Source organism: Puccinia triticina, chromosome 2A (assembly GCF_026914185.1).
Source record: "Puccinia triticina chromosome 2A, complete sequence".
Lineage (NCBI taxonomy): Eukaryota > Fungi > Basidiomycota > Pucciniomycetes > Pucciniales > Pucciniaceae > Puccinia > Puccinia triticina.
In genome coordinates, this window is record NC_070559.1 from 1,147,266 (window position 1) to 1,217,463 (window position 70,198).

The 70,198-nt window shown below is 48.3% G+C and overlaps 8 protein-coding genes across 8 annotated transcripts; 4 read left to right on the forward strand and 4 right to left on the reverse strand.

The window, feature by feature from the left end:
* Window positions 1-16,379: 16,379 nt before the first annotated feature.
* PtA15_2A126 (uncharacterized protein) lies at window positions 16,380-18,691 on the forward strand (the record flags this gene model as incomplete). The annotated part of the gene is made up of 7 exons (XM_053166115.1): window positions 16,380-16,565; window positions 16,675-16,754; window positions 16,833-16,866; window positions 16,933-17,085; window positions 17,203-17,811; window positions 17,902-18,400; window positions 18,480-18,691. 7 exons carry the CDS (start codon window positions 16,380-16,382, stop codon window positions 18,689-18,691), a joined length of 1,773 nt encoding a protein of 590 aa, XP_053017369.1.
* A 446-nt stretch (window positions 18,692-19,137) lies between these two features.
* Window positions 19,138-20,474, forward strand: PtA15_2A127 (uncharacterized protein; the record flags this gene model as incomplete). Its single annotated transcript, XM_053166116.1, has 7 exons — window positions 19,138-19,317; window positions 19,384-19,457; window positions 19,551-19,640; window positions 19,751-19,945; window positions 20,030-20,151; window positions 20,245-20,281; window positions 20,384-20,474. The coding sequence occupies 7 exons, from the start codon at window positions 19,138-19,140 to the stop codon at window positions 20,472-20,474; spliced, it is 789 nt and encodes a 262-aa protein (XP_053017370.1).
* A 10,366-nt stretch (window positions 20,475-30,840) lies between these two features.
* PtA15_2A128 (uncharacterized protein) lies at window positions 30,841-31,794 on the reverse strand (the record flags this gene model as incomplete). The annotated part of the gene is made up of 4 exons (XM_053166117.1): window positions 30,841-30,943; window positions 31,020-31,194; window positions 31,266-31,330; window positions 31,655-31,794. 4 exons carry the CDS (start codon window positions 31,792-31,794, stop codon window positions 30,841-30,843), a joined length of 483 nt encoding a protein of 160 aa, XP_053017371.1.
* Window positions 31,795-32,324: 530 nt separating this feature from the next.
* On the forward strand, window positions 32,325-36,440 carry PtA15_2A129 (uncharacterized protein; the record flags this gene model as incomplete). The annotated part of the gene is made up of 15 exons (XM_053166118.1): window positions 32,325-32,386; window positions 32,457-32,488; window positions 32,569-33,110; window positions 33,236-33,325; window positions 33,391-33,786; window positions 33,861-34,049; window positions 34,134-34,337; window positions 34,408-34,792; window positions 34,861-34,966; window positions 35,041-35,294; window positions 35,382-35,488; window positions 35,562-35,699; window positions 35,778-35,972; window positions 36,075-36,293; window positions 36,420-36,440. 15 exons carry the CDS (start codon window positions 32,325-32,327, stop codon window positions 36,438-36,440), a joined length of 2,940 nt encoding a protein of 979 aa, XP_053017372.1.
* A 2,220-nt stretch (window positions 36,441-38,660) lies between these two features.
* Window positions 38,661-40,993, forward strand: PtA15_2A130 (uncharacterized protein; the record flags this gene model as incomplete). Its single annotated transcript, XM_053166120.1, has 4 exons — window positions 38,661-38,960; window positions 39,104-39,229; window positions 39,308-39,679; window positions 39,872-40,993. The coding sequence occupies 4 exons, from the start codon at window positions 38,661-38,663 to the stop codon at window positions 40,991-40,993; spliced, it is 1,920 nt and encodes a 639-aa protein (XP_053017373.1).
* Window positions 40,994-41,979: 986 nt separating this feature from the next.
* On the reverse strand, window positions 41,980-47,317 carry PtA15_2A131 (uncharacterized protein; the record flags this gene model as incomplete). Its single annotated transcript, XM_053166121.1, has 7 exons — window positions 41,980-42,309; window positions 42,445-43,587; window positions 43,717-43,848; window positions 43,905-44,028; window positions 46,739-46,838; window positions 46,912-46,999; window positions 47,084-47,317. The coding sequence occupies 7 exons, from the start codon at window positions 47,315-47,317 to the stop codon at window positions 41,980-41,982; spliced, it is 2,151 nt and encodes a 716-aa protein (XP_053017374.1).
* Window positions 47,318-56,667: 9,350 nt separating this feature from the next.
* Window positions 56,668-57,294, reverse strand: PtA15_2A132 (uncharacterized protein; the record flags this gene model as incomplete). Its single annotated transcript, XM_053166122.1, has 3 exons — window positions 56,668-56,889; window positions 56,990-57,078; window positions 57,282-57,294. 3 exons carry the CDS (start codon window positions 57,292-57,294, stop codon window positions 56,668-56,670), a joined length of 324 nt encoding a protein of 107 aa, XP_053017375.1.
* A 2,389-nt stretch (window positions 57,295-59,683) lies between these two features.
* PtA15_2A133 (uncharacterized protein) lies at window positions 59,684-60,913 on the reverse strand (the record flags this gene model as incomplete). Its single annotated transcript, XM_053166123.1, has 5 exons — window positions 59,684-59,805; window positions 59,937-60,350; window positions 60,429-60,570; window positions 60,636-60,793; window positions 60,877-60,913. 5 exons carry the CDS (start codon window positions 60,911-60,913, stop codon window positions 59,684-59,686), a joined length of 873 nt encoding a protein of 290 aa, XP_053017376.1.
* Window positions 60,914-70,198: the final 9,285 nt, after the last annotated feature.

The window sequence follows — 70,198 nt, forward strand, 5'->3', positions numbered from 1 at the left end:
GGAACATACAGGAATGTGGAATGAATGAGTTGAGCGCTTCTGAGAGGATGATTAGAGGAGAAATGATGAAATGGGTTGTACGGCCCTCCAATTTTGTATATGTAAGTATTTTTTGTACGCGACTGTACGACCCTTTATTTTTGTGTAAGTCTTTATGTGAGGGTCTTATAAATGAAAGGGTGAGTGGGTGAGTTGCGAACTTGAGGAGCAGAAGCGGGGATATGTCGGCCATCTCTTGCATGTTTGGCATGCTGTAGAAATACCCGCATTTCACCCTTCAAGGAGGCTTCTCGCTCGCGCGCAATGTATGCTTCGGGGAAGGTTTATAGGGACCGGTCAGGTGAACTTAACTAAGTCCCTCTATTGGAGGGGGGACGCCGTCCCGCAGGGACCCTCCGAAGGAGGGACTTATGCGCTATGTCGACCCCGCGGCAGTAGAGAATTACAAAAATCTGACTTTTTTTTTTGATCCGCCATAGCACACCGGTCTGTTATCATACAATTACAAAGTCACCCAACAATCAAAGGGGCTTATCCAGCAGATTAACACTATCTCATTCTTGAGTCTCTGAGGTCCTTCCCTGCTTTGCTATACAAGGATCTTTGATTTCTTTGCTCCAAAGTGATTCCTTGGCTGAATCTGTAATAGTCCCTCATGTTATGTACAAACAGTTCTGCATGAAATACAGTAATTAACACTGTTCACGTAAGCTAAACATCAGCAAGATTGAAATAAAGCTTATCCCATTGTGCCAGCCAATTTGGCTGGGAAAGTATGCTGATGTATATCTCTCACATGGTCATAGATTTCTTACGTGAACAGTGCTATTCTATAGAAACATAATGACACTGCAAACATGATCGTGATAAACCAACATACATAACAACATCTTTAGGCATCTGCGATGGCCATGTAAGTAAAAATAAACTCTGACCGCCTTGTTTTACATACCCAGAAGACTGCTCAAGACCTTCGCCCTATCTGCAAGAGCCATGGAAGTCCTGCAGAACATACCAGTCAAGCTCAAGGCCAACAAGCTTCCGGAGGCCCTGTCCCTAATGTCAAACAGCTCACTTTCCGAACATATCACCACACGATCAATCCAGTTGTATCAAGATGAGCCCAAAGATCTTCAAGTTGAGGTGGTTTCTTCGCTTGTTTGAGGCAAACATACTTTTGTCCGCGTTGGCACTGGCTTTGGGAAAACTAGGATATCTGAGATGTTTTTTGGGCTATTCCAAAAGAAGGTCGTTGTCCTGGTATTAAACCCACTTGATTCTTTAGGGGATGACCAGGTAGAAATTTTCAGATGCTCTGTGTACATTTCCCATGCTGAAACAAAGTTGTATTATCAAATTAGGTCCGAGAGAAGAAGCTTTTAAAGATAACTGCTATAAATCTCAATAAGATGACTTTGAGCTACGACACTGTCCAAAAGATCAAGAAAGGGGATTTCAGCTTTGTTTATTTGGTAAGTCCCAATTGTGCATTTCCAAGATGCGGTGATTTGCTAACTCTTCATCATGGCTACAGAGCCCAGAGGTTTTTCTGAATAACTCGCTTTTCACTGAGCTATTTTTTAGCAACGAGTTTCAAGACATATTATCGTTGATCGTTGTGGACGAGGCCCACATGATTTACTTGTGGGGCCTTGTGGCATCCAAAAAAAGCAAGTCACTAATCATATTTGCACGTCTTGAAGATCGCGCAGTTTTCCGGCCGACTTATGGTCTCATTGGCACCCGGCTCATGGCAACAAACAAGGTCCCGGTTTTACTACTCTCGGCAACCTGCCGCCCTATTGCCGTATCTGCAATAACAACGAGTTTGATGCTTCAGCCCAGCGATATCAACATGATTGATCGCGAACTTACAGCCCTTCCAGAAAAGGATGGCACTTGCGAGGAATTACCGCACCTCGCTTGTGCAAATCCTTGCACTTCGTGATACAAGTAAGTTTGCAGTGGAGCTTAAGCTTAACCATGTAGCCACATGCTATGTCCGACCGAACCAATTCGCCCCCCCAGCAGCGGCTGGATCCCGCTCCCCCCCCCCCCCCCCCCCCCCCCATCAATTCCACCGCCCAGAAACCGAATTGCTGAATCCCTTCCCCACGCCCTGGAAATCGGCGAAAGGCCACCAATAACTGCAAGACAGCGAATCGGACCGCGAATCCATTCTGAATGCCTGTGGCACAACGAACCACCTAGTCCGACTGCTTTTCAACATTGGCGTTAGCGCCGCAGTTATGTACACGTAATGCTGCTTTAAAGCTTGAGGTGAAGATTTCCTTGCGACCCGATCGGCCTTTTTTTGCATAGAACTGACATTCAAAAAAATTCACGATTGACTCAGCCCCAGCAATTTCCATTGGTTACAATCTACTGCCGTCCAGCGGGCTTGAAGGTATACCTAATCTCTTATCCTTGCGACCGCATTAAGAGCCTTACGTTTTGCAATTTTTTTGGCTGCTTACCTTTTACATTGATGGGAAAAAATTGAATCAATTTATGTTATGATTCATGCCACTGTCTTGTTTTTTAATCTCAATTCTTTTGCGTTCTTGTTCTTTGCATTTAGTGGAATGGAGATCTAGATCTAGTGCTAGTTTTACATTCAAGCATCTTCCTGAGCCAACCAAGATTCCATGGATCTAATGACCAAAAAGTGGTATTAATTTATGTTCAACCAAAGTGGAGTTCTCAAGAAAGAGTACATTGAGAACTTCACATCAATCCATGCAGAAAACATGTGGAATTCATCATACAGGGGACAGCTCTCTCTGCCTTTGTCACAGTTGACACATTTTGTGAAGTCTCTCTCGTGGTTTGACAGAAGATCGGAGTATATAAATTACTTTGTGTTTTGAATGAGTACCCAATTATATTTTTGGGACTTTCATAAGCAGTTTGATTCTTCTACCAAGTGTTTCTTTTTGGGTAGCTTTTTTGGAGGTGGATTGGCGTGGTTCAACAATCTAAAAAAATTGTGCGCATTCTCAACCGCACAAATACATAACAATTAACCAACTCTCTGGCTCAACGCTTTGAATTGCCAGAAATTTACCCAACTACATACAAATGCATACAGTGGCTAAGCTTATTCAATTTTTCATTTTGAATCCACCCAAAAAAGTATTAAAACATCAAGAAATAGTCTCGTTGGTTATACCAGATGAACAACCATAATAGCTACTTAAATATTTCATAATCTGGATGTATCCGTACCAATTTATAAATATCTTTAATTCAATTTGATGTTTTGATGGGGTTATGTTCAAAAGTGGGTGGCTGACCGAAGGAAACGCGCCTGCAATGTCTAAGCTACACTTTTCTGGATCACTGCGACGATTCAATGGGGAGCCTGAAATTTTCTGAATGTCAGTTCCATGCAAAAAGAGACTGATCGGTTTGCAAAGAAATGCTCAACTAGCTTCAAAGCAGCATTACACGCACATGACGGCGGCGCCAACACCAATTGTGAAAAGCAGTTGGACTCCGGAGGTGGTTCGTGGTGCTGCAGGCATTCGGAATGGATTCACGGTCCGATTCGTCGTCTTGCAGTCATTGGTGGCCTTTCGCCGAGTTCCAGGGCGCGGAGAAGGTATTCAGCCATTCTGGATGGCGGTGGAATTGATGGGGGGAGTGGGGGAGCGGGATCCAGCCGCTGTTGGGTGGGCGAATTGGTCCGGTCGGACGTAACATGTGGCTACATGGTTAAGCTTAAGCTCCACTGCAAACTTACCTGGATCACGAAGTGCAAGGATTTGCACAAGCGAAGGGCGGTAATTCCTCTCGAGCGCCATCCTTTTTTGGAAGGGCTGTACACGCCCCGAAATTCGCTTCATTCGAATCAAGATGAATTCGACTCTGAGTTCCTGCGATGACCTGCTGAGGATATTTGCGCCTCATACTAGTACTTCACACGCCGAATCAGTCCCTATGATAATCTACTCAGGGACCCGGAATTGCACATTCCAGGTGATGAAGGTTGTTAACGAGGCTCGTAATACAAAGAAGCACGAGTATGACCCTGAGGATCCATTCATCCGGCGATATCACTCGGTTACCAGCGATGACGACAAGTTGCGTACTATGGAAGACTTTGGGGATGCGAAGGTCCCAGTAATTTCCGCGACAATGGCGTTGGGACTAGGGCAGAATCTCAAGCGCGTGCGGTGTGTTGTGCACATGGGGCGGGGAGACCCATCAGCCATTGTGTAAATGGTGGGGAGATGTGGTCGAGATGGGAGACGCGGCCTGGGGTTGTTATTCATGGAGCCGTCACGCAAGAATGGCAAGAATGACGTGGGCGATTTCGAAGATGGCTTGGTGCAGAATGATGACGACAGGATGGATGCACTAGCTGTCACAACAGCTTGTTTGAGGATAGTCCTCAATGTAGATAACAAGTGTGTATGTTCAGCTGCCTGTGACTTAGATGTACGTTGGTCTGATTACAATTATCATCAGACTTGGGTACATCCCTCTATCAGGCAATGATCCGACCGTCCTGGCTGAGAGGATGCGAGAAGAAAGCGCAGGTTTTTGCAAATGTGATTGTTCAAACTGTTCACCTGAGGATGCCGAGGCTCTTATAAATATCATCCAGCAGATGACTGTCTCTAACTTCGATCAAATTCTCGACGACCCTACGTCTATCCAAAAGGATTCCTCAATAGTCACAATGTCTCGGCAGCGAAAGAAGGGGCCACCGAAGGGAACATGTAGATATCCACAGCACGTGGCCGAAGATCTTGAAGAACATTTGCTGCACAATTTTCAGAGTTTCTACATTGATTTCTTGGGGACTCCGAAGCCTGAATTCCCGCCGTCCACCTTCTTTGGGATTCAACATGCAAAATCAATTGTCGGTTCTATTGATCAGATTTGTGATGGTGATAATCCAAACAAAATTCTGCTCGAGAAAATCATAGGTGGTCGTTGTTTTGACGGGCAGATTGAGTCTCTGGCGTTGGCCATAACCAATTGGATGGAGGGTGAATTCTATCAACTTCACTTAGCTACGGTCGCCAAGCTGGATAGCTTCATAGAAGAAGAGGGAATTCGTGTCCACGCTGAAATGGCTGCTAAGCTTGCTCAACTTCAAATCAACGAATCAGCACGTCGGACGGCAGAGAAAGAGGCTAGGTTAGCAGCAAGGGACGCGGAAAAGGCACGCGTTGGGGCTGAAAGGGCTGCTGAGAGATTGCGCAAGGCAGAAGACCGGGCAGAAGAGATAGAAAGGCTCAAGGGGGAGAAAGCCGCGGATAAATTGCGCAGGGACGAAGAAAAACAGGCAAAAAGATCACGCGAGTTACAAGAACGGGCATACATCAAGGCAGCAAAAAAGGCTCAGGCGGATGAAGACAAGGCAGCAAAAAAGGCTCGCGCAGACGAAGAAAAGAAAACAAAGGCACCAGTCAAGCAGATTGAGGAAAGGCAGGCCGCGGGGGCATATCTTGTCCAAACTGAATCGGCTGTTCATGCGCTTGAAATTGCAGTTCAGAAAGAGTTATCTCAGGCGCGGGTAGCACAAGATCGAGTCCTTGTGCGCAAGAGAACGACCGAAGAGAATAGGTTGGATGACGAGGTAAAGGCGGCCGATCGAGGATTACGCCGAGCAGCTGCGGAGGCTTCCAGGGTGGCGACAGAGGCGAAGAAGCATGCAGAAAAAGAAGCGCGTCGAGTGGACATAGAGACCAAGAAAGTGGGCGCTCAAGCTAAACGAGTCCAACAGAATCGACAACATATGGTCAAGGTGCTATGTGACAGTCAGATTCAAACACCTTGTGATGAGATGCGCGCTCAACTTGCCAGGGGCGGCTAAGAGAAGAGTGTTATAATTGGTGTTAACTCACATGTTTACATTTCAATTGATTCTGAGCTTTCATCATTGAGGTATTCGTGCTCGAGCCCTGTTGTGATTTCCTTTTCCTCCGCTTCATGCTGAACATCATCTTCATCGTACATAGACATTATCCCCTGTGAGTATGGCTTGAATCGATTGAGTCCGCTCTGGAAGAATTCTTTTTGCATTTTGGCAATTCCGTTTAAGTAAAAGTCATCAATAGCCTCGTCAGTGGCTCCATCTGGGGGAGTTTGACCCAATCGCTATTGTTGATTGAGTCCGAAGTCAACATGTTCTTGTGTGACTGGGGGATTACTTCGGAGCCAGATTCAAGTTTAAGGAGCTGTAAGAGATACTGGAGCTGTGCGGCAATGAAAATTTTAGTTAATTGATAAGCAAATGCGTACATCAGGCTGATTGAGCTTACTAAAGATATGTTACTAGAGAATACTTCTTTCAATCTTTCAATATCGGTCCCAATACCCGAATGGTTGAAGAAGTACTTCAGCCAATAATTTTGCACCTCAAGGTAGAAATCAGTGGCCATGAAGTGTCCCGGCTTCCCTTTTGGTGACAAAAGCAGGGTGTTCAACACTAATTGAGATAGAGATTCTGGAAGAATGTGATTTAACAGGACAATAAGTTTTGGAAGATGTTTAGAATAATGGGGCATTCCTCCAATGCCTTGGCTCATCACAGCCCATCTCTGCCACATGAACATCAGGCGGCCATAATCACCATCTTTCATAGCCGAATTGGCCTCCACAATGGTGGCAAAGTCTTATATCCGTAGCAAGAAGTTCTTGTGAGCCGGGCAGCTTTTGGCTAGATGAGATTGATGGGCTTCACCAGAGCAGAATCGCTCTGATGTGACCTCAACCCAATCTTGAATAGTCTCGCTAGATAGCTTGAGTTGGTCAGCTTGTAATGGCACATGAGCTCGGTTGGCCATGTTGCAATGAACTGGACAGCAGAACACAGGATGTGAGATGGTTTGTGGAAGAATGTTCATTGCATAAGGAGAAGAAAGAGAGAAGAAAAGGAAAGGAAGAGAAAAGAGAAAAAGGACTAACCTGGACAGCAGAACACAGGATGTGAGATGGTTCGTGGAAGGATGAGGAAAGGGCTTCCACGAATCTGCTGCCACAGGTTATCTACATATAAGATGTCACGGATGTGACAGGCTGAGAAAGGTTTGAAGCAGAGAAAAAGAAAAGGAAAAACAACACAACTCAACACCCCCCCTTGCTGAAAACCTAGAGACAGAAAAAAGAGAGAAGAAGAAGAAAGAGAAAAATAAGGAAGAAGGGAGGGAGAGGAACAGGGAGAACGGGAGGAAGAAGGGAATGGCGCGGAGAGGAGGGCCAGGGAGACAGTCACACTATGCCGAACCGGGCTTGATGATCCTTGAGCAGAACACGATTCAGGGGCTTCGTGAGCATATCAGCGAGCATGTCCTTTGTGGAGACATGAAGGACAGAAATCTTCCCAGATTTGACACATTCTCTGGAGAAATGGAACCTGGCATCAATGTGCTTGGTGCGAGAGTGATGTTCGGGATTCTTTGCAAGAGCCTCCGCCCCCGCGTTGTCAACATGAAGCGGGATCGCAGCCTTTGGTTGCAGTTTGAGCTCTGACAACACATACCGCAGCCAAAAGCCTTCCTTGCATGCGTCCAACATGGCCTTGTACTCAGCTTCTGTGCTGGACAACGAGACCGTTGCCTGTTTCCTGGATTTCCAGGAAATTGCCCCGTCACCGAGCCGAAATGTGTAAGCTGAGGTTGATCTTCTGTTGTGGCGGTCTTCTGCCCAGTCCGAATCGGAGTAGCCGGCACAAGTTAGAGAACCCCCTAGACGGAGCCTCAGGTCCTTAGTTGAGATCAAATAGTGAAGGATCCGACAAGCAGCCTGCCAGTGGGACTCGGAAGGATCACGCAGGAACTGGGAGAGTCGATTCACCGCAAAGGAGATGTCTGGGAGTGTGCACTGTGCCGCCCACAGCAAGGCCCCTATCAGTTGCGGATACGGGCCAGAGGAGGGCTGTTCGTTGGGTTTCCGCGGGACAAGATCTTTGAAGGCCAAGTCGGTGGGTGTTCTGACAGAGACAGGAAGCGAGGACAGAAATCGTTTCTCTAGTTCTGAGATGTAGTGCGATTGAGAAATGAAGACGGCTTGATTTTCCACATCGCGATCTATCTTCATTGAAAGGAAATGGTGGAGGTCCTTGTCCGCTCCTATCTTGAAGCGTTTACCCAGGTCAGATATCAGCTGATCCACATAATCCGGTTCCCCTACAATTGCCAGGTCGTTGACGTGAACAGTTACCGCGCCAACCAGAGATCCGTTCTTGAGAGAAAAATAGAGAGTTGGGTTGTATCTTGACTGCGTGAGACCAGATTTCAGGAGAACATCATGAGCTCGAGGTTCCATTCGCGCGGGGACTGCTTTAGGCCGTAGATTGACCTGTGAACTTTGCAGACCCAGTCTGGGTGCTCTGGATCCTTGAAACCTGGGGGCTGCTCCATGTAGACCGGGGTGTCGAGACGGCCGTTCAGGAAAGCCGTCTTGAAGTCCACCTGGCGGCCTTTCCAGCGCCTGATCGCCAGAAGACTAAGAATAAGACAAAGAGTCTCAAGCCTTAGCGTTGGGGCAAAGACCTCCTGGTAGTCAACGCCGTGCACCTGTGTGTAGCCCATTGCCACCAACCTGGCCTTCAGCTTCTCGATTGACTTGTCCGGATGGCGCTTAATCTTGAAAACCCATTTTGACTTTATGATCTTCCTCTTAAGTGGTCTTGGTACCAATTTCCAGGTTTCCATGCCCAGCAGGGACAGATACTCCTCGTCCGCTGCCTTTAGCCACTTCTGCTTGTGTGGTGACCTGAGGAGCTGTTTCCAGGTCTTAGGCGTGTCGACTTCATCATCCGCCAAGGCGGACTTTGACCAGGTGCCGTAACGATTGGGGGCTCTACGTTGTCGGCCGGATCTGCAAGTTGGGGGGGAAGACGGTCTGGGATCCACCTGGGAAGGTGCCGGGGCCACTGGGATTGGGACGGACTGAGCCGGCACAGGGGGGGAGTGAGGAAGGGGGATTAGAGGAGGGGGGAGGAGATGGGAAAGGAACAGGAGGGAAGGCTAGAGGAGAAACTGGGGACGGGGGAGGGACTGACAGTGGTGTCGGTGAGGAAGGAGAACTGTCCGAGTGGTCTGACTGAGTTTGAGGAGGTTTAGGAGTGTGAATTGATGATGTCAACCTTCTGTCAAACCGCGGCTGAAGCGGAATGTTGAGGGGAGGAGTGTCCGACAGGGGAGGATCCGGGCCCAGAATAGACGGTGTCTCCTTTGGTTTTGCCGGCGGAGAGGAGACATGCCTACAGGGCCAAGGGAGTTCGACTCGGACAGGATCCTCTTCTTGTTTCAGTTCGGAACCGTAGGGAAAGGAGAAGTCATCGAATAGGACGTCCCTCAACTTTATCACCGACCTCTTCTCCAGATCCCAAAGTCTGTAGCCGTTCCCGTCGCTGAGGTAGGACAGCAGCAGCAAGGAGCAACCTTTATTGTCAAGTTTCTTCCTGCCCGCCTCCGGCACCTTATACCAGACTAGGCAGCCGAAAGGGTGTAGACAGGAGATGTCAACTAGTGGCTTACCAAGGATTTCATTTGGGGCTTTGAAGCCGGCGGGGGTGTAGCAGGGGATGGAGTTCAGGGAGAAAGATATATGGCGGATCACATCCGCCCCGAAAGATTTGGGGAGACCGGATCTCAGAAGGCAAAAACGGACCATGTTGCCCAGGGTCCAATTCGCCCTTTCTGCTACCCCGTTCAGTTCAGGGGAGTGGGGAGGTCCTGGTTTGTGCGTGATACCGGCAAGACCAAGGTACGACGAGAATTCATTCGACATGTACTCGCCGCCGTTGTCGGAGCAAAGAGACAGTATTTTATGGGATCCATCTTTCTCAAAGAGCGCGCGGAAGAGTTTGAAACAGTTGAACACGCTTGATTTAGATTTCATTGGATAGATGGAAACAAGTTTGGTATGATCATCGATGAATGTGACAAAATACTTATAGCCCTCTCTCGAGGGCACTTCGAATGATCCAACGTCGGAGTGTATGAGTTTTCCCGGAGCGTCTGATCTGTATGACGAGCGGGATTTGAAAGAGGAACGGTGCATTTTTGATTGCACACAGACGGTACAGCGCTGGACGTCAACTTCGTTCATGATCGTCGGCTTGATTTCAAGAATCTTGAGTAGTCTCTTCAGCGGCCTGAGCCCTATATGTGAGAGCCGTCGGTGAAAGCCCATTAGGGAACTGTCATAGGAGGACAGTGAGGAAGATGATAGGGACTTTACCTTGTTGGAAGGTAAGAAATACAGGTTCCCTTTCCTGTATCCCTCTCCAACGGAGTCACCATGGACGGTGGTCGAGGCCAACTCGTAGATCTCGCAGCGATCTTTGTTGAAGACGCAGGTGAGGCCCGCGTCGCACATGGCGGCGATGGAGAGCAGGGGCTCATGGAGATTGGGGACGACCAGAGTAGGGACCGAGATTTTGGAGTTGAGCGGTAGAATTGACGTGCCACGGTGGGATGCTTCGACGGTAGAGTGGTCGGCCAGGCGTATCGGTGTGTTGTCAGGCTTGAGATTCAAGACATCATTCACATAGGGTGTCATGCAGTTGGTACAGCCGGAGTTGAGGTTGGCGTCGCGGTGAAGTTCAGAGATGGCTTTGGCGGCTTGTTGAGGAGTGGCGACTGCGTTGTTTGCTTTTGCCACCGGCTGAGAGGAATGGGCGTTGTCTGAGCCCAAGTAGTCAGAATCATCCTCATCATCGCCGCCTCAAAGCTCAGCAACGGTGGTCTTGCCTGCTTTAGCCCGTGGTTTGGGACCGGACCGACCTCCACGATAGCCCAAACGTCTTTTTCTATCGCCGCCGCGCGAGGAGTCTGAGTGCCGATTTTGTTTGTGCTCGGGCAGAATTCTGGCGGCGTTCTCGCAGATGGAGAGATCGTGACCGTTCGCGTTGCAGAAAGTGCAGAAGAGGGTGCCGTTCCAGGGAGGCCGAGTCTTGCGATCATTCGACACATTGGCGCGGGCAACCGATTTGGCCAGTTGGGCCTCCTCGAGACAAGCCTTACGACGAAGAGATTCTTGACGCAGAGCCGACACGATCTTGATTGACGAGATACGGCTCTTGTTCATGAGAGCGGACACGCAAGGGTGCCAGTCGGAAGGAAGAGAGTTCAAGAGCGAGGTCGCATGTATGTCATCCGGAGTGAGAGGGGTGGCAGAGGTGACAACCGTGTTGAGGCGCTCAGCATAGCCTTGGAGTTGATCGATGTGGGCATCGACGTCATCGCCGGTCATACGGGCGGTGGTTAGTTTTCGAAGCCAGTACATTCTTCCTCCGGAGGAAGAGTCTTGATGGGCCTCTTTCAAGGCCTCCCACATCCCTTTTGCATCGTCTTTGAAAAGTCGAATGTAGCGGAGGTTGACTGGCTTGACTGTGCGGGAGATGACCGAGCATATGGCCAGATTATCCTGCGCTTGGGTAGGTCGCCGAGTAGGTGCAGCGCCTTCGGGAAGAGTCTCAATGATGTAGCCAACCCCGGTCACATTGAAGTGAATTTCAAGTACCACAGACCAGTCGAGATAGTTTGATTTCTCGCCTGGGGCCTTGAGTGGTTCGACCCCAGAGATCTTTAGTGCCGGGTGTGATGTGAGCTCCATGTGAGGCGGAGCAAATTTTACAGTGGAATCGCTGGTCGACATCAGTGTTGATGGAGCGAAAGAGTGGTTGATCCTTCGGATGTATCACGAACTGAGTAATCTGGTATTTAACGTGCACGAGCTAGATGCAACTGGGTCTCATAACCTGTTGCAATGAACTGGACAGCAGAACACAGGATGTGAGATGGTTTGTGGAAGGATGTTCATTGCATAAGGAGAAGAAAGAGAGAAGAAAAGGAAAGGAAGAGAAAAGAGAAAAAGGACTAACCTGGACAGCAGAACACAGGATGTGAGATGGTTCGTGGAAGGATGAGGAAAGGGCTTCCACGAATCTGCTGCCACAGGTTATCTACATACAAGATGTCACGGATGTGACAGGCTGAGAAAGGTTTGAAGCAGAGAAAAAGAAAAGGAAAAACAACACAACTCAACAGGCCACAAGTCTATGGACCCCACAAACAAACATTAATCAGCTCAAGTTTATCCCTACCTGGCATGGATAATTGGTCGGACACTCACAGTACGCAATACAAGAGTGTGGCCTTGTGTATTTTCTCTACATGTGAAAGCATCAGATTGAAGTCTTTCTTTGTGACCGGCTTCTCAGTCGGAATTCCAAGTGCATGAAGCGTCCTCCAGGCCCCGGTATCACGGGCATACTTTTTATTTCCCCAGTGCCCAAGAAATATTGCTTGAGAGAGGTTCCACAGGGTGTGCGCGGCGCCAGAAATAGGTAAAATGTTATCCAGGCTATTGTGATTTCCCACTGCAGGTGTCCTCTGCTTCCTGAGACTGTCAAAGATGTTACACAATCCTAGGTCGCCTTCAATAATCTGGATCCAAGAGTGGAATTCCTCTGGAGTTAATCCACTCTGCTGAATCACACCAGTAAATACTTCACCCACCCCAAGGGCAGAATTATCTGAAGCAAGCATGAGTTTTAGCATTGAGATATTTGGGTCCACGGGTGCAATGGGATTAACTTTGGGAGGATTTTTCTGTAGCTTGACTCTTGTGTCAATTGGTGTGGCAATGTACCTAAGAATAACACGGGTAATCTGAGATTTGAGTGTCTTTTCAAAGTGGGTGGTGGACTCGGCGGTGGGTGTAAACATGTCTGGTCGTATCACAAGTTTGGTGCCAGCATGTAATGCTTCATTCAGTGCTTTGATGGTGAGCTCTGCCGGGTCTAGGGTGGACAATAAGCTTGGAGGAATATCGTGTATATAGCCCCAAGTACCGTGAAACATCTTGCTAGTATGACCGATGGACTTCATATGGACTTTTTCTTGAAAGTCCAAGTTGTCGTAGCATAGGAATGGGGCTATTATTTGAGACTCATCCAGCGTGAATCTAGCTTTCAATTTCACTTTGGCCTCCTTACCCAAGCTCTTGAGGGCAGCATGGGCAGTCCTTCGTGACGAGCTTAATCCTATATAATTCAGGTAAGCGCTCACCCTCTCAGTAACTCCTGCGGCCAGAAAAACCAACGCGTTACTCAATTGAAACCCATTGTGTCGACGGTTTCCTCCAAAGGCAACCATTGCGCAGATGGTGCGAGAAATCTAGTTGTCAAAGGAAGCTCATGTTAACATTCAATATGCTTCAACTCATTGAAAATCACTAACGGTCTCAACACGGGTTTTTCTCCTGGCTCCTGGGTCACAGTTTTTTTTTCAGGAATGTCCCATCAAAATCAGGTATATCATCTGATGGATCCGTTAAGTCTTCTTCATCAGAGGCCTCCTCGACTGGATCGGCCTTTGGATCCACCGGCGACTTTTGAACCGGGTAGGGTTTATTGCCCTGGATCTTAGCACATAGGAGCTGGTATAGAAAGGGCATCCGTTCTGTGATTTCCTTGTTGCAAGCTGAATTTTCCTTCTTGGAGAAAAATTCTTCAGACAAGGTTGAAGAGTTGTGATAGGATCCATTTGGTGCGATACCACTGCGAAGAGTTTGGGACCTCACAGTCTCAATAGCCTGCATAAATGTAAAGGTTTTTTAACAAACAAGTATGATCAGTGGACAATGTATTAGGGAATATTGCGCACTTGAGACAATATAAACTGATCACAGAATGCACGGCCCTCCATGTGAGCAGAAACGTGTCGCTTGAGTTTTAAGAGCAAATCTTCCGTGGTGTCCCAGCCAACGTCGGCTCCCCACAAGCGTCGTCTGAATATTACATAGCCGCTGTCGTGCGTGAGGAATGCAGCTAGAAATTGCTTTGGTGTTAAGTTAAGGCTTTCCATCAGAGCACAGATTTGTTCGAGTTTATCGTCCATATAAACCCAAGGAGCCCGATGGGGCACTTCATGAGCACCGGTGGGTTGTTCATCCATGATTTGGCAAACTAAAACGGTTGGTTGGAACTTGGAAGGCAGTCAGTTGAGGGATTGTCTCGGCAAACAGCGGAATAGCTCTAATCGGCAAGCTGCACAATTGCATGGGCACTCCTGAATGGCCTTGCTTCAAGCCTGTACACGGCCGGCGCTGTTTGACGCCCAAAGTACGGCAGTTTTGCTGTCCTCGCGCTTCAGTTTGACCCCGCGGGGAATGATGATGTGAGTACGGGGCGCACGTTTTCCGCAAACAACCCAGCATGCGGACAGCTTACCACCCAGTGTCATTACGGTCCGACTGCTGGCCATCCAGCGGAACGTTGACTGGTTTGGTCATCACATTGGGTGCTCTGACGCTATCTAGACAGCCAACAGTAACCCATAACTCTGTCAGATGACCAACACTGTGCGGTCATTGGAGTGGTACACAGGCACACGGTAGGCAATCCAGTGGTTTGATCAAGCCTCGCCCATTGTGCAAACCTCTCAAGATACAGAGCCGGGGTGTAGTGCATTACTCCAAGGCTTTTGAACGGCTGCTGAGACACACTCTTGATTGCTCACAATTGCTTACTTGGCTGAGACTTCATTATATTCTAATTTTTAGCTGGGGACTTATTTATTTAAATACAAGCTATTTGAGGATCAGATCAATGGTACATAGTCATTAGAGAAACAAATAGAGATTGTCTGGTGGGACAGAACAGATGAGCTGGACTCAATATACAAGTGGTTCAACCTTGAAACGAGGATTGAAAGCCCTGATCGGGCTTGGGAGGAGAGCAAGCACAATCAAGAAGGGATTGATAATGAAGAATGTATGAGGTGGAGGGGGGAGGGGATTAGAGCAAGGCACGATTGAGGGGAGAGGATGAGAGCGAGATGAGATGGAGGGCAAGGCGAGGGTATGAGAGGGGGATCGGATGGAGGCAAGAGGATGGAGGCGAGAGGATAGAGGCGAGAGGATAGAGGCGAGAGGATGGAGGCGAGAAGATGGAGGCGAGAAGATGGAGGCGAGAAGATGGAGGCGAGAGGATGGAGGCGAGATCATTGATGGGAGACCGAGAGGGACAGGGAGGGGAGGAGAGGCGAAGGACTTTATATGTTGTATTCTAAAACAGATGACGTCACATCTGCTACACTCACGGGCATGGTTGCTTGCCCTTCATTGATGGGGTGAGTTTTTGCTTGCGGTTCTCTAACTTATTGCCCCAAGGGGTTATTCAATGGGACCATGGGGTTGTGAAAGTTTGACCAAATCAGTCTGCCAATGTCACCGAGCTGGACATGAGGTCTGCAATGAGGCACAGTGAGGCACTCACTGATGACTGCAACAGAGATGACTGAAGTATATCGGTTCCAAGGACCACTTCAACTGTTTGGTGGCCTTGGCGGTAAGCACACCGTACTATCATCTCTTACGAAGCTGGGCCACCGACCAAGGCCGGCAAATAGGCAGCATGCCGCCGACCCCTCAACCTCGCCGGTTGGCGTGCTGTGGTTTCAAGTCAGAGAGCTGTTTTTCTGGCCTGGCCGACTCTTTGACCCAATGCGAGTTCGCAGATCGCGCCGGCCGTGTACTTTGCGAGTGATACCAAACTGTTATCAAGCATAACTGGTTATAAGATACCATGGGATACAGTACATGAGACTCCATACTATGGAGTACTTGTGTATACATAGACGGATGCGTCGAAAGATTTGGAATATGGTTTTACACAAGACAACAGACTTGGAAATTACACTTCCTATTGCAGGTCAATGATTTGGATGGAGGATGAGAAAAAATAGTACAAAGATAGGGACAGCTTCGGCAATCTCAGAAATGAAAACTAGATAAAAAAAGGCTCAGAAACAGAGACGGCAGATTGATTTTAAAAAAGTCTCTGCCAAAAGTGCTAATTCTCTACTGCCGCGGGGTCGACATAGCGCGTAAGTCCCTCCTTCGGAGGTCGCTTCGCTCCCCCGAGGAGGAGGGAATTAGCTAAGTTAGGTCGGTCGGTGATTTCAGAAACTTTGTTCGACTTGGAAAAATTGCGACTGCGATACAACTGCGACGGACTGCGACCCACAGTCCACTGGCGCCGGCATTAATGGAATGGCGTATCGCCTCACGCATGGCGCGTGAGAGGCTGTGACCTGCTCTGACTGCAGCAGTGCACTGTCGATTGAGAGCCGAGACTCGAGGAAACCAGAGGGTCTCAGGAAAGTGTGGCTGTCAGCTCCGTCCATATACCGTCGGTATCAGAGGATCGTTATCCGCTGATCTTTTCTCCCTCCTGGTTTGTTGTCCCCGGCGATCTTGAGAGAGCAGTCCCTTAAAGACCCTTCATCTTCACGTGAACCTGGAGACATTCACCTCCCTCAGATTTCTCTAACCTGACGTACATATTCACCTCCTACAATACAGACATTTCACAATCTCTCTTCCACTTCATCACTGCACGTAAGATGCTCGCAACTTTGCAGGGAGGTTCCCTGTTTGTCCTGTTGACAGTCGTTATCCACCAAGCTCATGGCTCTCCCAAAGTGCCAGCAACGGCATCAGCGCAACCCGCGACAAAATCTACTCTCAGCCCGGTTTCAGGTACTTATTTCGGGTGGTCTTCTTGGAGCTTGCAAGCTTATAAGGGAAAGGTACGCTTTTTTATTTTATTTTGTAGAAACCAATTACGCGTTTTAATTTGCGTGTTTACAAAGCTGATCACTACGATGCGCCTCTGTGTCGATACTTCCATCAAAACAGGGTTATGGATACGACTGGCTAACCGAAAAAAATATCAAAGCTCAGGCGGATATATTGTCCAAGGAGTTTTCCCAGTTAGGGTAAATTGCACATTTGCTTTCTTCTTATTGGTTGCTATGGGAATGATGAATGCTCATTCTTGTTCAAAATTTGTTTAGCTACAATCGGATCAACTTGGACTCCGGCTGGCAAGTTGAGTTACATTCTCCCCCCTGAATAATCTGCAGTCGAGCTCAAATGAATTCATCTTCCTCTTAGGATGCTGAACTCGATAAATACGGTAGAACGATACTTAACCGTAAAACGTTCCCAAAAGGAATCAATGATTTATCAAGCTATCTAGCCCAGAGGAAGCTCAAGTTGGGTCTATACTACCTACCAGGGATAGACGCCAGAGCGGTTAACAACAAAGTGAACCTTCCTTCATGTCTGGTCATCAAATAAATAACTCAAAAGCGGTAAAAAAGATGCGAAAACAGATGATCAATTTGCTGAAGGATATCATTCTTTCTAATCCTTCTCAATTAGGCCGTCGTGATGAACTCGAAATACACCGCGGATCAAATCATTCAATGCCCGGACAAAGACGCTTTGGGATGCAACCGAAACACTCCAAATGCGTTTAATGCTGGTATGGCGTTGAATTACAGCCATCCAGGTGCCCAGATGTACATCAACAGCGTGGTCGATGGCCTCTACAGCTGGGGCGTGAGTTATGTGAAGATAGCTGGCGTCGTACCTGGCTCCTTAATCGACCCACCCGAATGGTGGAAATATAATACCACAGCCGACCTGATGGCCTGGAGGAAAGCCATCGACGATTTGTATCATCAGAAATGGCAGAAACAGGGTCGAGAGCCGATTTGGTTGGGGGCCAGTTGGAAGATCCCAACCAGTGCCGGTTCGACCATGGAGAAATACGCGGACAGCTTCCGAGTCGAACAGGATATCGAGGCGTACAGCGAGACACAGATGACGACTTTTGACCGTGTAATCCGAAATGCGAAGACAGCCGCACTCTGGTCCTCTGTTGATTCGAATCGTAAATGGAAAGGAGTCAGGGACCTCGATTCGATCCTAGTCAGCGACATGACAGTGGCCGAGTGCAAGACTATGGTCACCATCTGGGCGATGTTTGTACGTCCGGAGTTCTATTCAGTTTTTTTGTTTGTCTTGGTTATTGACTGGATGACTTCTAACTCTCGATTGTGTATTTTGTTCAACCAGGGCTCGGTAATCTACTTGGGCGATGATTTGACGAAATTACCGGAGGCCAGAAAGGCCTTGGTGAAGAACCCTGAAGTTCTCAAGCTAGCGATTTTAGCATCCACCAACCAAGCCAGATTAGATGGATTCAATCCCAGCGTCTCTGGTACTCGAACAACCACCGCGAAACCATTGCGCCAGAGCTTGAAATCGGTGGAGCGACTTGAAGTCAACCCAGTCCAAGAAGATTATCAGATAACTTCCAGGGATTGTGACGAAATGGCCGAAAAACGACAATTGGTCGTCCAGTACGGCTTGAAACAGAAAGTCGTCGACTCCGACACTCTCCACCAGTCGTGCCTGAAAGCTAGCACGAGCGGAAAATCGGGTCGTCTTCAAGCCCGCGCGGTCGATGGTGCAAACCCAGATCAATGGAGTCTCCAGACCTGGGTACTCGAGCAGGGTCAAGGCGATATCTACGTCGCAGTTGTTAATGCCGGTCAACAGACCGCTGGTGATAGTGAGTCAGGACTGGGAGCATTTGGCACCGACCAAATTCTGATTGCTGATCCCTCTTCCATAAATTTTCACTCATTTAGAACCAGCCAAGGTACAGATTAGTCTGAGCAAGCTGAAAACCCTCCAAAAGAGCCCGAGAATAAAACAAATGACCGGAGGGCACTACGCAGTGCGAGACTTGTGGGCCAGCAAAGATTTGAGCCCTGTGGCCTTCCAAGGCACCATTGATGTCACTCTAGAAACTCACGGCTCGACATTGTTAAAATTCACTCCAATCTCTCCCCCTAAGTAGCATCAATTAAATCTTGAGTCCAGTCGATTTACACTATCAGACTGTTGGTTCTTTCTGACATGCGTCTCTTTAGCACGTAAGAACCGCAGTATCAAACGCTTGTGCTTTCTCTCTTGATATATGCTATGTCTCCTGTGTTGTAGTTCCTCGCTCGTATTCAGTATATAATTCACTGTACATTGCACCAATCACTTTTGTTACCTGCGTAGCTTTGATTTAGCTGCAAGTACCCTCAACGAAGAGTGCACAGGACAAGATGCTATTTATGTGGAAAGTTTTTCTTACTCGAGCGTAGGCGTGAGGGAGGGACTTGTGCTAAGTTCGCTGCTTCTCTTGCTCGGCAATGTTTCAAGCTTTGAAACGCGATGTGCTTGTGTAGAAACCGCTGGTCGTACTATAAAATAAAGCAGTTGTTGAGCTGACATCGTGGTCGGAGGTGAGATGAGATGGGTGAAATGTCGGAGTGGACAGCCCAAACCTGCCAAGACGGTCACGAACCAAGAGCGAGTGCGAAATCTTCAAGCCGATCCCCCACGACGCAGGTCATCAACCTGACGCAAAACAAACTATCGGGTGATATCATCGAGCTCGATATCATGTTGGACCCGGTAGCATTAGCTATTCGAGTTGAGTTTCCAGAATGACTCCTCTTTATTCGATGCTCTCCATCTCACCCGATCCTTTGTAGGTAGGCCTCAGCTGAATTGATCGCTCAAGGGATCGATGAATCGCATCCAGACTTTCTGGTCTCGGTAGGTGACACTAGGTGAGTACTTCTGAAGCTCAACGCTAAGGGCATTCCACTTCTGACTCCAGATATATAAGCTAATCTCTGCGGGTACTTACGTCTGATGACCAGATGGCGAATTCAGATTAGAAGATCCGCAGATTTGACACCCGAACTGAAGAAAGAATGCTTTGAGATTTTTGAATCTAACATGAAACAGATGTGGGCTTTACTTTCATCCTCACCGAATAAGTTGATATCGAATGATGGCCGAGAATTCGTGAACGCCCTGAAGTTTTCTTCTCCTTTTCTCGCTTCCACGAACTCTCTAGATATCTGAAGAGCTCCCATGGCTATAAACCGAAAGCAAAGAAAAGAGAATTATTTCATCCTGACTCCCGGTTTTTGTTAGCCTCAACACCCGACGAAGGCAAATCACTATTACCAGTGCATGGCTTTCTGATGTGGAGATTCGATTTCGAAGAGTGCTTCAGTCCAGAAGAAGGTATGGTTGAAGTTGCTTACTGGTTCGTCAGGTTACTTCCTACTCAAATTTTAGGCACTTGGGTACCTGTCCTAACTAAACGCTATCATCTACGAAATCGGTCTAGTTACGAAATCCAGCTCAAGCCCGAAACCAGGGGAAAAGGTCTAGGGAAACTCTTAATGGAAATACTAGAGCGAATCGGCTCAAGTTGGGCTATGAAAAAACTAATGCTCACCGTCCAAACTGGTACCTGGATATTTCTCTCCCCCTCTCCGGACGACTCGATGAGATATCCGCAGACTGACTTCTAATTTTCCTCGCACCTCGTCATACATCAAGAAAATGAAAACGCCGTCCAGTTCTATCGCTCCTTAAAGTTTGTGTTTGAAATATCTCTCCCCGCTTCGCATCCTCCATGTTCAAACAAAGACTGACTCTCATTCCCTGGCGATTTTTGGCCGGTCTGCCTTGTTGATAGTTTCTTGCCTGATGAAATTTCTCCCTCTCAAGTTGAACAGCCAGAAGGAGAACCGAAGGCAGATTACGAAATACTCTCAAAAACGTTGTAACCTCTCATGCAAGCGCAGATTCCCTATAGAGCCTGTTATGGTGCAAAAGTATCTCAAAGGTAAAAGTACATTGGCTTTCCAATTCAAGAGGCAACTTTAGTCCGAACGATTACCTAACCCAAGTCTCTCCACTCTTCGAGAGGTGGAAGGCCGTCCAGAGATCTATGCCTCAGGTCACAATTAGTGCCTCAGGAAGAATCACGTTTTTGTCGTTTTGCCTTGCTTGTGTTAAAGCCCTGCTACTTGGTGGCGAAAAGACCTAGCATCTTCTGCGTTTTGTGCCATTCTCCAATTTGCAATAGCGCTACGAACGGGTCGATGGGTACAAACCATCGACCGGAAGGAATCGCATCCAGTCGTGCAACAGAATTGATCGGAAGTGGTTCCTCCCGGTCAATGAGTACAACCTTGTCGATGGGAAGGAGTCGCTGCCGGTGGATGGTAGCACTCGCCGGGCTACAGATTGTAGTGGAGACTGTTGTCACGCAGCGGGGTCAGACTCAAGCGACAATATTAATGATGAACTCGCCAGCTCCACAGCCAAAGTCCTTCTTAAGCCGCACCCACAAGGTCTGGCGAGTACACAGCGGGGCAGATCGAGAAAAAGTTCAGCGTCCAGACGGCGCCCCGGCATGGGGGCATGGCGCCATAGGGCCGTCATGGTGGGGTCTCACTGCGACGGACCGGCAGGGGTGACGGCAATCCGGTGCGTCAGCCGTCCGGCGTCCTGGGGTCGCAAGCGTCCCCATGGCACCAACATGGATGGGCGTACTGGGGGCCGTCCCGCCCTCGACCCCTCGACCCGATCGTGCTCCGTCATGATGGCACCTCTGAGGCCTCCGTGATGCCAGATGCCTCAGGCGCTGTACCTTATACCGCCCATCGGTCTCCATTTTTTCAAACTAACACTAAGCCAAAGGCATTTTCTTGAAGAAAAGAAATAGTGATAATTGAACTCAGTGGACCACAGTAGACCTCAGACAGCATCAATTTTCACTCCTGACATACTATATGAGAGTAAACAACCCTTATTCAGCACACCAAACATGATTTATAATACTCATTTATCACTTTATATCTTGCTTGATTGCTTCAACTCATCACTCAACCACTCTTGATTCTCTTCTTTTTAATGGTTTGTCTGCTTATATGTTTATTTCCTGTCTCATTATGATGTCTATGATAATGAAATGAGAGATCTTGGGAGGACATCTGCCTGGGGACTTGAAATAATTTATAATTTCCATCATAATAAGAAAAGGTAAAAAACATCTATTTTCTTCATCCCAAAGCTTGTGACAGTGTCTGGTTTGAGTGCAAAAATTCAAGGTAAGCAATTTAGTTTAGCTTAATGAAGTTTGTATTTAGTGTATTTAGTGTAGTGTAGTGTAGTGTAGTGTAGCGTATGTTGTCACTAGCTACGCTAAATGGATGCAAGAATGTTGTTATCTTAGAATGAGTTACACTAATATATGGTTTAGCACTGATTATTCAAATCTAACAATTTTTTTTTTGAAATGAAATAATTATAACTATGCTGACTGTTAGTGTAGCAGATTTTAACTCTATCTAACACTAAATGAATCCTGGAGGAAAAAATGGCTGCTATGCTAAGAGATTTTGGTCAAATAGCATAGTTTGGTGTAGCAACCCACTCACCATGAAAGAATTCATGTGAATAGGGCTCAGGTGACATTCAGTAAAATATGTTGAAATTGCAGTGGTAACTCCAAAATTACTCCCCTTGGATAACAATGGCCCCTTTGTGATGAATTTTCAGCAGAGGCTGGGGAAACACAAGGGAAAAACAGGCCTGAGGAGGAAAGCTCAAGGCCAAGAACAAAAAACAAGGAAGCCCACGAAGGGGCTAAGCTGCTTAGCTGTGAAGAGGAAAAAGGCCCTTCACTACAAGAGACTCTCAGGTCTCAGGGAACAGGCGCAGGAACTGATGAGTTTCATTGTCAGGATGTGCACACTATATGAATATTACAACTAGGGGCCAGGTTGTGGGCAGAAGGTGGAACTGCATATTCATATGAAGGGAGAGAAGGGAGTGACATATGGGTGAAAGGGAGAGAAAACGGGAGAGAGAGATGTGGAGTTTCAACACTTTGTCATCATCAGGAGGTTCCACCACTTTTCACTAAGTGTATGATTGGAGTAAAGGCCGGAGTTAGCTTCATTCCAACTGCCACCTTATAGTCCCCTCAGCTTTTTCATGGTGGTGGTTGTCTGCCAGAGGCCACCACCCAGGCCAAACAGATCCACCAATTTGATTATCATGGAAATGGCAGAGTAAGTTACTCATCCTATCCACCCCTCCCCAAATCACTAACCCACACTGATTGGGCCACCCTCATCCCCTGACCCCCACTCAGGAGTTCATGCAGAGTGCTGCCTGGGAAGCCATGTTGCTACCTGACATTGAGGCCTACACAAGGGATGGCTGCAAACATTCTGTCTTCTGCCTGGTCATGGTAAGCAAGCCCCTTATCTCCCCACCACACATGCCCTGTGTACTTTGCCTAACCTCCCCCAATCCGCCAGGCAACCATCAAAACCCAACCCCCGGCCGTCCTCCATGCACACTACCGCGCCTGGGTTTGCTGCTTGCCTGCGCCTAGTGGTAAACCACACCAAAGCTGAGGTGCACCGCCAGATCAAGAACATCAGTCACCAAGTGAGGAACATCCTCTTGACAGGAATCATCACGCAGACAAACAGTGACCTACCTGCCATCCATACTATCAACAGGTGCACCTGAGAGTGGCAGTTCCTCATGGGCAGCCCAACATTGGCCAATGCTGAGATTGATACAAGGTTGTCACAAATGGAAAACATAATGCTCAAGACCCAGTTTTCCTTCCTTTGACTGGCAACCATTGAAAATCATTTTGACCCAGCCTCCCGGGCTGTATTGCCATGGGAGTAAATTGACCACCACCCAAATACTGTTTGCCTGTGTGGTGGTGATTCCCCTGCTGCATAAGCATCTGTGCCCCCTCTCCCTTCTTTTTACATAATTGGTGTGCTGACCTCCCTTGTAGGGGTGAGCGTGGGTTGGGTTGACCCATGAACCCACCCAGGTCTGGGGCGGGGCGGGTCAGCCGGATGCCCATTTTTGACCTGGATGGGCCGACCCACTGGGTGGCCCGTTGTGGGTTGGGTCATGGGTTTTTGGGGATGGGTCAGCCCATGGGTACCCACTGAGACTCGGTTCACCATGGTGATATGAGTGATCCAGGAATCTGAAACTCAGGAGTTGCTCCAGAAGCATAATGAAGATGAAGACAACTTGGCCTTCCAACAGCATCTTGCTAAGACCAAAGGTGTTGAATTGACTGGGACCCCAACCAGAGAGCTTGATCTTTACCTTCAAGAGGCAAACATCTCAATCTCAAAGGGAACCCAATTTGACATACTCGAATGGTGGGACTTAAATTCAATGTGGTTTACAACCCTTGCTCAACTTGCTTGAGCAATTTTGAGTATCCCAGCAACCTCTGTTGCATCCAAAGCAGCGTTCTCCACCTCCGGCCGAGTCCTACACAAATACTAAAGCCGCCTCAATCCTGATACACTTGAGGTGCTTGTCTGCACTCAAGATTGGCTCAAAGATAACAACAAGGATCATGACACATCTGAAGAATAGAAGTGCTTCACAATGTACAAATGCTTTTATTTTATTTTTTCTCACGAGTTCAACACACCCAGATCTCATTAATTTTTTTTTTCTTTCAATCACCTCTCTGGACCAACCCATGGGTTGGCCCATGACCCAACCCGCCCCGACCCCCTCCACTTGGGATGGGTCGGGTCATGGGGCAGGTCTTCATATTTTAAATCTCTGACCCAACCCGCCCCGACCCATTTTAAATCTCTGACCCAACCCACCCCAACCCATTTTAAATCTCTGACCCAACCCGCCCCAACCCATTTAAAAACGGGGCAGGGCGGGTTGGCATTTTTCCGACCCAACCCTGCCCATCCTCATCCCTACTCCCTTGCCATTTGCAGTTGGGCCCACCTCATGTGCCAGATGGATTTTTGCCTGTTTGGGTCAAGCCCCATGTTGGCGGACCTCAACCCAGCAGAATGTGTCTGCCCCACAATTGATAAAGTGGACACCCTTGCTGCTGAAATTGCAGACAAAAATGCTTGAGACTTTTCCCCTCTTATCCCCACACCCCACACCACTCGGCCTCTTACACCAGGAAACGTAAACTGTCACTAGACTACAGGTGATATCAGCCTAAGTTCAATGAGCTACCCACCAGCTGCACAGCTGTCCACATGGACAGCCACCTGTAGGAAACAGAGGTGCCATTGTAGCATAGTTGCAGTAGCACCAGAAGAGGAAAAAAGCAGCAGCCATTGTTGCTTGATATCACCTGATGTCTGGTGATTTCAGCTGTGGGTTACTCCAGGGTGGATGAGAATCTACTTGATAGATTCTTACTGGTATCAACCAGTGGCTCTAGATTGTAGGAAGGGTTGAATCTGGTCCAATGTGTTCACTCCCAGAAGCTGAGAAGTTTTGAGAAGTTCAGGCTTGAGGTTCCAGACAGTGATATGTAGATATGTATGTGCTGGTCAAGCAAGCTGGAAGTAGTGATATGTAGATATATCTTCAAGCTCAAGAGGAATGATTAAATAAAATGAGGTTATTATTTTTGTCTCTTCTGAAAGTCTGGGGAACAATAGAATCCAGAGAGTACAACTTATAAGTTCTATCATACAAGTTTCACTAGATAGAAGCATAAAGTTAATAACAAGAGAGGTGAAAGTGAAACAGATGTGAAACTTGTTAATCAAGTGAAACAGATGTGAAGATTAGTATGAGCAAAATTGAAAAAGATGTGAAACTTGGGATGAATGCAGATGGTGTAGTAAAAACTGATACAGCTATCTAAGGGGTAGAAAGGTTTTACTTGCCAGCTGACAGGTGACAATTTATTTTTCCTGGTGTTACATCCCGCAGGTGTTGATTGGCTTATGTGAGCCTGTGTATAGGCCCTGTCTCCCTTCAATTGGCTTGCTTGCCAATTGAAGGGAGGTAGAGGGAGGTGGGGACTCAGGAGTCCTCCTCCCCCCCTCCCCCCCAGGCCCCCCCTCCCCCCCAGGCCCCCCCTCCCCCCCAGGCCCCCCCTCCCCCCCAGGCCCCCCCTCCCCCCCAGGCCCCCCCTCCCCCCCAGGCCCCCCCTCCCCCCCAGGCCCCCCCTCCCCCCCAGGCCCCCCCTCCCCCCCAGGCCCCCCCTCCCCCCCAGGCCCCCACTCCCCGCTGGTCAAAGGGGAAGAGAGCTTGCACCTCTCTGCCCTCTTTGGCCGGGATGGGCTGTACTATGTGCATAATGTACAGTCACTGGACAGAAACATTGGTACCCCCCAAAAGCTCATTCTAGAAGGCCAACCCACAAACTTGAAGTCATGAGGATTCAAGAATGAGTGTGAAAAACGACTTCAGAAGAATGAATATAACAAAATAAAAAGTATTTGAAACATCACAAAATTTACAAAATTGCTTGCATTAAATGACAATTTTGGAAAATCTTCAATAACATTCCAAAAAAATGATGAATAATCAGAATCCACAGATTGAAATGTGAAATGGATGATAATAAATGAAAAAAATCAAGTCCAAAATCCACTCTGAAATTTTGTGGGCAGTGAAAACACATCAAAAAGTACCAAACTGCACTCCAGCCAACAAAATTTTTTTGTGATGTTCCAAATACTTTTTATTTTGTTATATTCATTCTTCTGAAGTCATTTTGCACACTCATTCTTGAATCCTCATGACTTCAAGTTTGTGGGTTGGCCTTCTAGAATGAGCTTTTGGGGGTACCAATGTATCTGTCCAGTGACTGTACATATAACAATAATTTACTATGTACATTAGGGGGTTTCAAAGTAGACTCGCGCGTGCATGCAGGTCACTTTGCATAACCCAGTTTTGCGGGGAGACTGCAAGTCAACGTTCAACATTTGAGTTGAATGCCGGCTTGCCTTGCCTTGCAAGTGGCATGCGCGGGTCCACTTTGAATCCCACTATTATGTACATAGGACATGGGCGTGCACCCGCACACCCTTGAACACCTATGCAGGGGCCTGCGCGCATTTTGGGTCCCACACTGTGGGCTAAAATAGGGTGTGTGCCCCCACATGCCCTTTTGAAAGGGCATGGGCGTGGGCGTGCCCCAGGAGGGAGGTGTCCATTTATCAATGCCCACATCCCCCGTCTTGCACCAGATTGCCCCCCATACCCTGTCTACATTCCTCCTTGTGTGTATCTCAGTAGACCCCCTATACCCCCTGGATTGCAATGGCACCAAATCAACCCCCATTTATGAAACACCTGCAACGTGAAGGCCGTGGCCAGGCATCCTGGCCACCCATGTCCACCCCAAGCTGCCCCCGTGTGCGCCCAAATTTCTGCCCATGAGACCATTCCAAATCCATGAATAATTGACCTGTGGGCTCTGTTGCATCCTTTGTGGTATGCCATATCATAAAAATCAAAATTTTCTGCTTTTCTTTTCTATTTCTATTAGTTTAACTATCAATCTCCCTTTTCCTATTATAAATCACTTAATACTCCTCAAGATTCGGATTATATGGCTACGCTTGCCCTACAGAAAACTCATAAGGGCACTCAAAGTTACATACTCTTACACACTTTCAACACCCCTTACAACCTCAATCAGTTACACAAACCACATTTACAAAACTTAGTTTACACACATGGTCACATACATAGCTACATACATATTTAAATACACAAGCGCACTACATACAGCTGCATCATCAGTTACATAAATACAGTGTGCACATGCAGTCACTTCTGCATATGCTAGCTGCATGCGCATGTGCTAGTAGATTTTTGTTGCATAAAAACAGCAGGTGACCTGGTTACAGCATGACTACACTTACATCCTGTCCTGACCAATCACACCTCCTGATTCAGCCTGCAGATCACATCCCATAATCACATGTACAGTTCTGAACCAATCACATTCACACATTCAGCATATGTACTAGCCAAAACCCCTCATGTACCTAGCTAAAATACCTCATGTGGTGCTCTTCTGGAGCTAAAATCCCTGACTGTTGTCTATAAAAGGAGGCTCTCCTCCCCTGTTGTGACTTTCCCCCAGCAGACTACCTGCACTCAGTTTCCCCTATAACAAGTACACAACTGCTCACTCCACAATATATCAGTCACTCTATATTTTGGTTTTACACACATTACAACACTTACACACAAAATAAAAACTCTACACAACACTTACATTTACATCACACAACTCTCTGAGGGGTCCTCTTTGGCCAAATATCCCCTGGTTGAGGTCCAGAATCCTCACTCATAACACATTTTAGTAACTTCAACACACCCACTTCATAACATCAGTTATCTTTTGATAACACTCCACCATCACTATATTAAATCTGCCAATCTGCGATTGGTGGTATTTTTTTGGTGTCTAGTGAATTTCCTCATACATCCCTTTCTGCATGCAGCAGAAGGTTCTCCATGCTGCCCAACTGCTGCAGGCCCCATGGCTCTCAGATGAGATGGGGTTGCCTATCTGCCGCCCACAATGTCCAGGAACTGGCATCCCATCAAACGTCCCCAGGGCGCCTCCAACTTGCCCTTGACCATGTCTCCTACCACACAAATAGGGGATCCTACTTGTGCTTGCAGGAAGCCCCTTCAGACACCCTCTTACAGTCAGCCCTGTGAAGAAAGTGGCTTGGGGAATCGGTGAGATGTGTGTAATGGTGATGGTAATGATGATAATGTGCCTCCAGAAGAGGAGACTATGTCTACTCCACAGGAGAGTGCCACAGCTGAGAAGACTGTGACCCAGGTCACAATGGCGCCTGGCCAGCGAGCTGCACGGAGCCCCAATTGATGCCACTGCAACATCCAGACAAACGGCAAGGAAAGAAACTCGGGCCACCCAAAGCAGGCATTCCCACCGCGACATGAGGCTGCCACAATTGTGTTTTCGAGGGGGCCACCACAACACCCAAACTACCACCTTCAAAACCCCCTACATGCACCAGGAAAAAAGAATGATCACTTGCCAACAATTGACATAGCAAAGTAAAAAGGGGCCTTTGTACTTTTTGATGTCACTTGCAGACAAGTGATCATTGTTTTTTCCTGGTGATGAAAGTTGTGGTATACAGAAATGTGAAAAATCAAAAATTCTTTCTAATACATATAGAGGGTTGGAAAAACGACTCCTGTTTTTTGGGAAAAATACTCCTCTACGTCACTGTAAGGGTGTTCTTAATCAAACAGGAAATATTACCTTTCCTTGCAGAAATTAGTGCATGTTTTTCCCAGTGGTCCCTTTTACTCTTTCATGGTCCAACCAAATACCAAATCCATACAATTTAATCCAATTCAGAATCCTATACTCACCCTGGCCACCACTCTTACTGAGGTTTTTTCTGCCTCTTGTTCCCCATTAATATAAGAGTCAAGAGTCCCATAATCTCTGAGTGTCAGGTGACATGAGCTGATGTTGAACTAATTAAACATATCCCTGATTAAATTTGAACCCAAAAGGGGAGGTGCATGTACATCCTTGTTTGTTCTACATATTTCAACCTAAACATCTAAAGACCACAAGACCAATCAATCTCTCTAAGCACAGCCTTAACCCTGATTCATGAAACAGTTGTGTCCACTGTTCATAATAGCCTCCCCTGTAGATTTTCTTGGTCACTTTCATCAGCAGTGGTCCACTAAAGTGCCAGAGTGATTGTGATTAGTCTAGTGGGTGTTATTTATTTTTCACATATGTGGGATGTTGTTAACATCAAGCCTTTTTTGTGTTCCATGTGCTGATTTTACACTAAAGTAAACCAATTATAATAGGGGGGTTCACAATAGGATAAAAATAAAACTTTGGAGCCAATTTTAAGCCCTTTATGGACAACATTTTTAAAAATGAAGAAGTGTCTCTGATTGTCAAGGGACACTCAATCCTGTACATCTTGCCAAATTTTTAAAAAGTTGTTGATAAAGGCCTTAAAATTGGCTCTAAAGTTTTATCTTTATCCTATTGTGAACCCCTCTAATGGAGGACTTCCCATTGGTTCTGCAGCAGCCCCTGCAGAACCAGATTTAGTCCAAGTAGAACCAGATTTCCGAGTGGTGACAGGCTACAGGTTAGCTGTAAATCTGGTTTTAATCCAACTGAATCTGGTTCTGGAGATGGTCTTCCAATCATCTTTATTGGCCAGACATATGTTAAAATCAAGGGTATTGGTGTTATAGCTAGGATGACGCATCCATCTGGACAGCCTTCAAGCTTGTAAAGCCTTGCATCCAGCAATACTATTGGACAAGAAATTACACCTGGTCTATTTATACCACTTACACAGTCTGCCTTAATCGCTGCTGCTAACAATAAAAAAAAGCTTCTGATTTTTGACCCCAAGCTTTCCTGTCCTGGCTGTAGGTGAAATCAACTGAAGTTCTATGTACAGTTTCCCGGATAATAATACTTATTCAGCTCGGTACCACCATAGTTGTTCACTGGTAGAAGTGAAAATGACTTGGATGAAACAAGAACTTTTCCGGCCAAGCATGGTATTTGCTTGGTCAGTGTCTGTGCATATGAAAGTTCAACCAGACAATGACAAACATGATCTTCCCTTTTCCCATAAATAAGGGTGGTGTGACCGCAAATCATCCTGTGTGGACTTCCAGTTGAGCTTCCCTGTGGCACTTCTTATGTGAAGATCTAGTTTCCTTTTATTGGGCTGATGACCAGAGGCATCCGAATAGGCCTGGTTGTGCTACCGATGTGATTAGAGGCAGGTTTCCGCGTTGGGAGGGTTGGAGGGTCTATGCTGAGAATGCTTTGTTTTGGAATGTTTGTGGATGTTTGATGTCAACCATCGAGGATGCGATACTTGAATGAATTCACAGAATACATCCAAGGTCCGACTCATTAGTATTTTCGAGAAAGCCATCTTGCAAGAAGTGGGCGATGGACAACCAACAGTGGGGGCTTTTCTAAAATGATCGCATGTGTATGCAGGACCGACAATTCCAATCAAGTTGAGCTCAGTGGATAGGGCCAACCAAGAGTTTCGAAGGATCCAAAGAAGGGTGGGGTGTGGACGTGGAAGAGATACCAACAGGCGATTCATGATCGAGGTGTTTATTTTTTCGGCAAATGGAGAGAGAAGAGAAGTGCAAGGATCGAGGGGGATTGTGAGCTGGATGGTAGGTATCAACATGATTCATTGAGACGATCGAGGTCAGACCCCCATGCGAAACTGCGGATGGTGAGATAGGATGAGGCGAGGAAGGCGATCAAGCAAAAAAGTGACGATCTCTCGCTCAGATCCCACGTGTCCGACCGCGACCACGTCCTCTGCTCCTTCCTCCGCGCTCCACACCACCACGTCCCCTGCCCCGGCCACGCGCATCGCCGTCCTTCTTCCTGCTCGAACCAAATAATTAGATCAGGACTCCTTGCACAGAGGGAGTACTAGGGAGTGATGATCTGCGAGGCGTACTTTTTGGGTTTAGGTGCATCATCGATCAGCAACGTGTCCAGGGGAAGAGAGTCAGGAAGAATGATGTATCGGACGTTCGAGCCTCGGATGGAGAGCGAGTCAAGCTGCTGAGGTTCCCGATTCCGGACCGTCATCTTGACCGCCTTGAGATGAGTGTTCATCGCCACATCGACACCTACAGAGAGCAGCCAGCGCAGGATCAGGGACAGGGCTCGGTCGGTGGTCATTCAGGGATAGCGTACGGACCAGAAATCGTCCCATGGACTACGGTGCCGTTCTTCAGCTCGATCGTCACCGTCTCTTGGTTGAGCCTTTAAAAAATCCATTCAATCTTGTCAGCCTCATTCATCGTTCCTTCTTGGTTATCGAACGACAACAACAAATAATCAAAAAAGGGACCGCAAATCGATCGATCTTGCTCCTCGTTCGATTTCCACGGTGTAGACGAGTAATTTTTGGAAGAAAAGAAAATGGGAAAGGGATAGTTTGAACTGACTTCATCAAAAACCTAAAACCAATGCGAAGGGGAGCAAGAGAGGGAGAGATAGATAACAGGAAAGATCAATCAGGAAGCCGAGCTGGTGGGCAGCAGTGAGGGAGTGAGGGACGGACCTGATCAACTTCATCCTGGGAACGCGTCGACAGGGTTAAACTGAGGTGTGGATGACTTGATGAGGCTGTGGGGCGGAGTGGGCGATGGTCGATCGGCCTTGGTGAAATGTGTGCTCGCCGGGCGCCTGCTCGACCCGCGGCGGCGCCCGCAGCCCCGCTGCATCGCCGCCTCCGCAGCTGGCCACGTCCATCCATGTGGCCCCATAAGGACACCCCCCACCGTTCTTCCAGCAGCATTCAAAAATTCTGTCTTGACAAGAGAGGATCCTAAAGAATATTTACGGATACACCCTTGTAAATATATCCAAGCATCTCATGCTCTGGAGAAACCTACAATTCATGCCAGACGCTACCCGGAGTGGGATTTTCCAAGAATGAATTGGTGTGGAGTGAGCATGGTTCAGACTACGGGGAGTTTTTCAAAAAGCCATTGGATGAAGCTTCTTCTTTATGTATATCCTACTTGCTTCATGACGGCCCTGCAGGAGTGTGTAAGATGGTTGAAGTAGGTGGTTGCAGCTGTCACATCCCTGTCCTCCCTCTCTCCCCCCTGTGACATCTGCGAAACCTTACTCGGACTGCCCGAGCACTCCTCGTCATCACACTCCACCACCCAGCTCCAGATAAATATTTACCACCCACCACCTACCAAGCACACCAGCACTCCCTCCGAGCTCAGGCCTCCACGTCGACATGCAGCAAGCCCAACAGCCGAACCCAAACCAACCGCTGCCTCCAGGCTGGGCTGCTCACTGGTCAGTCTCTCCCAGCAATCAGGAAAAGGCTATCTATCAGCAGCTAATCTCCCTTTCGGCGACCATCTAGGGATGCAGCATCCGCACGCACCGTCTTCGTTGGTGAGTCGCTCAGCCATCAGATCCGTATATTGTGTATGGTTCCTGTGATCAAGACCTCCAGCTGATAGATGTGCTCGCAGAAACCGCTACCGGCCGTTCCCAGCTCAATCCACCCATCATGAACGCGGCCCCCCCTCAAGCTTATCAACAGCAGCAGACACCGGGCTACCAGTATCCTCAGCAGCAAGCCTCCAACGGTCTCGGGGGTAACAACCTCCCTCAAACACCACCCCCACCCCCAGGCCCCAGTGCTGGGGTCCAGCCACCCAAGGCCAAGCGGGTCTATGCTGCAAACCAAGCACAAGCTTATTATGGCGGCGATGGCGCTGGTCCGCCTCCGATCGATAATCAGTCATACCAGCAGGGAAACCCAGCCGCCTCAGCCCAATTCACGCCTGCCGGCAACAGCTTCTTCACGCCTGGCCAACCTCAGATCGGCCAGCCTCCAGCCCCTCTTCCCAATCAGGCCTTCCAACCAACACCTTATGACCATCAACAACAGCAGGGCTCTCATTATCCTCAGCAACCTCAGTATGCTGGCCCAGCCAACCCTCAATCTTATGCCGACCCAGTCGGTGACTTATCCCAGCAGTTTCAAGGCATGGGTATGGGTCAGAAACCTGTCCGTCTCCAACATCCGTATTCCATTCTCTCGTCTGCAATCTAAAGATCTCTCATCCTTATTTTCTCTAAGGTGGGAAGAGGGCTTCTTCGCGGATCGCACTGATTTCTGTTCTTGTTCTTCAGTACTCATTCTCAACAGTCAACCTGGTCGGCATGGTCCCAAACCCTCAGCTGCTCCAAACCCCACCCCCCGCCATCAGATTGCCGCCTGGGGTGCGTTGTCCATCTCAATTCTTGTTTAGATCGGAGGAGGGGTGGCTAACATGACGATCAAACAGGTCTGTATCACTCAAAATCCACTAGCAAACTCGGACCCATCCTACCAACGCTGTACGATGAACGCCATTCCGACCTCGGAAGGCCTGCTGAAGAAATCCAAGATCCCACTTGCATTGATCATCACACCCTACCGATCGATCCAGGCCGGCGAGCCCGAAGTGCCTGTGATCACCGACACCGTCATCGCCCGTTGTCGTCGATGTCGGACGTACATCAACCCTTATGTGACCTTCATCGAGGGCGGCACCCGATGGAAATGTTGTATGTGCAACCTCAGTAACGAAGTCCCCCAGCTCTTTGATTTCGATCGGCAGACCAACCAGCCCGCCGATCGGTGGCAACGAGCCGAGCTTAACCACAGCGTCGTCGAATTTGTCGCTCCGACAGAATACATGGTATGTCCCGAGAAGAGCCATGATGAACAAAACCGTCGTATCATCTCTCACCCTCTCTCTCTTCTGCCTCCCAGGTTCGCCCTCCTCAAGCCCCGACTTATGTCTTCTTGATCGACGTCTCCTACGCCGCCGTCTCTTCCGGAATGGTAGCAACCGCCGCACGGACACTATTAGAAACCCTCGACCGAATCCCCAACGAAGAGAGTCGCACCCGGATCGCGATCATCGCCGTCGACAGCTCGTTACATTTCTTTTCACTGACCGTGCGCCTTCTTTTACTCACCTCTAATCGCAGTCCGGTTACGTTTTCTTACGTCTAAGTTCACTACATCTACCATTTTATTTAGGCAAACAGCTCAGAGCCTAGTATGCTCGTCGTTGGCGACGTCGACGATGTCTTCTTGCCCATGGCTTCCGACCTTTTGGTCAACTTGACTGAGACTAGACCCGCGATTGAGACCCTTGCCACAAAACTGAATGACATGTTCAAGGACTCGCATTGTATGGGCAACGCCATGGGCCCAGCTCTCCAGGCAGCCTACAAGTTGATCGTCAGTTGCTCTACTCTTCCCATGCCCCCTTCACACATAAACTGACTGTCACCATGGATTCTGCACAAAGTCGCACATCGGAGGGAAGATCATGGTTCTGAGTGCCAGTTTACCATCGTTGGGACCGGGGGCACTGAAAGCGCGGGAAGATCCGAAAGTGCTGGGGACGTCGAAGGAGTCGAGTCTGCTCCAAGCGGCCACGGGATTCTACAAGAGCTTCGCCATAGACTGTTCTCGCTCCCAAGTCTCCGTCGACATGTGGCTCTTCTCCTCGGTCTATGCCGACGTCGCCTCTCTGAGCTGCTTGCCCCGTTACACCGGCGGGAATACCTACTTCTATCCCGCCTTTAATGCCGCTAGGGCCGAGGATGCCCTCAAATTTGCGCACGAATTCGGCCAGGTCCTTGCTAGCCCAATCGCCTTGGAGGCTGTCATGCGCGTTCGGGCTTCCCGAGGTAAATTGGAAACTTCGCGATTGTTAATCTCTCTTTGAGACTCATCGCTTCTCTTTGCGGCCATCTAGGTATCCGTCTATCCGCCTTCCATGGCAATTTCTTTGTTCGTTCCACAGATCTTTTGGCTCTGCCAGCGGTCCCGATGGACCAATCGTATGCAATCGAGCTGCTGATGTGAGTGCGGCTGCTTAATATGGGGGTGGTATCTCAGAGGGATGACCAGGCTGATTGTTTGAATTATTTGCCAGAGAGGACCCGATCAGCATGCCCTTCGTGGTCTTCCAGACCGGAGTGCTGCACACCACCTCTTCGGGCGAGCGACGAATCCGGGTGATTACAACGGCGTTGCCGACGACAAGCAGCATTGCCGACCTCTATGCCACTGCCGACCCTGTGGCTATTGCCACCCTCTTGGCTAATAAGGCCGTCGAAAGGTCCATGCAGGCTAGATTGGAAGACGCAAGAGACGCAGTGACTAATAAATTGGTCGATATCCTTGGAAGTCTGTCCTCCCTTCCCTTGACTCTCTCTCTCACCAAATTCATGGAAATATTAACGAGTTTTTTGGTTTCCTCTCATTCGATCATAGCTTACAAGGCCACAATGACTGCCGCCGGTACTGGTCCTAGTCCCCAATTGGTCATCAGCGAAAACTTGAAGATCTTACCGCTCCTACTACTAGGCTTACTGAAACATGTATGTACCACCTTTTGTTGACGAACATTGTGTTCACATGACTAACGTTGATGTGGAGCGGTGGTGAATGCAGGTGGGATTAAGACAGTCATCGCAGATACCTAGTGATGTGAGGGCTTACGCTCAAGCCTTGTTGACGACATTGCCGTGCCAATTACTTGTGCCGTACTTATATCCCACGTTGTATTCCCTGCACAACATGCCGAAAGAGGTAAGCCCGCCTTCTTTTGTCATAGTTGTGTTCGATCGAGATGCCTGATTGGTTCTCTTGTGGTGTTTGTTTGTTCAGTGTGGGACGGTGGGCGAGCAAGGCGTGATCCTGCCCCCTCAGTTGAACGCCTCGAGCGAGAAGCTCGAACGTCATGGCCTCTTCCTAATCGAGGACTCGCAGAATATCTTCCTCTGGGTCGGCCGTGAGGCCGTGCCTCAACTAGTGACCGACGTCTTCGACCTCCCCAATTACCAGGCGTTACGTGGCGGCAAGGTCCGTCCTGCCCCCCCTTCAACTCCTCTTTCCATCCCACCATTGCTTATGTGTATCTATGTTTTTTTTTCTCTTCCTCTTTGGATTGGATTGGGGTGATAGGCGACGCTCCCATTACTAGAGAACCAATTCTCTCAACGAGTCAATGCGATCATCGGCAAGATCAGAGAATCCAGACGGGGCCCGTACTATCCCCATCTCTATGTGGTCAAGGAGGACGGGGAACCGTCGCTCCGGATCTGGGCGCTCAGCTTGCTCGTCGAAGATCGTCAGGACGCCCTGCCTAGTTATCACCAATACGTCAATGCTCTCAAGGATAAGGTTCGTCTCTTGTTCCTGCTTTTTTGGGGCGCGGGGGGCAGCAGTTAGCATCCGTTTGCTGATTCTTGCTGTTTCGTTTCACTTCTTTTCCCTGGTTTGCTTCGTTCACGTCTTGGTTCTCATCAGGTTAATGGCGGCTCTTTTTAATCCATTTTTAACGACAAACGAAAAGTGTTATTGCAATCAAGTTTCTTCTTTGTGTGTTTTGTCTTCTCTCTCTCTCTCTCTCTCGAACTCTGCCTCGTCTTTGCGTTCTTTCTACTCCCTTTTTCGTCGGTTTTTGTTTCTTATGATCAAGTTATGAGCTTTTCTTCTTCCATTTCAGTGTTTTCTGTTGGTGTGCTTGGTTTGTTTGTTGGCGGTGATCTCCATCCAAAATATACATCCTATCTCGTTTCTTATGTGTGACAGATATATAGATAGATTGAAAGAACAAATTCCCTATGAAGAAAAAAAGAAAGAGAAAGACTTGCTTGACCAGTTGATATGTGGGATGATGCTCTGGCATATATATGTTGTTGGGACTCCACCTGGATGCATGACCATTTTTGTTGCACAGTGACTTTGAGAAAGGGTTGAGTAACCCACTTAGCAGTCTCTATGTGCCAACTGTAAGCAAGTTTCTTTGCTGTAGTGAAAGAAATCTCATTGATTTTAGAAACCAATTGAGGAGTCTGAGAGAGGGGCGCAGAGCAGCAATTGCCCTGCTCACAATGGGAACTTCAATTGTAATTTTAACAGGTTTATGTATGCATAAAATCCCATACATATACTGATTTTCCATCAAGACTTAGGGCCTGTACCATAGGGCATGAAAATTGAAATTTTTCAAATTTATTTCTCCCAAAATTTCTTAGAAATAAAACTGACCTTGGCCAAAATTCAGTCCTGAGCCCAAATGTGAAGAATTTCAACAATGGGACCCTCCTCTAGTTTTCACTTTTTCTGTAGAGGGCAACAAAAGTAAGAAATTTTCCAAATTGAAGCACTACAGGCCCTTATTAGCTGTTTACATTCCAGAATAACTTGGAAATGTTGTTAAATCTTAGGCCTCAATTTGGTGCACTGTTATATGTCATAAATGGCTGGGCAAGTTTATAAGGCACAACCCCAAGATTTCTTGTCACCAAATCTCTAAGACCCCTGGGAGTCATGCATCAGCAGTCCACCCATTTATGATTTATGTATAATTATGGTGTTCAAAGTTGGTTTGCATAATTTTATGCATGCATAAATCATAAAATCATAAAAACCTTTTTGCAGGGGCTAAGACTGTCTGATTATGTAATACAAAATTTCCTCACCAAAATATTCTTATGATTGTATGATTTATGCATGCATAAAATTATGCAAACCAACTTTGAACACCATAAATGGCATGTCCAAACGGGGGCTTGAGGATGAATGGCATAAAGTTGGAGTTGGAGTCTCAATAAGAACTGGGCCAATTACAAATATGTGCATGTATATGAAGTACCATGGATCCATCTTGATTAAATGTTCATGTTTACTTGAATTTGCCACTTTCTGCTATCTTGTTTTTCTGATCCTTACTTCTTCCTGCTTGGGTAGTGAAAGTCAATGGTTTGTTTTCTGGACTCTTACATAAATAGTTGGGAGTTGAAATAAGCTTGATGGCTTGGCTTCTACCCCGCAGTCATTTTTGGCCGTTTATTGGGTAACACGGCCATACGCCAAGCCATTGGTTTTCCGTGCCAGCCCCCCCCCCAGCGGGGATGATGTCATATCAACAGCTACGTCGTTTCCTCTTTGAAATACATAGTTGTTGAAGGGGTGCATACGTACCTGTCTGTTTCGCCCGCCACCCCCGAAATACATACGGCAGTCCATCGTGCAAGCCGATTTGAAACGCTTCTATATGTACAGTGAATTGATCAGCTGGAGAGCCTTTTCGCACGCCTCGTGTTTTTTTCTGTTGGCCGGCTGTCGCGTGTCGACCCCGATGCCTAAAGCGTTGTTGTTGGTTTTTTTGGAGGCGAGGATAAGCTGGTTCGCGTGGGTGCGGCATGTCAGTGTTTCTTTTGGGTAAGCTTCTTTTGTGCAGGGAGCGGATCGATGGATTGGAGATGGAAGCTGTCAGTGTGAGCGGCCAGTTGAGCTGGCTGGCTGGCTGGGAGTGGCGAGTGTTCCGATTGGGATGAACCCAGTCTAGGCTGAGTCAGCTCAGACGCTGTATGTAAGTCCATAGCGCTGGATGTCTAAGTCCATGGCTTTGTCCGTTTTCCTTTCCTTTCCTTTCCTTTCCTTTCCTTCTCCCTCCGCGGCTTCTTTTCCGTTTCGCTTTCTCTCCAGAACCAGATGACCCCCATCCCCCTCCCATCCTCCTGACTTCCTATCTATCCCACCATGACCGCACTCCACTCACCCTCGCTGAGTGTCAACACCCACCTCAGCAACACCCACAAACCCACCGACAACAGACTCACAACACCCATCAAGCAGCAGGCACTCGCCCGGAGCCAGCGACAGCCCAGCGCAAAGCCAACAGCCGACCTCAGAACACCCCCCAGCCAGACCACCCACAAATCACCCACCACCACCACCACCCAGAACCCCCCTCCAGCCGGCACGCCCAGCAACCCTGCACTCGACGGCTCCAAAAAATCAGCCTCAAAGGTCTCCCATGTGATCTGCAAGTTCTTCAAGGTCAGCTCGCGATCTTGCTGATCGTCGAAACCTTCTTCTGCTGTAGTGCTCATCCCACCCTTTTTTCTCCGCTCGCTGGATTCCTGTACAACTGTACATTCCGATCTGTACATCCTTCTGCATTCTTCGTGCTACCCCTGCAGGCTGGCAATTGCTCCGCCGGCACCGGCTGCCAGTTTTCTCATACTCTCCCCGAACTCGGCCAAGGCAAACCAGTCTGCCAATGGTTCGTCAAGGGCAACTGCCGATTTGCGCACAAGTGTGCTCTGGTCAGTCTTCTTCAACCACTGGGCTCTGACCTGTGTATTATCAAACTCATCTCTCATACATCTTCTCTCACTCCGCAGGCCCACATCCTCCCCGGCCAGCCCATGTCGATGGATCGGAAAAACAAACGGGCTGCCCAGGCTGCCGCTCGCGAAGCTGCCGCCACCTCCGCCAATCAGCCCTCTGACGCCCCTTTCCTAGCCAGCCCACCACCTGAACTCACGCTCGAGCTTGTCGACGATGATAATCATCACTCGTCATCCAATCACCTCATCGCCCCCGAACCTATCGACTCGCTCTCCTCTCCTGATGTCATCCACCGATCCCGTCAGCAACTCCTTCGCTCGCCTCGCGCCCTTCTCAACGATCTCGACCACGAGAACTCGATCCAAAACGACGATCTGCAATTCGGATTGCCCGACGACTTCGTCACTGCTGAGACCTCCCCGCCCGTTCGTTTTGGCGCCACGGCTCTGTCGCCCTCTGCCCACCATTCCAACGGGTTGTATCCCAACACCTACCAAGCCAACAACAACAACAACAACAACAACAACAACAACAACAACAACTCGTATGCTGATCCGCGACAACATCGCTATTACGAACACCGTCCCGCCGCACTCTCGGGCACCCCTCAACAACAGAACGGCTTCTCCTCTGAGCGCCATCACCCGCCCAGCTCTGTCGAGCGAGCCCGAGCGTGGCCCCGTGAGCAGAGCCCATCTCCCTTCGGCGCTGGCTCGCCCTTCTCAGCCCCGGGCTCTCGCAGCGTCTTCCTCCCGCGAATCGGCTCGTTTGGGTCGGAGGATGGCTATCCCCGAAGCGCCCCGTCGGTTGCCACCAGTCCCAATCACCTCGCCCACCTGGCGAGCATGAGCCATCACGCAAACGACGAAGACATGTGGGACGAGGTGGAAGTGGATGGGGACGAGGACGTGACGGAGCTCTTGCCCTCCTCGTTGCACTCGCTCCTCACCCCCGCCGAGCGACACCGCCAACACATCCGCAAACATGCCCCACACACCTTGTACTCGCGCTCGGTGCCGGTCGAAGACATCATCGGTGCCAAGCTCAACAAGCAGAGCGAGCCCAGTGCGCTCCGGAACGGCATGGCGATCGCCAATCCGCTCTCGGTCTCTCCCGCGCCGGGCTTCTGCCACGCGCCCTCCAACGAGACCATCCACGCCGCGCACCACCACCTGTCGCCGCACCGCGAGGCCCACAGCCTGCGCCCGCAGCTCCCCACCTACCTCTCCTCGTCCTACATTCCGCCCAGCACGCCCTTCGGCACCTGGGACCACAGCAGCAGCAGCGGCAGCAGCCACCAAGCCCCGCACGCCCACGCCGCGCCCCAAGCCAGTCAGCTGTCGCCCCCGATCGCCCTCTCGTCCCACAAAGCCCTCGAACGCGCCGCCCTCTTCGGCCATGCCCCCGGCTCCAGTCTCCCCCAGGGCCTGGCCGCCGGCCTCTCCCGGCTCCACTTCCAGCCGCCCCTGCCCACCGGGCTCACTCCCTGCGGCTCCCCCTCGGCCAACCCCCGCGACCACCCCCTCTCCCCGCCCCGCTCGCCCCCCTCCATCAACAACAAGTTCCACGCCCCTCCCCCCTCCTTCCCGCTCTCCCAACGCATGGCCGGCCTCAACTTCGGATCCACTACCGTCGCCCATTCGTCTCCCCTCAGTCGCAACGTCAGCTGCTCCCCCGGGCCCCTCGCTTCCCTGCAAGCTCTCGACGACGACGACGCCCCTTTCAGATTGGAAATGTAACAGTCCGAATCACGCTTATCAAAAATGCTCTCATGAATCCCATGAACACTTCTCTCTCTCTCTCTCTTATCGTAGATCTTTGTACTTTATCTGCCTTCTCTCTTCGCCTCTTTGACCGGAGCTCGTTCTCGCGCATGACATTCTCGCTCTACACAACATACACACCAACAAAAACCGACGTGCATCTGCTTTTCTCTTTTCCTGCCTCGACTACAGACACTTTCTCGCTGCCTCACTACCTCATCCTCCACACAAAAAAGAACTCACCCAACAAAAAAAAAGATGAAAAAATACGCGGTCTCGTTCATCTCCTGACCACCATAAAAAAGCCAAAAATATACTGTTTACATGTAATACACTAGCATCGAGACACATCACAAAAGAGTTTACACTTATCTTAGCATCCTTCTTTCTCTCCTTCTCAGTACCATCGCTCAGTCACTTCATGTACGTATATACGATAGCTTAGTCTTATTTGCCGTTCAGTGCCGCCGTTTAAGTTTATCTTCCCGCCCCATTCTCTATGCTCCTTTTGCCACGTGTTGTTGTTAGTCTTACATCTTTTGTGCGTCTGAAATACACTTTTCGTCGGTGCAGGCGGCCTGTCCTGCACATATATCGCCGCCGATCGGCCCCTGTGTCATCACTTGCACGCACTGCTGGTGCCGATCAGCCCTGCGCATGAGCTGGTGTAGCTTGTTTTGCTGGTTTTGCCAGTGATCGAGCACTTTGGTGGCGACCCCTGGATGGCTGGGGGTCCCTCTCAGGGAACTTGGCGTCCCCCTCGTCTGCCAAGATTGCCGGTGTGTATTGCGGTGTCGCGTGGCCGGTGCATACCGCTCTGCGTCTCTCATGCATATCACCCGACACAAGCTCTCCCTTGTTGCTCACACTTACCTGTGTTTCTGGGACAATACACAGTGTTGAAGTGGGGGCAGACACAAACGGATGGTTTTCATTTGCACAGAGAGAGGGGGGGGGGGGACTCAGAGGTCGAAGATGACGATCTCGTGCTGGGAGAGGACGAAGACAGAGAGGGGGGAGTCCGGCTCGGGCCCCTGGATGGCACAGATGCCGAGCAGGGCGGGGTTGGGGAGGGGGGAAGAGGTAGGGAGCGAGATGACCTGTTGGACGGCCTGGGTCTGGGGGCTCGGGGCATGGTGGTAGACGAAGACGGTGGCGAGGGTGGCGGAGGGGATGGCCGGATGGAGGTGGGCGGCCGGGCGCTCGACGAGCAGGGCGTGTTTGGGCGTGAACAGGCTGCGCCAGATGTGTCGCTTGGACGCGCCGACGAAGGCTAGCGCCGGGAAGGTCTGCTCGTGGGTCCAGCGGAGCAGGCGCGGGTCGAGGGCCGGGTCTGGGGGCGCGAAGACCAGGCCGTCGATGTCCGCTTTCACCATCACTCGTGCGTCCTCATCCTCGTCTGCTTCTTCTTCTTCTGGCGAGGAGACGGCTGGAGAGGGATGGGCGACGAGGAGCGGGGTGGCGATGAGCTCGACGGGCGCGGCGTCCCCGGCCGTCTGCACCCTCCACCCCGCCTCGCTCCCCCCCGTCCCCGGGCTCTGCTCGACTAGCCACGAGACCACCGTCCCCGTGACCATCACCGGGTCGTCCACGTCGATCTCCAAGTCCATCTCGCCCGCCGTCAACGAGCTCATCGGCTGGCCCGGCCCCTGTCCCGCTGCGCCACTCGTCGGCGCCCCCGGCGCGCCCAGTCCGCGCCGCGTCGTGCCCGTGCCGTCGTCCGTGTAGCCCGCTAGACACGCGCCCATCGCCTGCGCCTCGTCCGCCGAGACCGTCTCCATGACCCCGTCGTCGGTCTCGAACACCTGCGGCCACCGCCAGCGCGCCTGCTTCTCCAGCTCGATCGTCAGGGTAGTGGTGCTGCTGGTCTGTGAGCAGGACTCGAGGTACCAGGTGCACGCGTCGGGCGCGATCGCCGCCCACAGAGCCAGCCGCCTGTCCAGCCCATCATCCCCCCCGGCGACGCCGGGCAGCCGGAGCTCCAGGGCGCGCGGATGGAAGCCGATCGCCAGGGCCGGCCGCGCGACCGGGCCTGGGAGACGCGCCACCAGGGTCAGGGCCTCGGGCGTCTGGGACCAGGTGTATGGGAGGGGTGGGGTGGCGGCAGGGTCTTCTTCGGCGGGGTGGTCTCCGGTGGGGTGGTCTCCGGTGGGGGGGAGGGCGACGTAGGCGGCGGTGGAGCGCAGACACCAGCGGCGGCTGGGACGGTGGTAGTGTGCGGCGAGCAGGGGCGCGGTGCCGTGGAGGCGGGCGAGGAGGAGGGGCTGGATGGCGTGTTGGCCGGCGGGGTCGGCGGGGGCGACGATGCGGATGCGGGCGAGGAGGACGTGGAGAGTGGTGGTGGTGAGGACGGCGTGGAAGGCGTCGGCGGCCCGGGCGACGGCCACGAGCGCGTGCGGCCCGGGCCCGAAGCCGTGCTCAGCCCGCAGCCCGGCGGCGGCCAGGATGCGCGGCCGGCCCGGGCACAGGGCCGCCAGGAGGAGCGTGTGGGGCCCGTCGAGCAGCAGCCATGTGTCGGCGGCGGGGCTGAGCGGGAGCGGGCTGTGCGGCTGGGCGAGCGTGAGGAGGCTCTCGATGCGGGGGTGTTCAGCGCGCGGGTTCTGTGTGTGTGTGAGTGGGTGTGTGTTAGTTCTGTGTTTCTGTTTGTGTGGGGGGTAGTGTGTGTTACTGACTGCGAGTGTGTGTATGCAGCCTGAGGCCGTGTCCGTCCAGATGAGCTGGCCGGAGTGTTTGTTGAGCGCGAGCTGGTTGGTGTGGCTGGCTGTCGGCGGCGGCAGGTGCTGGGGCAGGGCGATGGTGCGGATGTGGGCGGGCGTGCTGGGGGGGGTGAGCTGGGCAGGGCGGCCGTCAGTGCGGGCGGGGTGCGGGTGGTGTCTGGCTGGCTTACTTTGTATGCCGAGAAGCGCGCGTTCAGCAGCTCGCGCCGGGCCGGGAAGCAGTCCATGTCGCCGCCCATCTGGCCAGAAGCGCCCAGGGTGTGTCGGCGGAGATCCTTGTTGTAGGCCCAGACACTGCGAGGCCCAGTTCGCCAAAGCACGGGCTTACCAACCACCCCACACCCGAACTTGGAGCATCTCCAGCAGACTGCTGAGTTTGGCTGGAATCCCAAGCTTCTTTCCCCCACTTCAAACACCTCCACATCCATCCCCCCCTGGCAAGTATCATCCTGGAAACGGTGCTGCACATGCTGGCTGGGGGCCTGCACACGCTCCTCACAAAATTCAGAGGGTCCAATTATAAACACCTTTTTGAAATAATTTTGAAAAACTTGCCCAAAAAAGGAACTGAAGAAATGATCATGTATTTCATTTCAAAAATACTCCAAAAATCCCCAAGACATGCGGGAGGTGTGTTTGGTCCACACACTGACCCGCTCCCCCAACCGCTAACAAACACAATGGCCAATCAGCAGCATCAGGGTCCCAATGGGTCTGCCTTGATCCCACCCTATCATCAGCCCCTGCCAAGTGTGTGCGGCATGGGAGAATCATTCCAAGGCTCCCATTGGGGGGGGGGGGGGGTTGCTTCTTATATGTCTGTTGGGTTGCTTGAACATGAAACTCTTGATGTGGTTGCTGATCAACATTCCATAGCCATATGGCCATTAGGTGATTCATGGAGTTGATGAGCGGGGGGGGGGGGTATCATCCTGGCACTGGCAGGTGTGATTTTGGGAACAAATCCAGAAGATCCTTTGGTCTGCCCAGGAGGAGACTGCGGCTGGACAAACACTAGGAAGCTGGAGATTTATTTCAGTGTGCTGGCATGTACAGTTCAACAGCCTCCACATTTCAGCCTTGTCCGTCTCAAGAACGGCCATGGGTTCCATGCTTGGTACACTGGCTACACACTCATACAGGCTTCTTGCTCCGGGGGCACTTGGTATTGCATGGATATCTGCACCCAATCTTTTGATCTTTTTTGAAGCATATTTGGAAGAAATTTAATCTTAATTTAATTTCATTTTCATTTTAAAATCTTTTTAGTTCATTTCAAAATAAAAAAAAAAAACTCACATTTATGTTTGCAATTGCGCCCTTCATATTTTGAGCTCAAAAGATCTGGATCACCACTTCAGAGTATAGGATGATTGGTGAAGTAATTGTGAGAGTTGGTAGCCAACAAACTGTGAAAATTTAGAACTTTCAGGCACAGGAAATAAGAGGGCTAAGATGAGTATTGATAAAAACTCAAGGATTGGGGCAGTGAGGATGACTCTCTGCGGCTCAGCAGGGTGTGGAGAAAGAATGAGGAGAACTGATGACCTGCAAATTGCTTGTTGTATGCTAGGTTTAAATAGACTAACAACAAGTGGCCAAAATGTGGTTAGAAGAAAAAACAAAAATAGATGAACACATAACAAGTTTCAAGGATACTATCTTAGAGACTATGCTTGATACGCGTATGACAAAATGTTATCTACTACTCACAGTTCTAGACTACATGGTGTGATAAATTCTGTACTAACAAAGATTCTGGCAATGCTTGGGAATGATATTAAACAAGTGTTAGAGGTGAAAGTAAGCAGCAAAATTCCAACACAAACCATAAGATGAAAGCTAAGATTGCAGGCTATAAGTCTGTTTACTCAGTATTTTTTATTTTATGAAACACTACATCTGTCACAAAGAAATTGAAAAAAGATTGGTGTTTTTTTATAAGCAAATCTCAAGTCTGTAGGCTCAATGGTGTGACATTGGAGATGACAGCCTTAGTTAAGCTTGCAGGGCACTCATTCCAAAGCAGCTCCTCCCCTTGGAATTCATCCCTCAAGAGAAACTCAGGAACAGAAGCACCACATCTAAAACAAAATCTTTCACCAGAATTACATAGCCTGATCTCTTAGAAATCTCTTTACTGCCTGATAGAGTATAATCCATCTCCAATATTTTGAGAAGTACTAGGGAACTTGTGGCAATGCTCTGCAAGTCCTTTGCACTGCATATCTCAAATACCCTGCCAGGGGTTTGGCAGACGGTTATGAAAACGGTTGACCCAGGGAAAAACATTCCCTGGATTGACTGAAACGTTCCCAAATCAATTGAATTTGGTTGGAGGTTAGCAAAACTTTTTGGGACTCAAAAACCAACGTTTTCTTGAAAGCCCAAGACATTTCAGACTCAATTGGAAAATTTGGATAACTTGGGTAAAACGGCCTGTATGTTCAAAGATGTTCTCCAGAACTTCCAAAGTTCATCAAACGTTTGATCAAACTCAGCGCTTGTGCGCAATTGTTTGTTGAAACGTTTGCAATTCCGCCCAGCTATCCTGCTGTTTGGTTGGAATTGTTTGCCGGGCGCAGACATTTGGACTGTCGCTTTACACAGTGAGGGTCTTGAGTCACTGGCTTCAATTGCAGGGGTTGAGGGTAACAATCATAACAGGGAGGCATACAAGTGAGATAAAAGGGAGGGAGGGTCTGCCGTGCTACTTAGTCAGAAGGTGGAAGGGTGGATGAGATAGGATGCAAAAACTAGGGTTCACTAAAGTTGTTCAGATTGGCTAGCGCCGGGGTTGCTAAGTCTTCACCTCCTTGCTGATGGTAGGCAGTGATTTCTTCTTCTACCTCTGTGGCTGTTGGCATACCACAGTCAGCTGCAGTGACACAGTCAACTGTCTTATTGCCATCCCAGAGGGCTGTATCCTTGCAAAGGATGAGCCGGGCAAAGGCAAAGCTGTAAATTGGCAATGGTCTGGTAATTGTGGGGTGGCCAAGAGAACATATCATTGTCCGCCGGGACAGCTGCGACTGCTGGGGTGGTAGAGGCTGGAGCTGCGGCGACTGAAACAGCGGGGACAGTTGGGGCTGGAGATGCGCGGTCTGGTAAGTGTGGGGTGGCCAAGAAAAAATATCATCATCTGCTGGGACGGCTGCAACAGCTGGGGAAGGAGACATGGAGATGCGGCGTCTGTTGGTTGGCCTGGTGTCTTCATGACATTTGGCGGGTTGGTCTGACCGGGTAAGCCCTTGCCCCTGTTGCACTAGGGAAGGAACAAGGGGGAGGGGGACGGGGTTGGATAGGTTAGTGAGCATAAGTAATAAATAAATAAATAAATAAAAATCACTATTAAGGTCAGGACAGCATTGGATTGAAAAGAGATTGCCTTTGTATCCATCTCAAGGGAAATCCAGACTCGCATCTTGGGAGGTGCTTCTAAAGCTCCCATCTGGAACTTGCTAAACGTGATTGAGTCAAGGACTTTCATGGGCACATTGGCTGACTGATTGATCACATATTTCCAAGTTAGAATGTCCCTGAAAGCAGCGTAAACGGACACAATGTTGATTGGATGAGGCATGCTTGCCCCGGCCTGTTGCATGGACTGACGCATGACTCAATGTTTGAACAATGCAAAGTTGAACTGCGTCAATTGAGAAACACTGAGCTGGAATGGGGCCAGATATGAGTCCGTGTTGACCATCATGTAGGTGGGGGCTTCTTTGGCGGGTCTGTTGCTGTTGGCAGCGTACACCACCCCAAAAAGGATGGCAATGAGTGCACATTGCCATGCTCTAACATTGCTCTAACACAACTCTTATATGTATCTTACTTCCCTCAAAAACACCTCTTACTGGGATGGGATCAGTTAACCAAGTAAAAAAAAGTTTAAATCTCAGTTACATGATTGTATCACAAGGTTATACTTGGTGGTAAGACTGGCTAAGACCTATGTAATAGCAATGTATTGATCATGGCAATGTATGCACATTGCCATCCTCTTTGGGGTGTTGGTAGCGTAGAGTTTGTGCCGGATGTATATTGCGCGCAAGGACCAATTGGAGGGCTGGTTACCCCTTCAACATCCAACAATTCCATGTCTTCTGGGGTAACCTCTTTGATTTCCGGATTGGTATTGGGCATTTGGGGAATCGGGCGGCGGCAGCAGAGGTGGTTGAAGTCAGATGCGGCAGATGGCTGTGATGGTGGAGGGTGGGATCCGGTCAATGACAATAGAGAAGGTTCAGTGATTGCCGATTGGGGCTGCAGTGGAGCAGAAGCATTTATCAAAAACGTTTCAGTATGCGCAAACGTTACAGGGTTTGGAATAACCCTTTTGGGTCAGCAGAACATTTTCAAAACCTCACAGAAATGTTTGCCCACACTGCAGGGTTTCAGGGAAATTTCAGAGTGGTCAAGGAAACATTTGGTTATGGCATGAGAAACATTTCCAAGAAATGTTACGGCGTTCCGGCGCAATGAACGTTTGGCGTAGCAAATACATTTGTTGGGAAAGTTTCAGATTGTTTAATGGCGTGCAAAATGTTTACGGAACCACATCCCAACCGTGAAACTTCTCCATAACCGCTTATTAACCTCAAAACTTCTCCAAAACCGCATTGATACCGTGAAATGTTCCCAGGTGGCTGATCTGCACAGGTAACGTGTCCTAAACCACATTTTCACCTCCAAATGTTTCAAAAACCATGCTCTAACCTGGAAACATTACACCTTGTATTCAAGAAACTTTTCTTGCAGCCGTTGTGGTAGCCAGACCGGTACAGGGCTCCACGGACATCGAAAATCCTCAAAATAAACTCCGCCTCCGCCATATGAAACCACCCACCCCAGATCCTCAGTCCTCTGCACAGCCTCCATTTACTTTACTCCGCTCTTTTCCGCTTTACTTGGCTCTTTCCCGCTTTACTTGGCTCTTTCCCGCTTTACTCCACTCTTTCCCACTTTACTCCGCTCTTTCCCGCTTTACTCCACTCTTTCCCACTTTACTCCGCTCTTTCCCGCTTTACTCCCCTCTTTCCCGCTTTACTCCGCTCTTTCCCGCTTTACTCCGCTCTTTCCCGCTTTACTCCGCTCTTTCCTGCTTTACTCCTCTCTTTCCCGCTCCGCTCTGCTCTTTTCTGATAAAATCAGGCTTAAAAGAAATAGATTTCAGTAAAAACAAATAAAAATGTAAATACAAAAAGAATGAGTTTTACCTTAAAAGAAACAGGAACAAAAGACAAGATGAGAACAGAACAGGAAACCACCACCACACACTAGGTTTTATGGCTAATAAAATAAGATAAGGTTAGATGATGGAATACATGGTCAACAAGGATAATAACAAAGAGAATAAGAACCTATTGTTGAGCCGCCTAGACAGATGACTTCGACGAAATTCCCCAAGACAAAATTGACGATTTGAGATTTCTTGCGGGTTGAGAGATAGGTGTTGACAACGGTGGGTAGTTACGTTGCCAATAACGGTAACGTAACAATTTTTCAGCCATTATTGTTACCGTTATTCGTAACGGCAGTGCGTTACGGTACCGCTGGAACGTGACAGAAAAATATTGGTGTTTGTTACGTTACTGGCGCCTGCGGAGCGCCATATAACGCCCGATAACGGCCAATTTTGGACCGTTACACGTTATCTGGTGGATAACGCGCAGTAACGACCTCAAAAAAAGAGCCCGTTACGTTACGCGCGAGGCATGCAAAGACCCCGTTACAAATAAAGTAACGGGCAGCTGCGGGTAACAAGGGTAGTTACGTTACCCAAATTACGTGAATAACGTAACATAACGTAACTACCCATTGCTGGTGTTGAGATGAGGAAGAAAAAGAAAGAGTGGTAAACTGGAATCAACAAAGGACGGTCAGCAGCGCTCTAGAATTGAAGCGTTCTCAGTGCGTCCACAATGTTGACGTCATAGTCCGAGTCCATAGAGCACCGTGCACAAATCTGTAATGTACACCGCGCACACCGTAAGCTGCTCACTGATTCCAACACACCCCCATGCACCAAGCCGCTAGGGATGGGGCATACCAGCTCAAAGAACTCTCAGAACCTTAAAGATGGAAGATCTGCCTATAGATTTTGTGAGGAAATCTTCTAGCATTAGATGAGTCCGTTTAAAAACCAAAGTGATTGTTTCCGCAAGAATTTCTCCTCGTACAAAATGAAAACGTAGGTTCATGTGCTTGGTCTTAAACGCTAAGTGATTAGCTTTGTTATTTGCTAGCATGATAGTGCCTTGATTGTCCTCATAGATTTTGAATGGTAGGGTTATTTTGATCTTCAACGCAGAGTCTGAGACCATCTTCAACCACAAAAGTTCTTTTGTTACTCCAGTTATTGCAATGTATTCTGCTTCTGTCAAAGACAGAGAAGTTGTAGACTGTTTCTTTGAGCGCCAAGAAATTAAATTATCATTCCAACAAATGAGATAACCAGTAGTTGACTTAGCGGTTATTGGACAGCTGGCCCAACTAGCATTGACATAAGAGACAAAATCAGATTGTTGGATTGGAGTTTTTCAAAGGGTGATGCCGAAATCTTTTGAACCTTTCAGGTATCAAAGACAGTGTACTGCAGCATTCCAGTGCAAGATTCCGGGATCCTTAAGGAATTGTGACAAACAACCAACCGTAAATGTAATGCCGGGTTGAGTCGTAACACTTAGGTAATTAGCGGGATTCAAAGTAGACCCGTGCATTCCACTTGCTGTCATACGACAGAAGGACTTGTAGACAGCAGACAACATTGTTGATCTTCTTAAGGGTCACGGCCAATAACCTTCTTGGCCACTCATCCAACGGCTTCAATCAACGCCTCGCTTCATTGCTTCTTTCAAAGATTCTCAACCATTGCATCTAGTCAAATAATCAATGCTCAACTAGTGCAATTGGAATCATCTAACGCGTCTAGTCACACAACCATTTCTCGACTAGCGCGGCTCACTGGTATCGTCAAGATCTTATCACAAGTCTTGATTCCAGTGTCACCTTGTTCGGCGCATGACCTCAAAGCAAATACCCCTTGACTCGCTTACGGTCAGCTGGCAGCCACTACATGATCTGGACCCGGGATTCGACAGGCACCGCCGGTTCCCTTTGTCCTTTTCATTTATGCTATTTTTCTGATTCGGAACTGTATGCAATACCTACCTGTGTGCGCGTCCTTATATGTACGGCCGCTTGTTGTATGATTTCCTCCCTCTTCATCAAAATAAGATTATAGTTTTCAGCACCTTAAAATTGCCTTCTCGTGTTTTTGGTACTCTGCACCCTTCTAGTGTTCTGGCTTAAAATCCGTTTATCAAAAACACCTTCCCAAAGATAGAAGATACTTGAACACAGCTTTTCATCGCTGTTAGTCTTCTCTCGTCACTTCTTTTCATTCATCAAGTGCCCACCCGCCTGCCTGTACCAGGCGCTGTGTGACACTTGCAAGGCAAGACAAGCCGGTGTTCAACTCAAATGTTGAACGTCGACTTGCAGTCTCCCCGCAAAACTGGGTTATGCAAAGTGACCTGCATGCACGCGCGGGTCTACTTTGAAACCTCCTATTAAGTGCTCCAACAAGTCCTCTATAGCGCACATTCAACCTATCTAATTGTTCAATTTCACTTCTTGAGGCTTTGACTAAGCTAGAGCCAGGTTTCATAGGAGTTGCAAGTGGAATCAATTTTTCACAATTATATTTGATAAGAGTTTCTTTGATATAGTGCGTTTGAGTAAGATGGACCGAATCAGTGGATTGGGTGACCTTCATTCCAAGTAGATGTTTTGCACTGCCCAGATCCTTTATCTTGAATTGTTTTCGGATTAGATTCTTAAATATTTCAGGTTCAGGACTGAAAATAGCAATGTCATCGACATGAACATATAGCCAAGTATTGGATGACCAGAAAACACATGGCACGGCGTAGCTTTGATTGAAACCGACTGAGAGTAGCCAAGACGAAAGAGTTAAATGCTATTCTTTCGGGGCCTGTTTCAGGCCATAAAGTGCTTTCTTAAGCAGTAAAACTTTGCCAGGAGGAACGTCAACACCCTGAGGAGGATTGAGAGTAATTCTCTCTCTGATGGGGGCATTGAGAAAAGCGCACTTGACATCAATTTGATGGAACTGAAAGTTGTTCTGAAGCGCAGAGGTGATAAGTAATCGGAGTGGTACGAGTTTTCCGGTAGGTGCAAATGTGAAGCAATAATCTTTCCCGAAGACTTCTCTGAATCCTTGGACACAGAGTCTATCCTGATACTCTTCTGCTTGATTTGAGGATTTGGGTTTGATCTTAAAAACCCAAGTGCAGTTCAAAGGCTTATCGGACTGAGTCTTATCGATGATGTCCCACACGTCGTAGCTCTCCATATTTGTTTTCTCCTTGTAAAGAGCAAGAGTCCACTTTCTTTTGTCGGCTCAATCCATAACTTGATCGTAAGACACGAAACCATATTGAAGTTTTCAGGTACCCCCCTTTGACGATGAGACAAGATGTTTTCAGATGATACATCCCACATAATTTCATTTGTAGCATGATTCACTGGATCAGAATCATCGTCACGAGTAATTAGTGATTCTTGATTTGGAAAGGCTCATAAGGGTTTAAATCTTCATCTTTGTCATCCCGAATCGTCTCAAACGGATTGAAATAAGCGGGCGCTTTTTTGGGCCCTGCGCCAGTTATTGTAGCTGGCCCACCGTTTCTGGGAGGGCTGAAGAAAACCACATCAGGGGACAAATTCCTTTTTAAAAACCATAACTCATTGAATCTTGATTAGCATTGCCAATCCTTTCTAAATCATAGTACTGTTAATACTATTGGAATGTACAATGATGTCAACCAATTAGCTGGCTGTTTAAAAAGGCCCTTGTGAACTTTGGCCTCAATCACATGTCAAAGAGGCTTGATTATCAGCCATCCAGGCTTTCTTTTGGGCTCATAACACTAACCAACGTCCAGTATGTCCTTGTTGCTGGCCGCGCACTTCTTGCCTTCAAAGAGCCTACAACGGACTACTTCAGCGCCTCACAGAAGGGCTAGCTCTTCTTCTTGGATCTTTTTGACAATTTCCTCATCAGATTGTGATGGTTCACAATGGCAAACTTCTATCTGAAGTTTTGTTTGCTCAATTTTGGTAAATTCCTTGGCCCTACTTAAGGCCCCGTTTGGCAGGGCCCAGCGTCATATGTGGTAATAAAACTCAGCGTAATAATCCAAATAAGCTTTATTAAACCTTATTTGTATTATTACTGGGCTTATGCAATTATAGAGGGCCGTTTGGGACGGCCACCACCAGGAAAAAAAAATAGTCACTTGATGGCAAGTGACATGATGCAGCTTTGGTCTCTGCTCCAGAGCTACTCCAGCGCTGCTCCAAGTCTGCTCCACCAGCACTTGTAGAGCTTGCAGGACTTCACCAGAGCACTCAATGTGGCACAGTCAGCTGATCCTAATTTTTTCCCAGGAACAGCTGATGCTCATCATAAGCTGAGCAGTAGGCATTGACTGAGCCTGGGCCAAAGCTGAGCATTGGCTGAGCCTGGGCCACAGCTGAGCATTGGATATTACAAGCCTGATACAAATTCAAGTGTCAGCTGGACCAAGTATATTCCAAATCTGAGCATCAGCTTAGCCAACAATGGTCCAAGCTGAGCATCATCTTGGAAAAGGCTTGTGCAGAGCTTAGGATCAGCTGGGACAATAATGTTCCAAAGATTAACACCAGCTGGGCCAAAACTTTTCAAAAGCTGAGCATCAGCTGAGCCAATGCTGGTACAAAGCTGAGCATTGGCTGAGCCAAGGCTGTTCTAAAGCTGAGTATCAGATGTTTTGAGACTATTCAAAAGATTAATATCACCTGAGCCAAGGCTGGTCCACAGCTGAGCATCAGCTGAGCCAAGGCTTGTCCACAGCTGAGCATCAGCTGAGACAAGGCTGGTCCACAGCTGAGCATTGTCTTAGCCAAGGTTGGTCCACAGCTGAGCATCAGCTGAGCCAAGGCTGGTCCACAGATGAGCATAAGCTGTTACAGGAGTGGTCAGACTCAGAATCTGAGCATTGGCTGGGCCAAGATTTATCCAAAGCTGAAAATCAGCTGAGCCAATACTGGTCAAGCTGAGCATTTGCTGGGCCAATGATAGTCCTATTATGAGTCTAAGATGAGCCATGAGTGGAATAAAGCTGAAACGCAGCTGGGCCAGGACTGGTTCTGATCTGGGCAACAAAGCTAAGCGTGAGCTGGGCAACAAAGCTGAGCATAAGCTTGGAGCTAAAGCTGAGTATCAGCTGACCAGAAATGGGGATCAGTGGTGCCCAGTGAAAACTGAGGATCTTCTGTGGAAATTCTGAAAGTGGTTAGATGGTGGGTAGATGATGGGTAGATGGTGGGTAGCCCGCTGGAGCTGGCATGATGTCACTTGTCATCAAGTGACTATTTTTTTTCCTGGTGCACCGTCATATAGCGACAGCAGTCCTGTCTGTTTGGTGCGCCACTCAAAAACAAGTACGGCCTGCGCTTCTCTCCTCCTCAAATCCGATGCCACAATGCCCCCACCAGGCTCCGCAACCGTCGACAACAACCGCCTCTGGCCTCGCTTCCAAGACAAACACCAGCAGAAAGTCATCAAGCTGATCATCTTGATGGTGATTGTAGCCTCGCTTTGTTTGGGGCAGGAAGCGGAGGTGGGATTGAAGCCTCGGTCAATTGGGGGGGAGGGTTCAAGGATGGAGGTCTCTTGCATCGGGGTGCCATTGAGTCGCACGGATTCAAGGCCAAAGGGAGCAATTATGACCACAAATTTTGGGGTCAGGGTGAAATATCCCAAATGGCGGGGGGAATAATGGAGCGTGAACTCCTGTTGTCAACTTTATGACGCTTGGTGGGCTGCCAAACAGGGACAGGGGATAGCGTAATATCCCCTGTCCCCCCAAAAATAATCTGCAAAGTTTTTTATTACGCTCCCACATTTTGGTGGACAGCCAAACGGAGCCTAAGGCCCCGTTTGGCAGGGCCCAGCGTCATATGTGGTAATAAAGCGCAGCGTAATAATCCAAATAAGCTTCATTAAACCTTATTTGTATTATTACTGGGCTTACGCAATTATAGAGGGCCGTTTGGGACGGCCATCGTCATATAGCGACAGCAGTCCTATCTGTTTGGTGCGCCACTCAAAATCAAGTCCGGCCTGCGCTTCTCTCCTCCTCAAATCCGATGCCACAAAGCCCCCACCAGGCTCCGCAACCCTTGACAACATCCGCCTCTTGCCTTGCTTCCAAGACAAACGCCAGCAGAAAGTCATCAAGCTGGTCATCTTGATGGTGATTGTAGCCTCGCTTTGTTTGGGTCAGGAAGCGGAGGCGGGATTGAAGCCTCAGTCGATTGGAGGGGAGGGTTCGAAGATGGAGGTCTCTTGCGTTGGGGTGCCATTGAGTCGCACAGATTTGAGGCCAAAGGGAGCGATTATGACCGCAAACTTGGGGTCAGGGTGAAATATCCCAAATGGCGGGGGGAATAATGGAGTGTGAACTCCTGTCGTCAACTGTATGACGCTTGGTGGGCTGCCAAACAGGGACAGGGGATAGCATAATATCCCCTGTCCCCCCAAAAATAATCTGCAAGGTTTTTTATTACGCTCCCACATTTTTGTGGACAGCCAAACGGAGCCTAAGATTTTGTCAAAGGAGGCATTCACAAATTTGTTATATCCAGAGCGCTTGTCATGGTCAAGTCGTTGCATCCAAATCGTTTGCTTGTCTCCAGTGCTTGTGTAAGGAACTAGCACCACCGCGCAGGATTGCACAGAGGTTGGCAGTAGACACCGACATTTTCACAGTGGTTTCCTCATCATTTGTATCGTTGCTAGTTGTCAATGAGTTATCCGGGTTAGTTCCCTTGAAGTCCAAGATCTTCAACAAAAGATAAAGTTTTTTACGTAGGCGGCCGATCATCTGCTGCTCGACTGATTCTGCACAAATCAAGTGGTAGACGGTAACCTTCTGGGTTCCAAGAAGAGTCGTAGAGGACGACCGTGTGGGCCGCAGTGAGATTGATGCCAAAGCCACCCGCTTTAGTGGAAATCAAGAATATGGGTACGACAGGTGGAGACAAATATCCATGTGATCTGAGAGTATTGATTGTTTTGGATCGCTGGAAAATGTCAATCGCCAAGTTATTGTGTTTTGAATAATGCTTGGATCCTTCCTCAAATTTTCTGGTTTTGTTATGTAGTAACTTTATTTTAAACTTCACACCAAACTGTAAAAGCCAGACCCAACTTTAAACAAAACCTTGAAATTGACTTCCGCCCGGGATGTCTTTGTGTCACGACCCAGCGCTCGGTCGGCCTCTCCCTGCCCGGCCCATACTGGCCGAGGGCAACGGCCGATGGTCATGGCCTGGGGTTGGTAGGGTAAAGAAGATGCTCTGGTTCTGAAAATGAACTCGGTATTTCTCTAACCCGACTCCTTCACCCCCTACTGGAGGAAATTGGCTCCGGGGGTGGATTTAGCCTTGGGCCTCATCTGACATCTGTCAAGATGCACCATGTGGAAAGGATATCAAAAATATGGAGTTGACCTCGGTCAACGAAACCAGAAAATTTGACAAATCATCCAAGCTTTATTCAAAACACAATACGTCGAGCCACAGGAGTTGATCCATCCAATCTGAGCCGACTCTGAGGTAATCGGTTTGTCTTAAGCTCAAAAAATCCTCCATGGATGAGAGATGCGAAAAAATCAATCTGATCAGAGTCCAGAAATTACTTTCAAGCTTATTTTCTCAAAAAAATGGAGTACCATGCAGAGCCAGGAGGATCAATGAAGATATTTTTTTGTTTCGAAGCCGCTGAGGCGTCCGGGAGTCTTGGGTTCTCAGATGCATGTCCCCTGAACCATGGCAGAATCGACAAGAATAAGTCTGTTAACAATCAAATGGACAAAGCAATACTTTTGGACAAGTATCGATCGGCCATTCCCAGCATTGACAGGCATTGGCCTTTAGATCTTCGGGGGTAGCCATGACTACAAAGTCGATCACCCATTTCCGGCCAACCGGTTCGCAGGCCCATTTTTGAACTGACTGGATTTCTTTGACGGCTGGTTGGCGATCAAGATCTTCGAGAGCGAGAATTGGAGAGAATCGCTTTTTAGCAAAGTGATACGCCCCAGGAGGCCGGCGGAGGTGGTTGGAAAGCAGAGGGGATGAGTTCGAAGAGTTTGTAATTACAATGAGGTCTGCTGACCTCTTGGGTTAGCCGGTCAAGGGCCTGTTTGGCTTGGATATAAATCACATCCTGGTATTTCTCTTTATCATCAAGAGTTAGAGACCAATCTTCATTTTCATATCAAAGTGATCAAGCCACGGAAGACGGGAGCGGGCCAGGTCAAGCTAGGTGTTGGGTTGCTGACTGGCAGGCGACGTTCAATGCGAGTGATGACACTCTAGGGAGGTATTCCGGGTGGATAGGATCAATTCAGGATTGAGCACAGAAGTCGAGAGAAGCTTTGGAATCTTTGGTACCGAGGCCAAAGAACCAAGCGGGTGCATGTCTTTTCCTCACTCTTACATACATAGCTTGTTACCAAAAGTTAAACCCCTATAACATTTTTTTTGGATTAAATCTTAAAACATATCGGGACATAAATAAGAAATAGAGAAAAATACCCTAGCGGCAACAGGAAACGGTTACCAACGTGGGTAACACGCAAAAAATCGATACAGTAGCGATAACGTAGCTACCCTGTGTTGTGAGTTGTATTGGGACCGATGGAATAAATGAGCAAGGAGGACGAGAAGAGCAAGACGGTTTGATGAAAAGAGCATAGTGCGGATGACGAGAGAAGAGCAAGAAATCAATGAAAAGCAAAGGGTAGTGTGATTGCTAGTAGTTATAGGGTCGACGTAAAGTCTTGTCCAGATCCAAGGAGGGAGTGTCTGAGCTCCGGAATGATCGGAGAGATTCATCCTGCAAAACAAAAGCTAATAAGAATCTTATTCGACTTGGGCAGTACTTGTGCTAGCCTGCTCACAGGTTTGATTGAACACCTTCTGGGTTCTGCTTGACTATTTTTTTGCCGCTCGGCGTTTGGCTGGTTTCTGGGGAGGTTTGGGTGCGGGATGTTGAGATGGGTTCGGGGAAGGTAAGGGTGACTGAGGTGTCTGTTGCTCGGGAGCCCTCGGATAGAAGACTGGGGTCAATTTTTTGATCCATGCTTCGGTATTTGGATCGCGATTATCGTGAAGATTCAGCAAGTCGTCTGGTATCGCGGTAATCAACCGCTCTAGCCCAGCGCGCATTTCAGACGTAAGGCAAGCGATTTCGCCCAGACCAAGAAACTGGTAAGCAACTCTTCGGCCGTCAGCAGGTTTTTCCGGCTTGTTTTCCGGCTGCTTCCAGGTTACCTTACCAGAGGTGGCTCTCAAGCTGAATAACAGAATAAGATAGGGATTGTTGATGCCTTCAATTCCCGCAAAGCTTTTGGACCAGTGGTGACTCTTATCCATGCGAACTGGACCTTGCCTATTTTGTGTTTGAACACCACAAAATGTGATGTTGCTTAATTTTAGGTTTGAAGATTGAGATGCGGATGGAGGTGCGAGATAGATGGTGAAGAGCTCGTCAAGACCAGGTTGCTGACTTCTGCATTCCACCGCAACACCTCGGTATAAAAGCTCCAAGAAGTCAGTGGCGCTGGGTGTGTATGAAATCCGGGTAAAGTGATTGAAAAAGATCCGCCCGTTTTTCAAGAGTGTGTTTCTGTCATCTGGATTGATACAGTCAAATTCCATGTCGCTTGGGTTTCTGCCGCTCAATGCCTGAAGGAAATCTATCAATCGCACTGAGTATCCATTTGGGATCGAGTCGGTGTTCTTGTGAGGAATTGGCTTTGTTTTCTGCATAGCGCGTATCAAGATCAATCTCGTCGCCATTTCTCCGGCGTCTCCGAGGGCAACGAGTCCTTTGCTCACCGCGGAAGCAAGAGTATTGATGCACTCGATCCAACGCTCATCGTCGGATGCAAGAACTCTGTTAGCCGCTGATGCATAGACGAACTGCGGGGGATAATCGCTGACAATCATTTCTCTCTTTGGGTCGATAAACATACAATGCGCCGCATGACTAGCAACAAGCTCCGAGTTGATCGGCGCATGTAGAGATACCCGAGTTTGTATGATCGAGCCCAGAATGGCGAAACATTGCGGGCTAGACAATGCTTCAGGAGAAGCCGATCGAGTCTTGAACAGTAATTTTGCCTCAGCAATCATCGCCGTGGTTTGGACGGCTTCTTTCGGCGTTTTTATCATTGCACCCTTGAAATACAGCCCATAAAATGGGCAGCCATAGCTAAAGAGCCGTTCGGGCGATAGCAAATCCTTCCACGAGCTGGGCTTCTCTTTTGGGACAAACGCATCAAGTGCTGAGATTTTGTAGATTGGCGCAAATAAATCAACACCAGCACCGTGGAACCTTGTGCTGGGGTCTCGGTCTAGGGCAGGATTAAAGTTGGCGACGCGGGAGGTCGTATCTGTGAAAACACTAAAGAACCCCATTGCGGAAGGTATTCCCGATAAAGCTCGACGAAACACGCCAAAGTATGGAATCTGGAGTTGTTCGTCTGTATGATCTATCAGGTTGCTGGCTTCGTCTATTGCCAAGAGGACTTTGAGATTTCCATGTTTTGTAGATTCCATAATTTCATCCACTTCTGATACCGCAGCAGCGAGTTTGTCCCTCGTGCCTAGGTCACCTGTTTGTATGTCCTCCCAAGTTAGGTTCGACTGTGAGCTGGTTTTCATTTTCAAGTTATTCAATTCGTATTCGACCTTGGCATTGAATTTATCCTTCGGAATATTGTTCATTTGAAAACTGTAGTCGAACCACTCAGATAATTGCTCTTCCAAGCTTTTAGTACGTATATCGGGTCGTTTGAAAAAATCATACACCGCCTTGAGAATTGCGATGATTAGGTAGGAATAGTGCTGAATCATGTTCGGTATTGGTTTCACTGGGGTAAAGTGTGTAGCAAGGTTGGAACGAGGGGGCTGGCCAGTGGATTTCTGTTTCCGGAGACAGATATACACCACGCACACGTGTTTAGCCAGCTCCTTGAGCAAGCGGGTTTTACCGGTCATTGTCGGGCCGATGATTGAAGTGTAGGGTGCTTTGTATGCATCTTTTTTCCATCGACCTGCATAAAGTTGTAGAGTTTCTAGGGTTGGGATAACAATAAGATCGTGTCCCTGATATTCTGCGTCGAACCCTTGCTGGACGATTTCGGTCGACCAGTTGATCTGTGGTGTCGCAACTATCTGTTCGGCGGCGCTGGGAAACCCCAGTGCAACAAGCATCTCTTGATCAGTCAATACAGAAGCGTCGCGCTCGGGGAATCGGACAAAGTAGGCACGCCGGATCAGTGTCTCCGTCCTATCGACATGGTCTTTTTCGTTTATTCCAAGCTCCTTTTGGAGCAATTTCCAGGATCCCGTTTCCCCTGCGGTAAAATCGCTCCAGCGCAAGGCAACAATTGCGCGGCGTGCCGTGGCCAGGTTCACAAAGTCAAACACACTGGCTAGTTGGTCGGTGTGCTCGTGCACCTTTTCCACTTCAGATTTTTTTAGGAGTATGAACTAAGATCAGTTTCTATTCTGTAGCTCGTAATCAACCAAAAAGAATCACTTACGTCCAGCAGTGTCAAGAAGGTTTTTCCAAAGATCGTCTGGTTTCACGTGTTCGGAGTGGATTTCCACAAAGAGCTCGCGTTCATCGTCAGTTTTTGATGATTCGGGTTTGGCTGGAGTAGCTTTCGATTTCTCCCTTAACTGCTGAGGTCGGACATGGAGATTTCAACATGTACATACGTATGTAGGAAGCAGAGGTGAAAACTTACTAGGGCCATGGGGACGGGGAAAATCAATCGGAGGGCGAGAAAACTGGACTGAGCTGGATCTGATGCGAGCGAGGGAGTCACTTGTAGATGTTGGTTGTTGTTGAAGGTTGAGAGGTCAAGAGCTGTCAAGAGAAGTATTGGTGCTGCGAAGGATTGCACTGCGTTCGGCCGGTTTCAGTGCCATCGACGCCCCGGGGGAGGATCGGTTGGCGAGACTTTCCGCTGGGAGATCACAGCCGACCCGCCGAGGACGACCCAGCGACAGCGACTGAGAGCATCTCCGACGGACTCGCTACACTACACCACTGTTCGCAGTCGACGCAAGCTTAACGTAAAAGATTGTGTCAGCCCGACCTCCCCAACCCCACCAAAAAAGTTTGGTGGCCGACCTGATGTCTCTACGCGGGAGGCCGTCGGAGCCGCAGTCGGCATATCTACCGATGTTGGCCTTGCATTAAGGTCCGACATCGGCATATCATCTGCGTAGGCCTTGCGCAATGACACTGCATCAGCACAATTTTGACGCAGGCCCGACGCAATAGGAAATTCATTGCGCCGGGCTTGCGCAACGCCAAATTCATTGCGCCGGGCTTGCGCAAGGCAGAATGCACTTCTGTTGGGTTGCTTGAACATAAAACTCTTGATGTGGTTGCTGATCAACATTCCTTGGGCATATGGCCATTAGGTGATTCATGGAGTTGATAAGCAGGGGGGTATCATCCTGGCACTGGCAGGTGTGATTTTGGGAACAAATACAGAAGATACTTTGGTCTGCCCAGGAGGAGACTGCGAGTGGACAAACACTAGGAAGCTGGAGATGTATTGCAGTGTGCTGGCATGTACGGTACAACAGCCTCCACATTTCAGCCTTGTCCGTCTCAAGAACGGCCATGGGTTCCATGCTTGGTACAATGGCTACACACTCATACAGGCTTCTTGCTCAGGGGGCACTCGTTATTGCATGGATATCTGCACCCAATCTTTTGATTGTTTTTGAAGCATATTTGGAAGAAATTTAATCTTAATTTAATTTCATTTTCATTTTAAAATCTTTTTAGTTCATTTCAAAAAAAAAACAAAAACAAAAACTCACATTTGTGTTTACAATTGCGCCCTTCATATTTTGAGCTCAAAAGATCTAGATCACCACTTCAGAGTATAGGATGATTGGAGAAGTAATTGTGAGAGTTGGTAGCCAACAAACTGTGAAAATTTAGAACTTTCAGGCACAAGAAATAAGAGGGCTAAGATGAGTATTGATAAAAACTCAAGGATTGGGGCAGTGGGGATGACTCTCTGCGGCTCAGCGGGGCGCGGAGAAAGAATGAGGAGAACCAATGACCTGCAAATTGCTTGTTGTATGCTAGGTTTAAATAGACTAACAACAAGTGGCCAAAATGTGGTTAGAAGAAAAAACAAAAATAGATGAACATGTAACAAGTTTCAAGTATACTATCTCAGAGACTATGCTTGATACGCGTATGACAAAATGTTATCTACTACTCACCGTTCTAGACTACATGGTGTGATAAATTCTGTACTAACAAAGATTCTGGCAATGCTTGGGAATGATATGAAACAAGTGTTAGAGGTGAAAGTAAGCAGCAAAATTCCAAGACAAACCATAAAATGAAAGCTAAGATTGCAGGCTATAAGTCTGTTTACTCAGTATTTTTTATTTTATGAAACACTACATCTGTCAAAAAGAAATTGAAAAAAGATTAGCGTTTTTTTATAAGCAAATCTCAAGTCTGTAGGTTCAATGGTGTGACATTGGAGATGACAGCCTTAGCTAAGCTTGCAGGGCACCCATTCCAAAGCAGCTCATCCCCTTGGAATTCATCCCTCAAGAGAAACTCAGGAACAGAAGCACCACGTCTAAAACAAAATCTTTCACCAGAATTACATAGCCTGATCTCTTAGAAATCTCTTTACTGCCTGATAGAGTATAATCCATCTCCAAAATGTTGAGAAGTACTAGGGAACTTGTGGGAATGCTCTGCAAGTCCTTTGCACTGCATATTTCAAATACCCTGCCAGGGGTTGTAATAATGTTGTAACCGCTGCGCTGCGCTAGAAAAAGCGGTCATTTAGCGCAGCGCAGCGCTTACACCGCTATGTTCAAAGGGCATTTAGCAGAAGCGGTTGAAAAACCGCTTCCGCTAGCGCTAAATTTAGCGGGGTACTGCTTCATCCTGAGGGGTGGCAGCGGAAGCGCAAATCCGCTCCGCTATCCGCTAATTTAGCGGATAGCGGAATTTCATTGTGTTTTGAATGTCTTTTAACATGATTCAAAACTATTTTTGAAAACCGCTGCACTACCGCTGAAGCGCAGCGGTTTAGCGCTACGTGGGCGCTTTTTTGAGCGCGCTACAAATCACTGTTTTTTCCTGGGATAAACAAAAAGCGGTTAGCGCAGCGGCACAAAAACCGCTGCGCTAACCGCTTTGCTACGCTAAACGCAGCGCAGCGGTTGCAACGTTGGTTGCAACACTGAATTCAGTACTATCTTTGAACAATACTATACTCTGTAGGGTATTATACAATTTTTTAATGGTTAAATTGGCTGTATTCTAAATTTACCACCCTCCTAACTGTGGTGTGGTAAAGCACTGCCCACATTGGTCCAACTGGAGGGAGGTTGGGGTTCCCTACGGGATATTGCCCCCCCCCTCCATAAATAGAGGGACTTGTTCACATGATTTTGTGAGAATTCCAGCTCAGGGGAACATTGTCTAACTCATGAATTGAGGAAGACATCTGGAACCAAATCAGCTGCAGAATCTGGTAAGCGAATGCAAACCACTTCCACAGTCCAAATCAGCGCCCCGGGGTTTGTGAAACTGAATTCATCTTCTTGATGTAAACAGACCCAAAGCACATGAGCAGCAAGGTTAGTCTCATGGAAAATCCTGGCCCACAACCACTCATTGACAGAACCTCAGTTACTGCCAAAGGTAAGCAGCTGCAGTGATCTTAAGAATGGCAGATCAGATAAAAGCTAACACTCTATCCCGTTATCCTAGACAAAACCATCAAAGAAAAACAGACCAAACACACCAATACCACTCAAATAGCAGGGGAATCTATCCGTAAGTGATTTGTGTCAGCTAAAAGCAGCTGATGGGAAATTGTTCTATTCAAGACAATGTTGCATCACTACTTCACCATTTTGCCAAAGTCAAGTGAGAAGTCAGTTAGGTCCAAAGAACAATCTAGTAAGGCTCAAATGAACCATTAGGAGAAAGCAAAAGAGCAGAAGAAACTGACAAATGTTATTTCTTATGCCAGACCATTGTCAGACGTTTCAGCTTTATCTAAACCTAAAGAAGAGAGCGACCTTGTTCCTGCTCTTAGGTAAATTCAATCAATCAAGATCTTTATTTTGTCTAATCAATCAGATGTAATTAGTTAAATTGAAATAGTCTGATTCAAATAAATTTCTTAGTTCTTTGAAGTCATTCAGGTTTGAGTCAAAGGGATACCTGTACTTGAGCGTTCCCTGTGGTCAGACCAAAACAATCACCCAAAGTACTTTATGGTGTTTCTGACACACAGCTCAATCACCAGCCATCACAAAAACAATTTAGATGTGGCACTGTGCAGGTGTGTGCAGTGAATGCACATCCGGTCTTTCACCTGTCACTGTGTGCGCAAACAATACAAAGATGTCTCATTAATGGTAAACTTTTTGGTAGGAAAAACAAGCAAGATAAACATCCTTGTGTCATGAGGTGAGCCACATTACAAGTTGGGGTGCCTGACAATGGGGGAAAAATCTTCAATTGCATTGTTCATTTTGAGAATCCAAGTCAAGAAATGCTTCCAACAGCCTCTCAGTCATTGCAGTGAAACTGACTTCCCTTCTTTTGTTCTTTCATAATTTTCACAATTGGTGGAAAGAAAAAATTATTTCCAGGGAACAAGATTGGTAAACAGCTGATTGAGGTGTAGAAATTGCAAAATTCTTGCCAACAGTCTTTTTGACCTGATTGAGGGTGAGCTTTGTCTGGACCCAAAACCTGAAAGGCAGCTTTGTGTAAGTTTTGTGTGGACCCAAACCCTGCATGTTAGCTTTCTGCAAATTTTTTGTGGACAACAAACCTGCAAGACAGCTTTTTGCAAGTTTTGTGTGGAGAAAAAACCTGCAAGACAGCTTTGTGCAGGTTATGTGTGGACCCAAAACCTTCAAGAAAGCTGTGTGCAAGTTTTGTGTGGACAAAAAACCTGCAAAACAGCTTTGTGCAAGTTTCGTGTGGACACAAAACCTGCAAGACAGATTTGTGCAAGTTTTGTGTGGAAACAAAACCTGCAAGACAGCTCTGTGCAAGTTTTTTGTGGACACAAAACCTGCCAGACAGCTCTGTGCAGGGAGATGAATCTAGCCTAAGCAATTCTGCTTTGGTAGAATCACCATGGTTATATGCACAAAAAAAAGGTCAAGTACGTATGCTGACCATCTCAGGTGCCCACCCTCCCACCCAGCCGCGGGCGGATCTCATCCAGTATGACCAATACCAATCGCCGGCGCAGGTATTGGTCATACTGAAACGGAGCAGAATGGCCAGAACAAAATGTCTATTGAGGGGAGTAGTTTGATCCCCTCTTGATGACCAGTTGGGGTCCGCCATTGAAGGCTTTGCGAGTTGTTCTTGAAGGCCGGATGGCAAGTCGCGAAGGGAGTGTGTACCTGATAACAAATTGTTATCAGGTACACACTCCCTTCGCGACCTGTTGTTATTAAAAATCAAGTGCAGATTCACACTCCCCTCAATGACTGGAATAGACGGGCCATTGATGGGAGTGTGTACACCCTCTTGATGGCCGACTATTGAGGAGTGTGTTCTTCTCAATGACCCCAGCCTTTGAGAGGACATTTTGCACTCCTTTCAATGGCCAGATGTACAAGAAAGTAGAATATACACACCCGGCATCAAGAGTTCAGCCTTGATGACCGGTACAGACCAGCTACTCGGCCATCAAGTGCGATTGCTGATATATGCTGACACATGTAGATGAGCGCCGAGCGGTAAAACAAGCCACTGGGAGGGGGAAAACACGACTCCCCTCAATGGCCAATTTGTTCCGGTCATTGAGCCTCAATGACTGGTCCGTTCCAGCAGTTAAATCACCTGCTTCCCGGGGAGGCTACTCGGCATGTCAGTTGCTTTTTTTCTGTTGCACATTTTTTTTGCTGTTGTTGCAAATCCACAACAAAATTAAATGGGTGATCTTTGTTTAGGCTACATTCAGGTGCGCGCTCTGTGCAAGTTTTGAGTGGACATAAAAACTGCAAGACAGCTTGGTGCAAGTTTTGTGTGGACACAAAACCTGCCAGACAGCTTTGTCCAAGTTTTGTGTGGAAAAAAAACCTGCCAGACAGCTCTGTGCAAGTTTTGTGTGGGGACAAAACCTGCCAGACAGCTTTGTCCAAGTTTTGTGTGGACACAAAAACTGACAGACAGCTTTGCCCGTGTTTTGTGTGGACACAAAACCTGCTAGACAGCTCTTTGAAAGTTATTTGTGGACAGGAAACCTGCCAGACAGCTCTGTGCAAGTTTGGCGTGGACTCAAAACCCGCTAGACAGATCTGTGCAGGTTTTTTGTGGACATGGAACCTGCCAGACAGCTCTGTGCAAGTTCTGTGTGGACACAAAAACTGCCAGACAGATCTGTGCAATTTTTGTGCGGACACAAAAACTGCAAGACAGCTTGGTGCAATTCTTGTGTGGGCACAAAACCTGCCAGACAGCTTTGTCCAAGTTTTGTGTGGACACAAAACCTGCCAGACAGCTTTGCCCATGTTTTTGTGTGGACTTTGACCTGCTAGACAGCTCTTTGAAAGTTGTTTGTGGACAGGAAACCTGCCAGATAACTCTGTGCAAGTTTTTGTGGACTCAAAACCTGCTAGACAGCTCTGCGCAAGTTTTGTGTGGACACAGAACCTGCCAGACAGCTCTGTGCAAGATTTGTGTGGACACGAACCCTGCCAGACAGCTCTTTGTAAGATTTGTGTGGACACGAACCCTGCCAGACAGCTCTGTGCAAGTTTTGTGTGGACACGAAACCTTCCAGACAGCTCTGTGAAAGTTTTGTGTGGACAGGAAACCTGCCAGACAGCTCTGTGCAAGCTTTGTGTGGACAGAAACTCTGCCAGACAGCTGTGTGCAATTTTCTTGTGGAAACAAAAGCTGCCAGACAGCTCTGTGCAAGTTTTGTGTGGACACAAAACCTGCCAAACAGCTCTGTGAAAGTTTTTTGTGGACACAAAACCTGCTAGAAAGCTCTGTGCAGGTTTTCCGTGGAAAGACAGCCTGCCAGAAAGTGTGATGAACAAAAGTGGTCCCTGCGTAGAAATGTCAGGACCACTGCCGCTCCACGATGATTCATGGGAAAAGTTGGGTGATCCAGAGAAACTCCTCCCCACCGCATTGTAGGGCTCTGAGTGGGATAAATAAAGTAAAGCATGTAAATAATAAAGCTCCACAGATGTAAACCGTAAAATAAAGCTCCGCTGCATAAAGAAGATAACTCCAGAAAACAGTAAGAAAACAGCCGTAAAGCAAGCACAAAAACTGCACAAAGTACAACTGTAACACATAAAGCAAGTCTGCAAAGTAAAACTCCGCTCTGCAACATACACAAAGTACAAGAGGCACAAGAGGCACAAGAATTGGCCAAGTAAAGTAAAAATCAAAAAAAGAGAGTCTGTGGGGAGTATGATACAGAATCCAATCTCCCCCACTGTGGTTTTATAGAGAAAAGGAATAGATCTAAAAGATACCCTTTGCCCCCCTCCCACGCACACCATCCGCAATATCTGTTCACAAGCGCACACTTTTCATCCGCAAAGGGCTATAAACTCACGCATGTCATCCACCCACTCTCACGCTAACTCCTGTTGTCTACGCCGCTCACCTTCAACCGCCGTAAAACTCCTCTCCCCAGCTTCCACACCCCTGTCTGTCCTATGATGTCAGGATGCCACACGCCACCCCTCTGGCTGCCACGGCTAACCTAAATCACTACCCCCGCTGGCCTGCGTAGTTTGATTCCAGTTCCGCTGTTGAGCTCCGCGCGCCACCTCCTTCAGTTGTGCGCTCCGCTGCGCTCTGTTCCACACCGGTCCTGCACCGCCTGTGCGCTGCACTGATTGCTGCATGGAAAATTTGACACGTTTTCCAGAATTGACCACCACAACAACTCTGTGCAAGTTTTGTGTGGACACAAAACCTGCCAGAAGCTCTGTGCAAGTTTTGTGTGGACACAAAACCTGCCAGAAGCTCTGTGCAAGTTTTGTGTGGACACAAAACCTGCCAGAAGCTCTGTGCAAGTTTTGTGTGGACACAAAACCTGCCAGAAGCTCTGTGCAAGTTTTGTGTGGACACAAAACCTGCCAGAAGCGCTGTGCAAGTTTTGTGTAGACACAAAACCTGCCAGACAGCTCTGTGCAAGTTTTGTGTGGACACAAAAACTGCAAGACAGCTTGGTGCAATTCTTGTTTGGACACAAAACCTGCCAGACAGCCTTCTCCAAGTTTTGTGTGGACACAAAACAGGCCAGACAGCTTTCTTCAAGTTTTGTGTGGACAAAAACCCTGCCAGACAGGTTTGTCCAAATTTTTGTGGACAGGAAACCTGCTTAAAAACTTTGTGCGAGTTTTGTGTGGACAAAATACCTACCAGACAGCTCTGTGATAGTTTTGTGTGGACACGAACCCTGCCAGACAGCTGTGTGCAAGTTTTGTGTGGACGCAAAACCTGCCAGACAGCTCTGTGCAAGTTTTGTGTGGACACAAAACCTGCCAGAGAGCTTTTTGCAAGATTTGTGTGGAGCCAAAACCTGCCAAAAAGCTCTGGACCAGTTTTGTGTAGACACAAAACCTGCCAGAAAGCTGTGTCCAGTGTGGAAGCAAAACCTGCCACAGCTTTTTCCAAGTTTTGAGTGGACACAAAACCTGCCAAAAAGCTTTCTCCAACTTTTGTGTGGACACAATACCTGCCAGACAGCTTTGTCCAAGTTTTGTGTGGAAACAAAACCTGCCAGACAGCTTTGCCCAGATTTTGTGTGGACACAAAACCTGCCAGACAGCTTTGTCCAAGTTTCGTGTGGACACAAAACCTGCCAGGCAGGTTTTCCAGGTTTTGTGTGGAGGCAAAACCTGCCAGACAGCTTTTTCCAGGTTTTGTGTGGAGGCAAAACCTGCCAGACAGCTCTGTGCAAGTTTTGTGTGGACACAAAACCTGCCAGACAGCTTTGTCCAGGTTTTGTGTGGACACAAAACTTGCCAGACAGCTTTTTCCAGGTTTTGTGTGGACACAAAATCTGCTGGACAGCTTTTTCCAATGTTTTTTTGGACATAAAACCTGCCAGACAGCTTTTTCCAGGTTTTGTGTGGACACAAAATCTGCCAGACAGCTTTTTCCAGGTTTTGGGTGGAGGCGAAACCTGCCAGACAGCTCTGTGCAAGCTTTGTGTGGACACAAAACCTGCCAGACAGCTTTTTCCAAGTTTTGTGTGGAACAGCTTTCTCCAAGTTTTGTGTGGACACAAAACCTGACAGACAGCTCTGTGCAATTTTTGTGTGGACACAAAACCTGCCAGGCAGCTTTGTCCAAGTTTTGTGTGGACACAAAACCTGCGAGACCCCTTTGTCCAGGTTTTGTGTGGGCACAAAACTTGCCAGACAGCCTGGTCCAGGACTTGTGTGGACAGAAAACCTGCCAAACACCTGGCCCAAGTTTTGTGTGGACACAAAACCTGCCAGACAGCTTTTTCCAGCTTTTGTGTGGACGCAAAACCAGCCAGACAGCTTTCTCCAAGGTTTGTGTGGACACAAAACCTGCCAGAAAGCTCTGTGCAAGTTTTGTGTGGACACAAAACCTGCCAGACAGCTTTGTCCAGGTTTTGTGTGGATGCGAAACCTGCCAGGCAGGTTTTGCAGGTTTCGTGTGGACGCAAAACCTGCCAGATAGCTCTGTCCAAGATTTGTGTGGACACAAACCTGCCAGACAGATTTGTCCAAGTTTTGTGTGGACACAAACCTGCCAGACAGATTTGTCCAAGTTTTGTGTGGACACAAAACCTGCCAGGTAGCTCTGTGCTGGTTTATTGTGGACACAAAACCTGCTAGACAGCTCTGTGCAAGTTTTGTGTGAACACAAACCAGGTTTTGTGTGGACGCAAAACCTGCCAGACAGCTTTTTCCAGGTTTTGTGTGGAGGCGAAACCTGCCAGACAGCTCTGTGCAAGTTTTGTGTGGACACAAAACCTGCCAGACAGCTTTGTCCAGGTTTTGTGTGGACGCAAAACATGCCAGGCAGGTTTTCCAGGTTTTGTGTGGACGCGAAACCTGCCAGACAGCTTTTTCCAGGTTTTGTGTGGACACAAAACCTGCCAGACAGCTCTGTGCAAGCTTTGTGTGGACACAAAACCTGCCAGACAGCTCTGTGCAAGTTTTGCGTGGACACAAAACCTGCCAGGCCGCTTTGTCCAACTTTTGTGTGAACACAAAACTTGCCAGACGGCTCTGTGCAAGTTTTGTGTGGACACAAAACCTGCCA